At 41.6% G+C, this 60,948-nt stretch overlaps 1 protein-coding gene and 1 long non-coding RNA gene across 8 annotated transcripts in view; both read right to left on the bottom strand.

The window, feature by feature from the left end:
• Positions 1-16,876: 16,876 nt before the first annotated feature.
• Positions 16,877-31,130, bottom strand: LOC118939477. Its single transcript, XR_005036395.1, has 3 exons — positions 30,866-31,130; positions 18,043-18,179; positions 16,877-17,929 (listed from the first exon to the last, which is right to left on the bottom strand). It is a non-coding gene; the product is annotated as an uncharacterized LOC118939477 (long non-coding RNA).
• A 4,283-nt stretch (positions 31,131-35,413) lies between these two features.
• The window catches only part of LOC110492587 (GRIP1-associated protein 1), a 94,428-nt gene continuing 68,893 nt past the window's right edge, over positions 35,414-60,948 (bottom strand). For all 7 annotated transcript variants that reach the window (XM_036947598.1, XM_036947595.1, XM_036947599.1 and 4 more), the window contains 2 exons: positions 41,315-41,499; positions 35,414-37,597 (listed from right to left, as the gene is read on the bottom strand). In XM_036947598.1, the coding sequence (XP_036803493.1) occupies positions 37,520-37,597; positions 41,315-41,499 (263 nt within the window). In that variant the 3' untranslated portion in view covers positions 35,414-37,519. The remainder of the gene's footprint in view (positions 37,598-41,314; positions 41,500-60,948) is intronic.

The following is a 60,948-nucleotide window of genomic DNA, read 5'->3' as shown; positions in this document are numbered from 1 at the left end:
TCGTATTCATACTAACCTCTACATTACACTTCCTGGCCCGCTATCCAGGAAAGAAACCGTGCTGAAATATATGCAAACTTGCTTTTTGACCACGCACTTACATTTCCTTCACTTATTAATCATAGCATTTTCCCATGTTCATAAACATGTAGTACACTATGGTTTACTGTGAAATTTGTTTGGCATATGCCCTTTTTACGCCCGTCTCTATTTCATACTAGTTCAAATCACCCGGAAGACACAAGGACTAAAATTGAATTAGCCACCTATAATACTAAAACAATGACAGTATGTGTGATGCATGCAATAGAAAGTCAAGGTCTTTATATAACTCTGTTTCCCAGAACATGTTAGTCTGGTGAAATAGGGACCAAGTGTATATAATTTAAGATTCATGAATGAAATATGAGGAGCTCACATAGACTGGGTAGAATTCAGACACAAAGTTATGAGTTTAAAGCTATGAAATGGAAATGTGTCTGAAATTGCATTTGAAAGCACTCTCAAAATTCTGAGTGCCACCTCAAAAATCTGCTCATCCTCTGGGAGGACAGCCAGTGGAACAAAAACAAAATCACTATTCATAGCGACTGACAATTTTTTTTTTTTTTTTTTACCTCAGCACAGATCATGTTTATAGTGTACATACTGTGGATTCATGTACATTCTTCGCCTGTGATTTATGTTTTTCATCTACCCAGCCAACGCTGCTGTCCCATGTATAAAGAGACATTATAAACAAGGTGATTCGAGCCCTGAATGCTGATTGGCTGACAGCCGTGGTATATCAGAACGTATACCAGGGTATGACAAAACTTTTATTTTAAGTGTTCTAATTACGTTGGTAACCCGTTTAAAATAGCAATAAGGCTCCTCAGGGGTTTGTGGTATATGGCCAATATACCATGGCTAAGGGCTGTATCCAGGCACTACACGTTGCGTCGTACAAAAGAACAGCCCGTAGCCAGGCCAAGGATTGGGCGGCAGGTAGCCTAGTGGTCAAAGTGTTGGGCCAGTAACCGATCGGTTGCTAGATCGAATCCTTTAGCTGACAAGGTACAAATCTGTCGATCTGCCCCTGAACAAAGCAGTTAACTCACTGTTCCTAGGTTTTCATTGTAAATAAGAATTTGTTCTTAACTGATTTGCCTGGTGAAATAAAAATAACTAAAAATGACCACCGTGCCTTATTGCTTAATTCAACACTATCTATCCGCGAGTCTGGAAGAGAACCTATAGCCCTAGGCCATGCTGTTGGTTCATTGATTGTGCAGGGTGGCTCACAGTTAGCCTATAATTATAGTGCATTTGTATAGCCTAGTAACAAGGCATTTTTAAAATTTTCATAACTAATAGGCTGAGACATTACATTTAGCTACATAGAATATCTCACCACCGTGCGTTTCCATCTCCTCCTCTCTCTCCTTTATTCCTTTCTCGACAGCGTACACGGGCTGTCAACAGCTTAGTGAAATTCTGTATGTTTTGTTGCAAAAACATGTTACTATCAATGTTCCCAAACAGATTTTTACTTGGTTTCCTAAATTAAGCACTGGGTAGCTGCAGGAACAGGGTTGGAGAGCCCATGGCATACAGAGTTAGGGCAGAATCACCTGTCGCGCAGCGAGAGCATGCTCCTCAAACTGTCACACCCTGATTTGTTTCACCTGTCTTTGTGTTTGTCTCCACCCCCCTCCAGGTGTTGCCCATCTTCCCCATTATCCCAGTGTACTTATACCTGTGTTCTCTGTTTGTCTGTTGCCAGTTCGTTTTGTTTTGTCAAGCCTACCAGCGGTTTTCCCCTTACTCCTGTCTTTTCTCTAGTTCCTGTTTTCTAGTTTTCTTGGTTTTTACCATTCTGCGTGCCCTGACTCCGAGCCTGCCGTTCTGTACCTTTCTGACTCTGACCTCTGCCTGTCCTGTCATTTTCCTGCCCCCCTGTTTTTGTAATAAACCTTTGTTACTTCGAAACTGTCTGCATCTGGGTCTCCTCCTGAGTCGTGATACAAACAGTGGTTAACGCGAGAAGTGAAATAAGTGTTCTTGTATTTATTTCTCAGCTGCTCATATTAAGCACATGCTCCACTATAAAACCGAAGTAGCCTACCCGGCATCATTGCAAAACTGACCGTTGGGCCTCCATTCACTGACCGAGTGCATTCACTGACCCTGTTCCTGCCCATTGGATAATGGGCCATTCGAAAGCTAAACTAATTCTACATATTAGTAAAGACAAGATTAAATTGAGAATAATCTGATGGGTGTAAATATGATGATCACTTGATGAGGGAACAGCTGTGCAGCTTGAGGCAAGGAAAAGAGCTTAAACTTTTTTTGCGAATTTCTCAAATCATCAATAGCCTGTAGTCGCATTATGCAACCCATGTATGTTTTAATTTCTAAGACATTCTGAGGTTTGTATCAGTCACAAATAAAGTTGCCAAATAACTCTAAATCTAGCATATACAGTTGAAGTCGGAAGTTTACGTACACTTAGGTTGGAGTCATTAAAACTTGTTTTTCAACCACTCCACAAATTTCGTGTTAACAAACTAGTTTTGGCAAGTCGGTTAGGACATCAACTTTGTGCCTGACACAAGTCATTTTTCCAACAATTGTTTACAGACAGATTATTTCACCTATAATTCACTGTTTCACAATTCCAGTGGGTCAGAAGTTTACATACACTAAGTTGACTGTGCCTTTAAACAGCTTGGAAAATTCCAGAAAATTATGTCATCGCTAATTGACATCATTTGAGTCAATTGGAGGTGTACCTGTGGATGTATTTCAAGGCCTACCTTCAAACTCAGTGCCTCTTTGCTTGACATCATGGGGAAATCAAAAGAAATCAGCCAAGACCTCAGAAAACTTGAAAGGCCGCTCAGCAAGGAAGAAGACACTGCTCCAAAACCACCATAAAAAAAGCCAGACTACGGTTTGCAACTGCACATGGGTACAAAGATCATACTTTTTGGAGAAATGTCCTCTGGTCTGATGAAACAAAAATAGAACTGTTTGGCCATAATGACCATCGTTATGTTTGGAGGAAAAAGGGGGATGCTTGCAAGCCAAAGAACACGATCCCAACCTTGAAGCACGGGGGTGGCAGCATCATGTTGTGGGGGTCCTTTGCTGCAGGAGGACCCCAAGCATACTTCCAACGTAGTAGCAAAATGGCTTAAGGACAACAAAGTCAAGGTATTGGAGTGGCCATCACAAAGCCCTGACCTCAAACCTACAGAAAATGTGTGGGCAGAACTGAAAAAGTGTGTGCGAGCAAGGAGGCCTACAAACCTGACTCAGTTACACCAGCTCTGTCAGGAGGACTGGGCCAAAATTCACCCAACTTATTGTGGGAAGCTTGTGGAAGGCTACCCAAAATGTTTGACCCAAGTTAAACAATTTGAAGGCAATGCTACCAAATACTATTTGAGTGTATGAAAACGTCTGAGCCACTGGGAATGTGATGAAAGAAATAAAAGCTGAAATAAGTAATTCTCTCTACTATTATTCTGACATTTCACACTCTTAAAATAAAGTGGTGATCCTCAAATACCTAAGGCAGGGAATTTTTTGAAGGATTAAATGTCAGGAATTGTGAAAAACTGAGTTTAAATGTATTTGGCTAAGGTGTATGTTTTGAAGGTTTGAAGGTAGGCCTTGAAATACATCCGCAGGTACACCTCCAATTGACTAAGTGTATGTTAACTTCCGACTTCAACTGCATTGTTGGTGTTGGCATAGACTGAATTTGGATTAATTACTGATAGTGTTATTTATGTTGTTAACTAGATTAGTCCTGACATTTGTGATTGTTTTTCGTTTTTGATTATTTGTGCACTTGTCTGACATTTTTACCTCACTGTTAGGAGCTAGTAACACAAGCATTTCGCTGCACCTGCTATAAGATCTGCTAAATTGTGTATGCGACCAAACTTTGATTTGATTTATATTCTGTCTTCTGCAGCAGCACCATTTCACCAAATCAAGTTCTGGGTACATTATATGTAAATGTATTGCCGAATAAAGGTGATTCTGATACTGATTCTGATCATACCTTACAATACAGTAGCATACAATACAATAACACTATTTTAATTTTGCCACAGGATTGGTAGTTAGTATTGAATAAATGAGTAAAAGTACCACAGCGCTAAAGAAACCAGAGTAGATGGTGGTTTGATCATCAAGATAAGCTGGTAATACAGTGGCTTCTCCATTAAGCCTAATATCTCACTCTGATTGGACCAAATCAAATAAAAAGGAAGATAAACTAAACTGCCTCCGGAGAATAAAAGCATCGTAACCACTGTGTACAGTATTATGTGCTCCTTCCAAATGAAAAAAAGTATTTTAATGGAATACTGTAGTATTCTTTCATCACAAATGTTTTGTGTTTAGCCAAACTGGACAGAATCCTTCAATAATGTGTACCCAACAGGTGGCTGAATGCTGTGCTACAGCATAATTGATTTGATCTTTAAATAGTAAGCAGCTAATTACAGTTACAATTTAGGCCAGTTGCTCTGGCTGAGATACCCAATGGAAACTGAGGGTTTCTCAGAGAAATGGAGCTCTACATCAAAACTATTGCCTGGAAAAGGAGTCAGATTTCGATGGTATTGTACAGTTGGGACCTGTTTGAGTCCACATCTGCCATATCTGCATGTATGGTTTGTAGGGTGTACCCATACATTTAGTTACATGGACATTAATACAGAACATTATCCGACATTTTGGATATCCTTGGACATCTCAGGGAGACGGTTAGGATATCTTAATCATTACTCCTCTATGGCTTGCTCAAATAACTGTGGAAGCTCAGAGACATGACGTGAACGAAATGCAACACTGACAAACTGTGGGATATTCTTAGGAGAGGAGTATCCTTGCGGAGAGATGAGAGAGAGAGATTTTTTTGAGCATGTCTAATTCCTACCTCCCCAGAGAGGTTTTCCATCAGGAAGGTCACTGTCTCCATTAGTGGCAACATAACAGTCAGGAGGAACACTCACTCCTTACTGGACACTTTTATACACTCTGATATCGTCGCTACACACTCGCTCCTTAATAAAAATACTTTCTTAGTTCCAACTTCAAAACGGACACCTTTGCAAATCTAATTATCTTCGACGTCATTGTAGGGATTACTTTTCCCTCATTGACTAACTGACAGTCTGTCTCATACATGGCCTCATTGACTAACTGACTGTCTGTCTCATACATGGCCTCATTGACTAACTGACTAATGTCTCTCTCATGCATGGCCTCATTGACTAACTGACTGTCTGTCTCATACATGGCCTCATTGACTAACTGACTGTCTGTCTCATACATGGCCTCATTGACTAACTGACTAATGTCTCTCTCATACATGGCCTCATTGACTAACTGACTAATGTCTGTCTCATGCATGGCCTCATTGACTAACTGACTAATGTCTGTCTCATACATGGCCTCATTGACTAACTGACTAATGTCTCTCATACATGGCCTCATTGACTAACTGACTAATGTCTCTCATGCATGGCCTCATTGACTAACTGACTAATGTCTGTCTCATGCATGGCCTCATTGATAAACTGACTAATATCTCTCTCATGCATGGCCTCATTGACTAACTGTTTAGCGGTTAAGGGCATTAGGCCAGTAACTTAAAGGTTGCTGGTTTGAATCCCTAAACTGACTAGATGAAAAATCTGTCGATGTGCTCGAGATAGACACTCAACCCTAGTTGCTCTGTGAAAGACTAGCACTAAAATGTCAACGTTAGGATGGATGTCAGAGGTGGCGCAGTGTCATCTAACTAATGAATAATCCCCATGGTTGGCATGGTTAGACCCAGTCTTAGTGCTGTCCCTGGGCCAAAGTGTTCAGAGAGAGTCTAGATTATGAATTTGTGCACTGACAACGCTATGCTTTAGCCTACAGAACCTGTTAAAATCCAGGTAGTCAAATTTAAAAGAGGCCAAGAAAAAGAAATGAGTTCATTTTAAGGGCGGCATCTTCACCAGGTTGGGTCCCATACAGTTGTAGCAATGAGATACACAGTAGACTCAGTCTGTCATAATGACACAGTATGATACCAACATAGCTGCAGGGATAACTGGTGCTGATGGGGCAATGAAAGTCCCTCGTGTAGCTTAATGAACACTCTGCACTCGGAGGCCTTTAACTGAGTGTAGATTACTGTGTTGTGAATGATGGTCATCTCATAATAGTCAATGTGCTAAAGCTTCTACACAATGTCTCCCTTCCATGCCGACTTGACGTGACATTGTAATTATTTCCAGATGTTACCCGAGTGGGAAGGGTTTTTAAAATGTAAATGCCCAGTGTTTCACAGCAGATCTCTTTTATACGTGTACAAGTTGGTGTGCAGTGGGAGGACGTTGTGGCATAGTCACAATTCATGGAAACCGAATCATGAAATTGTGTGTGTGGCGTGTGTGTGGCATGAGTGCCCATTCTCCCACCATGTCCACTCTCCTTCTCTGAGGCCACACCCCTTCAATTGTCAGCACTTATTGTAGATAATGCTATTGATTGTCAAAACGAATTGTTCATTGTGATGGATATCCTTTTGTATGAGCATTAGTGCTTAAGATGATGTTGGAAAGGATCTTTGAAATGTTCTTATTTTATAACCATTATTTAACTAGGCAAGTCAGTTAAAAACAAATTCTTATTTACAATGACGGCCTACCCCGGCCAAACCCGTACGAAGCTGGGCCAATTCTGCGCCGTCTTGTGGGACTCCCAATCACGGCTGGATGTGATACAGACTGGAATCGAACCAGGAACTGTAGTGACACCCCTGCACTGAGATGCAGTGCCTTAGACCGCTGCGCCACTCGGGAGCTCAATGTTATTTATCAGAGGACCTCACAAAAGGCACATAGCAGCTGTACCCTCCTCCTGTCACAATAGGAACGTGTGGAGGGCTATGGAGATATCCATCCCTGCTAATGCAACATGGGAAACATGCAAAAACAAATGTATTAAAACTTAACATGCTCTTGAGAGATGTCCAAAAATGATTTCAATCTACCTATTAGAAATGACTGTCATTCAATGCATAGTGCCTTCAGAAAATATTCATACCCCTGGACTACCCCTAAATTCAACATCTACACACAATACCCCGTGATAACATGGTAAAAAAAAAAAAAAGAGATTTTTATTGAACATTTATTGACAATTAAATACAGAAGTATCTATTTTACATAGGAATTCACACCCCTGAGCCAACACTTCTTGTCACGATCGTCGTATGAGTGAGACCAAGGCGCAGCGTTGAAATGAACACCGAACAAACCAACAAAAATAACAACCCGAACCGTGAAGCTATACAATATAGTGCTGACAGGCACCAAATATAGTCAAGATCCCACAAACACCAAAGGGAAATGGCTACCTAAATATGATCCCCAATCAGAGACAACGATAAACAGCTGTCTCAGATTGGGAACCATATCAGGCCAACATAGAATTACAAAAACACCTAGACCTACTAAAACACTAGACAATACAAAAATCCTACACAATACAAAACTAGCTTACCCACCCTAGTCACACCCTGACCTAACCAAAATATAAAGAAAACAGAGATATCTCAGGTCAGGGCGTGACACTTCTGGGAGCACCTGTGGGCGCAATTACAGCTATGAGGCTTTCTGGGTACATTTCTGGTCACCTGAATGGTTTAATATTTGCATTATTCTTTAAAAAATTATTCAAGTTCTGTCAAGTTGGTTGTTGATCATCGCTAGACAGCTATTTTCAAATGTTGCCATAGATTTTCAAGTAGATTTAAGTCAAAACTGTAACTAGGCCACTCCGGTACATTCAATTTCTTCTTGGTAAGCAACTCCAGTGTAGATTTTTGTTTTAGGTTATTGTCCTGCTGAAAGGTGAATTCATCTCCCAGTGTCTGGTGGAAAGCAGACTGAACCAGGTTTTCCTCTAGGATTTTGCATGTGCTTAAGCTACATTATTTTTTTTATCCTGAAAAACTCCCCAGTCCATTACGATTACAAGTATACCCATAACACTACGCTTGAAAATATGGAGAGTGGTACACAGTAATGTGTTGTATTGGATTTGCCCCAAACATAACACTTTGTATTCAGGAGAAAGAGTTAATTACTTTGCCACATTTGTTTGCAATATTACTTTAGTGCCTTGTTGCAAACAGAATGCATGTTTTAGAATATGTTTTATCCTGTACAGTATTCCTTCTTTTTACTGTCAATTAGGTTAGCATTGTGGAGTAACTACAATATTGTTTATCAATTCCTCAGTTTTCTCCTATCACAGCCATTAAACTTTGTGACTGTTTTAATAAAGTCACTATTGGTTTCATGGTGAAATCCCTGAGTGGTTTCCTTCCTCTCTGGCAAATGAGTTAGACAGGACGCCTGTATCTTTGTAGTAACTGAGTATATTGATACACCATCCAAAGTGTAATTAATAACTTCACCATCCTCAAAGGGATATTCAATGTCTGCTTTTTTTTTATACCCATCTACCAATAGGTGCCCTTCTTTGCGAGACATTGAAAAACGTCCCGTCCATTGTGGTTGAATCTGTGTTTGAAATTCACTGCTCGACTGAGGGACCTTACAGATGATTGCATGTGAGGGATAAAGACACGGGGTAATAATTCTAAAAATCATGTTAAACACTATTATTGAACACAGAGTGAGTCCATGCAACTTATTAAGCAACCTGCCTGTTAAGCAAATGTTTACTCCTGAACTTATTTAGTCTTGCCATAACTAAGGGGTTGAATACTTATTGACTCAAGAGATTTTTGCTTTTCATTTTTGATTAACTTGTAAACATTTCTAAATACATAATTCCACTTTGAAATTATGGGGTATTGTGTGTACGCTAGTGACAACATAATCTATATTTAATCCATTTTAAATTCAGGCTGTAACACAACAATGTAAAAATAAAAAAAAGTCAAGGGGCGTGAATTCTTTCTGAAGACACTGTATGAGGCCTAAACTACAAATCAAACATCTCATAATGTAATTACTGGGAGCTCATATTAATATTACATATGATTTACTAGCCCTGCCACGGTGATGACTTGAGAAACAGATCATATTATCTGAATGATCAGCAGTAATCTTAAAAGACTGGTGTTTTTATAGTCAAACTGGTCTCATTGACCATACATATAACATAGTATATGAAAATCAGCGACACTGAAATTAGTATGATATGTTATGTTTGGTATGGTGAAATATATTTTCATCACAGACAACTTTAGCATTTTAGCTAATAATCAACTTTGCAACTACTTAGCATGTTAGCTAATCCTAACCTAACTCCTAACCCTAACCTTAAAGAGCCACTGAACACGCCGATTAGCATGTGTTTTTCTGTTGCTCAAAATAATTGTTTTGGAGGTGTGTTTCCTGACCAGTTTGGTTGTCCCTCATGAGACACTGTAGATGTGGAAGCCTATTTCACTTCCCCAAACCTACTTCCCCATAACTATTTTTTTTTAAAGTAAGAAATCTGTCATTAATTTTGCCGTTTTTGCAGAGGATGTTTAAGTTGCACAATTTTACATCTAACTAAAGGTGTTTGGTGCAGTATTTCTCAAGTTAAAAAAATGTGAGACGTGTTGTCTTATGCAAGGCAGGTATGTCTCGCTGTCTATGCTATCGGATAGAGAGCAATCAACGCAGCTGTTCATCTCAAGTCAGTGGGCAAATGTACATCGTCAAATCAAAACCCAACCTTCATTTACCCATTGTGACACACGGATGTTCCAAACTCTGTTTTAGATGAGACCAAAATGATCCTATTTACACTTTGTAGTCAAGTTTGACAATAGAATAACTGTTTCTGACTCATATCAATACCAAATAGGCCATATTCAAAGGGATTTGTTGCTTTTTAAAGGCAGTCGCTCTTTAACCCCTAGCCTAGATAACGTTAGCCACCTAGCTAACATTAGCATTAGCCACTAGCTAACGTTAGCATTAGCCACCTAGCTAGCATTAGCATTAGCCACTAGCTAACGTTAGCCACAACAAATTGGAATTTGTAACATATAAAACGTTAAGCAAATTTGGAACGTTGTAAGAATTGCAATTCGTAACATATCATACAAAATGGTTTATGGACATCCACAAATGAATACATACCATAAGAAACGTAACATAACTAATTGGAGTATCCCGGAATTTAATTTACTATGTTATGTCTAACCCCTAGTCCAGGTTGGGATAGTGCAGTGGGAAATGCCTGTAGAGCAACATCATTTTTTGACTACTTAACAAAAACATTTAAAGGATAGATGATTCTGTAAGTATTCATTTGCCATTCCATGTCATACATACTGTATTATTTTACCTTTATTTAACTAGGCTTGTCAGTTAAGAACAAATTCTTATTTACAATGACGGCCTACCAAAAGGCAAAAGGCCTCCTGCGGGGACGGGGGCTGGGATCAAAAATAAAAATAAATAAAAATGTAGGACAAAACACACATCACGACAAGAGAGACAACACAACACTACATAAAGAGAGACCTAAGACAACAACATAACATGGCAGCAACACATGACAACAACATGGTAGCAACACAACATGACAACAACATGGCAGCAGCACAACATGGTAGCAGCACAAAACAGGGTACAAACATTGTTGGGCACAGACAACAGCACAAAGGGCAAGAAGGTAGAGACAACAATACATCATGCAAAGCGGCCACAACTGTCAGTAAGTGTCCATGATTGAGTCTTTGAATGAAGTGATTCAGATAAAACTGTCCAGTTTGAGTGTTTGTTGCAGCTCGTTCCAGTCGCTAGCTGCAGCGAACTGAAAAGAGGAGCGACCCAGGTGCTTTGGGGACCTTTAACAGAATGTGACTGGCAGAATGGGTGTTGTATGTGGAGGATGAGGGCTGCAGTAGATATCGCAGATGGGGGGAGTGAGGCCTAAGAGGGTTTTTATAAATAAGCATCAACCAGTGGGTCTTTCGACGGGTATACAGAGATGACCAGCTTACAGAGGAGTATAGAGTGCAGTGTCCTATAAGGAGCATTGGTGGCAAATCTGATGGCCGAATGGTATAGAACATCTAGCCGCTCGAGAGCACCCTTACCTGCCGCCTCCGTAATCTAGCATGGGTAGGATGATCATCTGAATCATGGTAAGTTTGGCAGCTGAGGTGAAAGAGGAGCAATTACTTTAGCCTGCAGCTTTGATATTTGCTGAGAGAAGGACAGTGTACCATCTAGCCATACTCCCAAGTACTTGTATGAGTTGACTACCTCAATCTCTAAACCATCAGAGGAAGTAATCACACCTGTGGGGAGAGGGGAATTCTTCATACCAAACCACATGACCTTTGTTTTGGAAATGTGCAGAACAAGGTTAAGGGAAGAGAAAGCTTGTTGGACACTAAGAAAGCTTTGTTGTAGAGTGTTTAACACAAAATCCGGGGAGGGGCCAATTGAGTATAAGTATCATCTGCATATAAATGGATGAGAGAGCTTCCTACTGCCTGAGCTATGTTGTTGATGTATTATCCATCATCACTATTTTACTAGCATGACAGCAAATTGCATTCCTCTGCACTGAATATAAGCTTCTTAATGAAATGGGATGCAAAGAAACAAGGAAAGCAAAACCAATAAAGTAATGTGACAGAAGTGTGTGTTTGGATTTTAATGTGTCCTTCACACAGTTGTGGTGCTCTGAGTCAGTGTACATCCTCATTTACCCAGCCTCCTCTTTCTCTCGCCTCCACCCAGGATTACGTCTCCACTGCTTGTCTCAGTGACTCCATTACATTTCAATTATGTCTCCTTTTCCCCCCGTCCTGTAAATCCAAGGAAGCGTTAGAGTAAGGAGAGAAAAGATGCTGTGTGGGGCAGGAATAGAGCACGGGTGAGCGAGAGTGAGTACTGTAAAAAGATTGGTGGAGATCGAGGCAGAAATACATTATTAAAAGATTGGTGGAGATCGAGGCAGAAATACATTATTAAAAGATTGGTGGAGATCGAGGCAGAAATACATTATTAAAAGATTGGTGGAGATCGAGGCAGAAATACATTATTAAAAGATTGGTGGAGATCGAGGCATGAATACATTATTAAAAGATTGGTGGAGATCGAGGCAGAAATACATTATTAAAAGATTGGTGGAGATCGAGGCATGAATACATTATTAAAAGATTGGTGGAGATCGAGGCAGAAATACATTATTAAAAGATTGGTGGAGATCGAGGCAGAAATACATTATTAAAAGATTGGTGGAGATCGAGGCAGAAATACATTATTAAAAGATTGGTGGAGATAGAGGCAGAAATACATTATTAAAAGATTGGTGGAGAAATACATTATTAAAAGATTGGTGGAGATTGAGGCAGAAATACATTACTAAAAGATTGGTGGAGATAGAGGCAGAAACATCTTATTTATTCATAATGATGATTCTGTAATGATTTATAGATAGCACCCATTAACAGAAGGTAATCTCTTTTTATTTCTGTCTATTTCTTTGAAGTCAGTTTTATACTCCGGACTGGAACATCAATGCAGGGCAATGGGGGAGCCAAGGCTGTTTGTCCTCTGGAGTGGGATCAGTGTGAGAAAAAGGCTGAAGTGTGAGAGTTATCTGAAGCTGTTCTCTCCCTCACCTCCTGCTTCTAAAGCCAATCTCTTTGTCTCCTGGGTCACATTGTGCGTATTGATGATTAGTGTCCTCTCTTAACCTCTCTCTCTTGACAACAACAAAAAAGTTCTTTCCCATTCATTTTTAATGCTCAACGTTGGCAGATAATGTGTCCCAAAAGAGCTACATTCGGTTATGGATTATACATTTAAGACCATTTTGTGCTATTACTATAAAGAATAGATGTAGTTGAGAAAAACAACAAACGACCTTAAAGCTAGGATCCTATGCTGCTATATCCATTTTTTGACTTATAAGTAAATGATTATATATACACACACACACACACACACACACACACACACACACACACACACACACACACACACACACACGCACACACAGACAGTGTGACATAGTTAATGTTGTAAATTACTATTGTAGCTGGAAATATCTCCATAGGCGTACAGATGCCCATTATGAGCAACCATCACTCCTGTGTTCCAATGTGTTAGCTAATCCAAATGTATAATTTTAAAAGGCTAATTGATCATTTGAAAACCCTTTTGCAATGATGTTAGCACAGCTGAAAACTGTTGTTCTGATTAAAGAAGCAATAATACTGGCCTTCTTTAGACTAATTGAGTATCAGGAGCATCAGCATTTGTGGGTTCTTTCTTCTGAAACTCGTCAGTCTATTCTTGTTCTGAGAAATTAAGGCTATTCCATGCGAGAAATTGCCAAGAAACTGAAGATCTTGTACAGCGCTGTGTACTACTCCCTTCAAAGAACAGCGCAAACTGGCTCTAACCAGAATAGAAAGAGGAGTGGTAGGCCCCGGTGCACAACTGAGCAAAAGGACAAGTCCATTAGTGTCTAGTTTGAGAAACAGATGCCTCACAAGTTCTCAACTGGCAGCTTCATTAAATAGTACCCGCAAAGCACCAGTCTCAACGTCAACAGTGAAGAGGCGACTCTGGGATGCTGGCCTTCTAGGCAGTTGCAAAGAAAGCGCCATTTCTCAGAATGGCCAATAAAAATAAAAGATTTAGATGGGCAAAAGAACAAAGACACTGGACAGAGGAACTCTTTTCTTCAAAAAAATTTTTTTTCTCTAAGTGACCCCAAACCTTTGAACGGGGGTGTCTATACCTTAGAAATGCCTTGTGAGCTTAGTTCAACGGTCATATCCAATGAGAACCCAAAATAGGCTTGTTTTACTCCAATGTTTGTAAACAATGTAAATGTAAAAAAAAAAAACACTGTATAGCCTCAAAGCATGGTTAGAACTATCATTTTGACACCATATATCGTCAGTACTCGTATCCATAGCTCTGTCTATGAATTTGAATAGTTACATTTTCTCCATGCTCATCCCTCAGTTTTTTTTTTAACCAAAAATAAGAGGCAGGGGTGACTGCTTTGTTATTGTTTCAACTAAGGATTCTAGCTTACAATTTATTTCATTAAGACTCAATTCAGAGATCACAAATCAATTTGATCAATAAAGTACCATTAAATGTATTGAATGGGAATAGATTTTTCTTTCGGTTCTGTAATTCATTTGTCAATATAGATTCGTATGTGCATGAGAGTGAGTATACTATCCTACCTCTTTGAATGCAAGACAGATGAGGTGCATCACTGAGTAAGTTGAAAACCTATTTAGTTCATGAAACATCCGATTTGATCAGTGACGAATAGAAACCAGAACAATTGCCCTGCTCTAATTGGACCATACTGCAATGCATCATGCAGAAGAGACTTGTAGGGCCAATTACTTGATCGTTTGTGACAACTGTTTACAAAATGTTCTCTTTACATGTATAAATAGATTCACGTACGTTTCAAACAGGTCAGTAGTACACTTCAAGTCCCCCCAGTTACCATAGTTCCTTTCTGTGTATTTCTACAGTATTGTAGAGTAGGTAAGAACAAGGACTAGTCAGGACATTATTAGAAGGCAATATGATCATGTGCCATTCTGCTTCATTGAAATCAATGAGATCAAATTCCATCTATGCATCAATATCACAGCCATTCAGTGATGAAGGCTGTGCCCTGCCTTGCTGTGATATGTGTATCGGTTTCATACCCATGTCTGCCTGTGGCATGTCAACGTTTCTTAAGCATCAGGTAGCCCATGGATAATGGATTGAGCTGGGCACAACAACCTGGCTGGCACTGAAGCTATGGAACCTAATCTGCTAGAACCATGCTGCTGGCAGCGGCTGATACAGCAGACAGGTCTGGTGTTCATTCAGGCCAAATGGCCCTGTTGTATTGGCACAGAGGTGAACAGTCAGCCCAACCATTATCTCAACAAACAGTGGGTGATACTGGAGGCCCAAGCCCACAAAAACAGTCAGGTAGGAGTCAGGGTGTTAATGGAGGCCCAAGCCCACAAAGACAGACAGGTAGGAGTCAGGGTGTTAATGGAGGCCCAAGCCCACAAAGACAGCCAGGTAGGAGTCAGGGTGTTATAATGGAGGCCCAAGCCCACAAAGACAGCCAGGTAGGAGTCAGGGTGTTAATGGAGGCCCAAGCCCACAAAGACAGCCAGGTAGGAGTCAGGGTGTTAATGGAGGCCCAAGCCCACAAAGACAGCCAGGTAGGAGTCAGGGTGTTAATGGAGGCCCAAGCCCACAAAGACAGCCAGGTAGGAGTCAGGGTGTTAATGGAGGCCCAAGCCCACAAAGACAGACAGGTAGGAGTCAGGGTGTTAATGGAGGCCCAAGCCCACAAAGACAGCCATGGTGATACTCAGTGGTGTAAAGTACTTAAGTAAAAATACTTTAAAGTACTACTTAAGTCGGTTTTTGGGGTATCTGTACCTTACTATTTATATTTTTGCCAACTTTTACCTCACTACATTCCTAAAGAAAATATTGTACTTTTTACTCTATACATTTTCCCTGACACCCCAAAGTACTCATTACATTTTGACAGGAAAATGGTCCAATTCACACACAATGGTCCAATTCACACACATCCCTGGTCATTCCTACTGCCTCTGATCTGGAGCACTCACTAAAACACAAATGCTTAGTTTGAAAATTATGTTTGAGTATTGGAGTGTGCCCCTGGCTATCCGTCAAATGTATTTTTGTAGGTGCCGTCTGTTTTGCTTAATATAAGGAATTTGAAATGGTTTATACTTTTACTTTGAGTACATCTGAGCAATTCATTTACTTTTGATACTTAACTATATTTTAAACCAAATACTTTTAGACTTTTATTCAAGTAGTATTTTACTGGGTGACTTTCACTTTTACTTGAGTCATTTTCTATTAAGGTATCTTTACTTTTACTCAAATATGACAATTGAGTACTTTTCTACCACTGGTGATACTGGAGGCCCAAGTCCACAAAGACAGGCAGGCAGGAGTCAGGGTGATACTGGAGGGCCAAGTCCACAAAGACAGGCAGGCAGAAGTCAGGGTGATACTGGAGGGCCAAGTCCACAAAGACAGGCAGGCAGGAGTCAGGGTGATACTGGAGGGCCAAGTCCACAAAGACAGCCAGGCAGGAGTCAGGGTGATACTGGAGGGCCAAGTCCACAAAGACAGCCAGGCAGGAGTCAGGGTGATACTGGAGGGCCAAGTCCACAAAGACAGCCAGGCAGGAGTCAGGGTGATACTGGAGGGCCAAGTCCACAAAGACAGTCAGGGTGATTCTGGAGGCCCAAGACCACAAAGAGCCATGTAGGAGTCACATGTTATCATGATCTGTTGGTTTCAACGTAAAATATGTTTTATTTATCTAGGCAAGTCAGTTAAGAACAAATTCGTATTTACAATGATGTCCTACACAGGCCAAACTCGGACAACGCTGGGCCAATTGTGTTCTGTTCGACGTCCAAACGTCAGTCACTTGTACTGATCCAGGACAATGGATTAAAGTGAGCAAATTAAATTAATCTGCCTTTTTTGTTGAGTGCTCCAGCTCTTTTCTGCCTTGAATTAGTCTTTTTTGAGTAGTAGTATTTACTACAACTACTGGTGCTACTACTACCCCTGGTGCTACTACTTACTACTAGTACTACTCCTACTACTACCGCTGGTGCTACTACTACTACTAGTATTAGTGCTACTACTACCACTACTACTGGTGCTACTACTACTACTACTGGTGCTGCTACTACTACTACTACTACTACTACAGCTGGTGCTGGTGCTGGTGCTACTACAGCTACTACTACTGGTACTACTACTACTGGTGCTGCTACTACTACTACTACTACTACAGCTGGTGCTGGTGCTGGTGCTACTACAGCTACTACTACTGGTGCTACTACTACTACTACTACTACTACTACTACAGCTGGTGATGGTGCTACTACTACTGCATTATAGATAGACTCCTGATGGTAAATTGAATGGACTGTTCCTACCAATATAATCACATCTCTAGTGCATCATAAGGCCCAGTTTACAAGCATGGCAGAGTAATGAAGTGGACAGGTTGGAAAAGCCATCAGTGGACAGACAGACAGCGCACGTTGGCCCAGAGAAATGGACTATGCAGATTAATTAACTGTCCCGAGAGAACTATAAAGCAATGGTCATTACCAGTGGTTCCTGCAAAAACAGTTCATCTTTAAAATCCATAAAAATCCAACTTCTCATTTGACAATAAGGGCTATTTATTCCTAAGGGGGCAAGAACACATGGGGAAACATCTAAGCCAGCTAAAATAACATTTGATGTAAAAAAAATCATTGAGGTTAGTCTAGTATTTTTCTTGACCTTAGGCACAAATGAATCACATCAATTGTTGGGACAGACATGGGCTGTTCGGTCAGACAGTAGCTAAGCAAAATGTATGACAAATTCTTTACACTCATTCAAAAATATATAATTTGAGTTTGTACAACATGAATAAAGACATGTCCTACAGTATATAGTTATTAACCCTGAGCTTTAAGACAAGAGCTATTCTAAGACGTATTCCATGGGCTCAGATAGTAGGGGGGACATCTTTCTCATCTCTTTTGGGATGTGAAAAGGGGATTGAGTGTATAATAAAACTCCAGGGAGGCTGTTTTCATGATCTCCAGACAACTACTGGAATGGATCAAACAGCACAAAGAGAGATATATGGCAAACAATCATTTGACTCCTCTTTCCCCCTCCCCCCGATAAATGGTTTCTTCAAGAAAGACTGGATTTAAACCCTTCATTCTGAATTAGGAGATTCCCACACACACTCTCTGACAGCCTCCCACGCCGGATGGCCGTGTGCGTGCACTGCCGCAATGACACACTGCACACCCACTCTGGGGGCCAAAGAGAAAAGAAAAAACAAAGGCAGATTTCATTACACAGACACTTAGAAGGAGAATCAATACAGCCTTAGCAACATGTTACAGTGCTCTTCAAAACATCTCACATTGAAGGGCAGGAGATAGCAACGTCTGCTGGTAGTAAGAGGGCACTGACGTAGGAAATTGGTTGCATCACAGGTTTCCCCTCCCTGGCTGGTATTGAAGGAAGCTTGTGAGAGCTGGGATGATGCAGGGATGATGGCTGAGGAAAATGAAAGAAAATGAAAGAACTGAGACAGGAGCCCATTTAAGATGGTATAGAAGGGCCTACTGCAAATGTCATCATAGATTGCTAGTGATAGCCTATGTGGTCAAACAAAAAGCAAACAAAAAGTAGTGGATTATATGATGTAATATCTGATATCAAAGACAATAGTCCCCTCCTGTACTCCCAAGACTGAGTGGCCAAGCAAGACTCCAATACCATCATTAAGTTTGTTGACGACACAACAGTGGTAGGCCTGATCACCGACAACGACGAGACAGCCTATAGGGAGGTGGTCAGAGACTGGCAGTGTGGTGCCAGGACAACAACCTTTCCTTCAACGTGAGCAAGACAAAGGAGCTGATCATGGACTACAGGACAAGGAGGGCCAAACACGCCCCCTTTCACATCGATGGAGCTGTAGTGGAGCGGGTCGAGAATTTCAAGTTCCTTGGTGTCCACATCACCAACAAACTATCATGGTCCAAACACACCAAGACAGTCGTGAAGAGGGCACAACAATGCCTTTTTCCCCTCAGGAGACTGAACATACTTGGCATGGGTCCCCAGATCTTTAAAAAGTTCTACAGCTGCACCATCGAGTGTATCCTGACCGGTTACATCACCGCCTGGTATGCAAACTGCTTGGCATCCAACTAAGGCGCAACAGACGGTAGTGCGTACGGCCCAGTACATCACTGGGGCCAAGCTTCCTGTCATCCAGCGCCTCTATATCAGCCGGTGTCAGAAGAAGGCCCAAAAATTGGTCAAAGACTTCAGTCACCCAAGTCATAGACTGTTACCGCACAGCAAGCGGTAGCGGAGCGCCAAGTCTAGGTCCAAAAGGCTCCTTAACAGCTTCTACTCCCAAGCCATAAGACTGCTGAACAATTAATAAAATGGCCACCGGACTATTATATTGACCCCCCCTTTTGTTTTAACACCCCTGCTACTCTCTGTTTATTATCTATGGATAGTCACTTTACCCCTACCTACATGTACAATTTAACTTGACTAACCTGTACCCCCGCACATTGTCAGGACTGTCCTGTAAGGATTCAAATAAGTCAGATCAGCTTGCCAATAAATAACTTCAACCAGACCACCTCTCACCCTATAGAGGGGGGAGAAAGGAGCTGGTGGGGGGTTGACAGTTGTAAAACAAGGATTAGAACTTTCAGCTATCTCCCTCTCCAAATTCACACAGGAATGTGCCTTTGTTTCACAGACGTTTTCCCGGGAAATTCTAACACGTTCTAAAGTGAATACTGGAACAATAATTCTAACATAGAATGTGGGCCATCTAAAGAATAATAATGTAATTTTGCTTGTTTTTTTGTGATGTCATTAAAAATGTAAAAAGTCTCCATCCTCTACATTGAGTATGAAATATGAAAAATTATCAAAGTGTTTTTAAGAGAGGGATGTGATATTAGAAACTATAAGAGGAAATTGTTTCTATAACTTCGTACAAGTGAGTAGTCGCCGCCCCTTGAGTAAGGTCAGAGAGTGTGTCAGCCTCACGAACCACCCCTTTTGAATGAACTGTATAAAAGGATGGGTTAAGAATTAACATATCCGACCAGAGAGGCGTGTAGCTGCAGCTCACGTCCAAAGTGGTTCGAACTCTGAATATCAACATGAGGTAGAGGCGAGAAGCTCACCTCCTGGACAATCACTGGTACGGCTGATTAGCTGTCCTAAGTAAAGTATCTAGAAAAGCTCATTTAAGTGGGACCATCCACCACTTTTCAAACCATCATATTTTACTACTCTCATCACCCCAGTGAGAACCATCGATACGGCTGGCTAGCCTATCTTCAAATAATCATCTCCCAGAGCGAGTGGAAGCAGAGTCAGCTGAACTCTCTGCCATTGACAGTTTTTTCTATTGTCTCTTTTTGGTCCATTTAGATTGTTAATGTAGATTGTATACAAAACAAATCTTGTTGTAGGCTCCTAAGTGGACCATAAGATTAAAAACCAAACCAAATTAAGAAAATTAAACAAAAAAATAAAATAAAAAACGAAGTCACTCCACCAGAGTGTCTCTTTTGGGTCACTGTTGCCGGTCCCAAGCCCGGATAAAGGAGGAGGGTTGGAATTGTGACATTAAAAAAAAAACAAGAATCGACAGAAGAAAGTTAATTTGTAGTTCTAAACATATTTAGGGTGTTTTTTTACTCGCTTTGTGTCTCTCCCACGACGTTATTCCTCTCTTCAACAGCGTCCATCACAATTACATGCACATGATGCAAATTATGGAAATTAGGTGATGCCGTTATTTAGCGACTTTTAGGACAGCCAATAGCTACTTTCCTTACTGAGGAGTTGGCAACACTGGCAGAGACGAACTACAAGTTGAATTCAGTGAGATATACTCCTAAATTGACAGAGCAGTTTGTTTTAGCAATTTTACAGCTAGCTAGTTACTTCACATGCGGATATTGACTTTGGTATTATTGTGTGTAGCTACAGTTGAAGTCGGAAGTTTACATACACCTTGCCCACAAATCTTCTATAGGCTTGAGGTCAAGGCTTTGTGATGGCCACTAATACCTTGACTTTGTTGTCCTTAAGCCATTTTGCCACAACTTTGGAAGTATGCTTGGGGTCATTATCCATTTGCTGCCAAGCTTTAACTTCCTGACTGATGTCTTGAGATGTTGTTCAAATATATCCATATAATTTTCCTCCCTCATGAATGCATCTATTTTGTGAAGTGCACTAATCCCTCCTGCAGCAAAGCACCCCTACAACATAATGCTGCCACCCTTGTGCTTCACAGTTGGGATGGTGTTCTTTGGCTTGCAAGCCTCCCCCTTTTTCCTCCAAATATAACGATGGTCATTATGGCCAAACAGTTCTATTTTTGTTACATCAGACCAGAGGACATTTCTCCAAAAAGTCAGATCTTTGTCCCCATGTGAAGTTATAAACCATAGTCTGGCTTTTTTATGGCGGTTTTGGAGGAGTGGCTTCTTCCTTGCTGAGCAGCCTTTCAGGTTATGTTGATATAGAACTCGTTTTACTGTGGATATAGATACTTTTGTTCCGGTTTCCTCCAACATCTTCACAAGGTCCTTTGCTGTTGTTCTGGGATTGATTTGCACTTTTCAGACCAAAGTACGTTCATCTCTAAGAGACAGAACATGTCTCCTTCCTGAGTGGTATGACGGCTGTGTGGTCCCATGGTGTTTATACTTGCGTACTATTGTTTGTACAGGTGAACGTGGTACCTTCAGGGGTTTGGAAATTGCTCCCAAGGATGAACCAGACTTGTGGATGTCCACAAATTTTTCTGAGGTCTTGGCTGATTTATTTTGTTTTCCCATGATGTCAAGCAAAGAGGCACAAATACATCCACAGCTACACCTCCAATTGACTCAGATGATGTCAATTAGCCTATCAGAGGCTTCTAAAGACATAACGTCATTTTCTGGAATGGCACAGTCAACTTAGTGTATGTAAACTTCTGACCCACTGGAATTGTGATATAGTGAATTATAAGTGAAATAATCTGCCTATAAACAATAGTTGGAAAAATTACTTGCGTCATGCGCAAAGTAGATGTCCTAACAGACTTGAAAAAACTATAGTTTGTTAACAAGACATTTGTGGAATGGTTGAAAAACAAGTTTTCATGACTCCAACCTAAGTGTATGTAAAATTCAGACTTCAACTGTATAGACAGATACCTTGGACTAAATAAAGTAATGTTTACAGAGGGTATATACAGTATGAAAGTATAGCAATAAAAGGTATAAACTGTCATTAAGGCACATCACTGATACAACCTGCGTGACAAACCAACCTCCCAACAAGCTCAGGTTGTTGTGACCTGACCTGAATGACCCGATAGGAAAGAACTAAGAGACCTGATACTTCAGACACCTGGGACAGCAACTCTACATCAATCAAAAGCTGCTGGTAATGGAGAAGTGTGTGTGTGTGTAACTGGATAAGTATATTAGAGAGCAATGAGCTTCACAAAGAAAGCTGATTATGCGTCACTAAGGAGTAGGTAAGCTGTGCCTCCCAGTCTGCCAGGAGTGTCCCCTGGTTTGTTGGTTGGCATGCACCATTAAGGTTACATCTGTAAATTACGAGTCGTACGCACTGTGTGGAAACACTGGACATAATGCAATGGGACACATGAGAACATGGCAGTAATTTACTAGTGTGTTTTTGACCTCTAAAATAAACTCAATGGCCAGTTTATTAGGTACCCCATTCACAAAAATGGTTCGCGCCTACAGACAGTGAGTCACTTGGCTATATAAAGCAGGCAGACAGGCATCGAGGCAGTCAGTTACTGTTTGATTGAATGTTAGAATGGGCAAAACGAGTGATTTCCGGGCACACATTAGGTCTCTTGACACCAATTGAGCAACGTTGGAACACCATACCTTGTAGAATCCATGCCCCGAGAATTCAGGCTGTTCTGGGTGCAAAGGGGTGTCTGACCCGGTACTAAGTAAACTGGCCACTGGGTATGGGGGCTGACAGGGGCATACACAACAACACTGCTAAGGATGCTTAAATAGCCAAGTTTAGCCATTTGTTTGTAATGTGAGTAGCAAAGATCAGTTTCTCACAACACTGATACCAAGAGGATCCACCTGTCTGTACATAGCTAGCAAATCAGCCATGTAAGTGTAAGAGAGCCATGCTATCACATCTCTAGCCCCCTCCAAAGAGCGACCTGATGGACGACTATCTGAAGAGCATGCAGATGCATCTAGGGATCAAAGTGCTCCTGCTGCAGGACACCAACAGCCTGGAGGCTCAGCTCAGCACCCAGCAGACCAGGGTAAATAACTCCATGCTACGAGACGGTCAGATGACCTCCTGCTTCCTCAAGCACTGAGTGAACGGGGCCGCCTTCCACACCCAGATTCTAATTCACAAGGCTCGAATGGAGAAGGGTATAGGGGACAATTGCATTTTATCACCTCCACTGATCCTCAACACGGGGCCCCCACAAGGGTGCGTGCTCAGCACCCTCCTGTACGCACTGTTCACTGCGTGGCCATGCACGCCTCCAACTCAATCATCAAGTTTGCAGACAACAGTAGTAGGCCTGATTACCAACCATGACGAGACAGCCTACAGGGAGGAGGAGAGCGCCCTGGGAGAGTGGTGACAGGAAAATAACATCTCATTCAACGTCAACAAAATGAGCTGATCATGGACTTCAGGAAACAGCAGAGGGTGCACGCCCCTATCCACATCGACGGTACAGTAGTGGAGAATGTGGAAAGCTTCAAGTTCCTCTGCGTACACATCACTGACGATCTGAAATGGTCCACCCACACAGACAGTGTGGTGAAGAAGGTGTAACAGCGCATCTTCAACCTCAGGAGGGTGAAGAAATTTGACTTGGCTCCTAAAACCCTCACAAACTGGCTGTATCACAGCCTGGTACGGCAACTGCCCCACCTGCAACTGCAGGGCTCTCCAGAGGGTAGTGAGGTCTGCCAAACACATCACCCGGGGCAAACTACCTGCCCTCCAAGACACCTACAGCACCCGATGTCACAGGAAGGCCAAACAGATCATCAAGGACAACAACCGGCCATTGCCTGTTCACCCCGCTATAATCCAGAATGCGAGGTCAGTACAGGTGCATCAAAGATGGGACCAAGAGACTGAGAAACAGCTTCTATCTCAAGGCCATCAGACTAAAATAGCCATCACTAGCCGGCTTCCACACAGTTACGCAACCATGCACCTTAGAGGATGCTGCCCTATGTACATAGACTTGGAAACAATGGTCACTTTAATAATGTTTAAATAATGATTACATACTGCATTACTCATCTCATATGTATATACTGTATTCTTTTCACTGTATTTTAGTCAATGTCACTCCGAATTTTCTCAATCTAATACAGTGCCTTGCGAAAGTATTCGGCCCCCTTGAACTTTGCGACCTTTTGCCACATTTCAGGCTTCAAACATAAAGATATAAAACTGTATTTTTTTGTGAAGAATCAACAACAAGTGGGACACAATCATGAAGTGGAACGACATTTATTGGATATTTCAAACTTTTTTAACAAATCAAAAACTGAAAAATTGGGCGTGCAAAATTATTCAGCCCCTTTACTTTCAGTGCAGCAAACTCTCTCCAGAAGTTCAGTGAGGATCTCTGAATGATCCAATGTTGACCTAAATGACTAATGATGATAAATACAATCCACCTGTGTGTAATCAAGTCTCCGTATAAATGCACCTGCACTGTGATAGTCTCAGAGGTCCGTTAAAAGCGCAGAGAGCATCATGAAGAACAAGGAACACACCAGGCAGGTCCGAGATACTGTTGTGAAGACGTTTAAAGCCGGATTTGGATACAAAAAGATTTCCCAAGCTTTAAACATCCCAAGGAGCACTGTTCAAGCGATAATATTGAAATGGAAGGAGTATCAGACCACTGCAAATCTACCAAGACCTGGCCGTCCCTCTAAACTTTCAGCTCATACAAGGAGAAGACTGATCAGAGATGCAGCCAAGAGGCCCATGATCACTCTGGATGAACTGCAGAGATCTACAGCTGAGGTGGGAGACTGTCCATAGGACAACAATTGCACAAATCTGGCCTTTATGGAAGAGTGGCAAGAAGAAAGCAATTTCTTAAAGATATCCATAAAAAGTATTGTTTAAAGTTTGCCACAAAGTTTGCCACAAGCCACCTGGGAGACACACCAAACATGTGGAAGAAGGTGCTCTGGTCAGATGAAAGGGAAGGACAGGGAAGATGGTTAAAATTGATGGGAAGATGGATGGAGCCAAATACAGGACCATTCTGGAAGAAAACCTGATGGAGTCTGCAAAAGACCTGAGACTGGGACGGAGATTTGTCTTCCAACAAGACAATGATCCAAAACATAAAGCAAAATCTACAATGGAATGGTTCAAAAATAAACATATCCAGGTGTTAGAATGGCCAAGTCAAAGTCCAGACCTGAATCCAATCGAGAATCTGTGGAAAGAACTGAAAACTGTTGTTCACAAATGCTCTCCATCCAACCTCACTGAGCTCGAGCTGTTTTGCAAGGAGGAATGGGAAAAAATGTCAGTCTCTCGATGTGCAAAACTGATAGAGACATACCCCTAGCGACCCCAAGCGACTTACAGCTGTAATCGCAGCAAAAGGTGGCGCTACAAAGTATTAACTTAAGGGGGCTGAATAATTTTGCACGCCCAATTTTTCAGTTTTTGATTTGTTAAAAAAGTTTTAAATATCCAATAAATGTCGTTCCACTTCATGATTGTGTCCCACTTGTTGTTGATTCTTCACAAAAAAATACAGTTTTATATCTTTATGTTTGAAGCCTGAAATGTGGCAAAAGGTCGCAAAGTTCAAGGGGGCCGAATACTTTCGCAAGGCACTGTATATATATATTTCTTAATTCCATTCTTTTAGATGTGTGAATTGTTAGATACTAGCTCCAACAGTGCAGTAGTAACACAAGCATTTCACTACACCTGCAATAACATCTGCTAAATATGTGTATGTGACCAATACAATTTCATTTGATTTGAATGCACAAAAACAGGTGAGGAGATCCTGAGGCCTATCGTGTGGCCCATTTTTTTTTAAGGTATCTGTGACCAACACATGCATATCTGTATTCCCAGTCATGTGAAATCCATAGATTAGGGCCTAATGAATGTATTTCAATTGACTGATTATCATATGAACTGTAACTCATTAAAATCAATGAAATTGTTGCATTTATATTTTTGTTCAGTATATACACTACCAGTCAAACGTTTTAGAACACCTACTCATTCAAGTTTTTTTTTATTTTTACTATTATCTACATAATAGCGAAGACATCAACACAATGAAATAACACATATGGAATAATTTAGTAACCAAAAAAAGTGTTAAACAAATCAAAATATATTTTATTTTTGAGATTCTTCAAATAGCTACCATTTGCCTTGACGACAGCTTTGCACACTCTAGGCATTCTCTCAACCAGCTTCATGAGGAATGCTTTTCCAACAGCCTTGAAGGATTCCCCACATATGCTGAACAGTAACTGTTGTTGGCTGCTTTTCCTTCACTCTATGGTCCGACTCATCTCAAACCATCTCAATTTGGTTTAGGTTTGGGGATTGTGGAGGCCAGGTCATCTGATGCAGCACTCCATCCCTCTCCTTCTTGGTAAAATAGCCCTTACACAGCCTGGAGGTTGTCATGGAAAATGACATAGTAATCACGCAATCCCGTGTTTTACTGTTTAAAGAATTGTCTCTTGTTATATGCTAGTGTTTTTGCTAACCTGATACAAACTTGTGTTTGTGGGACTTAGCTGTATGATTAAGATTCTTATGACTAAGTTCCGCTTGGGTGCGACATCCCGTGGGTTTACTATCTACAGAAAGTCACATGTATGGAAACTTACAGAAAATAGCACATTATAGTGTTTTGCTGTTGTGAATGCAGTTAGACGGTTGAGCCCTCGGGTCATCAACCTTGTGCTACCTTAAGTCTGCACAGACAACTAATGACCTTTAACACACTATCTGCTGACTGCCACGTAAACAAAAAGGGGTTCTATTTCCTCTATAAAAGCAGAGACCCGGCTATGTTTGTTAAGCTTTCAACTCTGAACCATTCTTGGTGATGGTTGATTTGCTTCATTTGGGCAAATCTTATAATAAAAGTGTTGTTTGAAAGAATCTGCAGTCTCTCTTCCCTTTGATTAGATATTCCACAACAAGGTGTGTTGGGTCATTGTCCCACTAAGCCCAAACCAGATGGGATGGCGTATCGCTGCAGAATGCTGTGGTAGCCGTGCTGGTTAAGTGTAGCTTGAATTCTAAATAAATCACAGACAGTGTCACTAGCAAAGCACCCCCACACCATAACACCTCCTCTTCCATGCTTTACGGTGGGAAATACACATGTGGAGATCATCGTTTCAACCTACTCTGCATCTGACATAGACACGGTGGTTGGAACCAAAAATCTCCAATTTGGATCCAGACCAAATTTCCACCGGTCTGATGTCCATTGCTCATGTTCCTTGGCCCAAGCAATTCTCTTCTTATTATTGGTGTCCATTAGTAGTGCTTTTCTGGAGTCAATTCAACCAGGAAGGCCTGATTCACACAGTCTCCTCTGAACAGTTGATGTTGAGATTTGTCTGTTACTTGAACTCAGTGAAGCATTTATTTGGGCTGCAATTTCTGAGGCTGGTAACTCTAATGAACCTATCCTCTGCAGCAGAGGTAACTCTGGGTCTTCCTTTCCTGTGGCGGTCCTCATGAGAGACAGTTTCATCATAGCGCTTGATGGTTTTTGCGAATTTCAAAGTTCTTGATATTTTCTGTATTGACTGAACTTCATGTCTTAAAGTAATGATGGACTGTCTTTTCTCTTTGCTTATTTGAGCTGTTCTTGCCATAATATGGACTTGGAATTTTACCAAATAGGGCTGTCTTCTGTATACCACCCCTACCTTGGCTCAAACGCATAACATTTTTTACTTAAGGCACACATGTTAATTGAAATTAATTCGAGGTGACTACCTCATGAAGCTGGTTGAGAGAATGACATGAGTGTGCAAAGCTGTCATCAAGGCAAAGCGTGACTATTTGAAGAATCTCAAATATATTTTGATTTGTTTAACACTTTTTTGGTTACTACATGATTCCATGTGTTATTTCATAGTTTTGATGTCTTCACTATTATTCTACAATGTAGAAAATAGTACAAATAAAGAAAAACCCTTGAATGAGTAGGTGTTCTAAACATTGACTTGTTCTGTGTATATACAGTATACTGCATATATTTATTTAACAGTGGAAAGCTGCATTTTGTACCATGTACTGCATATGATGGTCAATCTTAACATCACAGAGATGATAGGTATTGATTTAGTTTAAGTATCAACATGTGTTGGGATATCAACATGTCTTACTCTATATTCCTTGTGGTTTCTCCCATCTTGTTGATAAGCTGCAATGTTCAGCTTTTATTTTGTATGGGTTGTGGGCTGGAGGGGAGGGTCAGCTGTTTGTGCTGGGAGGCTGTTCAAAACGTAATTGCTCATTTACAGTTGGCAACTACAGCCCTAACTGGCCCGATAAATGTGTTGCTGAGACGACAGAAGGACAGCTTTTTTGTGCAATGTTGTTTTGATGTTAAATCTCTTTTCAAAAGGGAGGCAGTGAGAATAGACGAGAAGCACAAAATACACTGTGACAAAACAGACTGTGTTGTCTGCATGGCACTACTTTATACATCCTATTCATAGATAGATTTAAAAAAGGTTTAAAAAAAAAGAAGAGGTATTGAATTCAAACACAGTAACACCAGTTGACACATTCATCTTGAAGTGGAAGCATAAAGCAGTTTCTCAAACTTTGTGCCAGGGACCGGCAAGGCATGGCCTTCTTCCGTGGGACCGCTTGGGTACAAAATTGACAATCGCTTTTTAAAATTCAAAATACACATTTTTCTATGCGTTTCTCTATGATATCTACTATCCTAACACAGAATTGCTTAAGATAGTAATAACATGGACCATCAAACAATTTGATTTTAGGATCACCTCGGGGTATCAGAAACAAATGTGTAAACCATTTTTGGGGATAAAACTAGAGTTTGGCCTCCCTGACATTATCTAAACAAATTCAAATAACATACAAAGATATGTCAAATCAGGTAGGCCAAATTTTAATTTGAAGGAATTATGGTTTGTAGTGATTGAAATGCATCAGAAAGTATTGGGAAATTCAGGAAAATTATCATCATGTAATTATTGTGTGTGTGTAGAAAATGCAATTTTCTAACAGTCCCTTCTAGCTTGTCCTGTGCGGCTTGTGAGCGTTAGCAGAGGGAAACAGAAGCCACACACGTGTTCATGGGAGTTATAGCTCTCAGGAATTGTTAATAGCCGACAGCTAAAGTTAGAGCGACATTCGTAGGATGAAAACAGACTCCGCTCTATCAACCGCTAAGCGGACATTGGAGATTACTAACGTAACTGTGGTTCTATGAACTAAACATTCAGTGGATTTAGACAAACCAGAGCAATCAGCAGGACTTTTACATGAGGGATATGCCGCAGACCAACAGGCATTCCTCCACAGACCAGCGCCGGTCCACAGACCTGGGATTGAGGCTGATTTCACGGAATTACTCACTATTGGGTGAACAGAGAACACAGGTTCAGAAGTAGCCCTGAGGTCAACATGAAGATATATTAAGCGAAAAATTCAACGCTCAGGAGGAACACTTCATTCTACTGTTCAACCACCACTGTATGCCCACGTCAGTCCAATTACAAGAGTCAAGAGCCAGACGCCTCAGTGAATTGCGTTTAATTAAAAACAGATTAGAAAGGTTGGTACCATGACACTACAATTAACCCCAACAACCAAATTGTGTCTATCTTTCCTAAATTAACTCAATAAAACTTGTCTTCACCTTTCGATACTCCATTTTCCAGGGGGACATAAATACAAGAAAAGCAATTAGTGTAACAAAACATATGCAATTTAGAGACTATGACATCAATAAAACAGTATATTACATATTCTAAAAAACATCTATACACTAATGGTGGCTACACAACACATCAACTTTACATTTATTTATTATCGGTCTCATATCCCATAACTTAAACTGTCACTCAATTTGTAATCCGAACAGTGATTGGCGACAAAGCTAGCTCGTCTGTTTGCAAGTCACCTCCGGGGAACCTTGCAAGGTGGGCAAAGCTTGGGTTGCTTCACAAGCCTCTCTGTCAATCATCACTAAATCCAGTGCACACACTTAACAAATCAGGCACACTGCTAACAATGTATTCCATCTCACAACGCTTATAGACATGTGTGCTACACATGTGTTCACAGGCCAGATGTCTACTTCAGCTTTAAGCAAATCTATGAATTATACGTGATTTCGAGATTTGTTTGGAGGTCAGTGAAAAACTCAAAATCGCTTGCACTTCCTGGTTCTATTTTGAAGTAGCGTATGTTTGGGTGCATCCCTCTTCCTATGCCAAACAGCTCTCTAACAAGTACAGCATCCATTATGTCACCTGGGTATGCAATGCCTCTCTATTTTTACGAGATTAGTACAACTACCCATTGTTTGTGTTTACATTTGTTTCTTTATGAATAATGTACTCGGTTCACCTCTATGTTAATCTTCAATGGCCTCGCAATACTTCAGTGCTGCTAACCTTTTTCTCGCTCTCTTCCTGCATCCAATGTGTATACCATAAGATTGGTCTCAACCTCAGACCCAGAGGAGTGAATTAAATTCCATGCACCTATGAGGGCACTTGCCAAAAGTGAGCCTCTGAAGGGTATAATTATCAGCGCTCAATAAATACACTGAACAAAAATATAAACGTAACAATTTCAAAGATTTTACTGAATTACAGTCAGGGGTGAAAGTAGATGTAATTTCTTACCGATACCGAGCACGCTTTTTTTTTTATACTACAAAAATGACAGGGTAGCCTACTCTGCTGACACTGACAAACAGATGAATAAAAACAATGTTGTCTGATCCATATAAATCAGCCTCAGAAAAAGGGAGACAAATACAACATGACATCCATCTTACCTGGAGGAGGAAATTATTGTTCAAAAGCAAACTAAAAAGTGGCACTGACCCAATGATTAAGACAGTGAATATGTAAACTCACCGGGGATATGGCACATGTTCTCGGCTGGTGCCAATAAGACAGGCTACTGTTCGCTTAATTAAGTTAAGAATAATGCTAACTAAAAGACAGATTGAAGTCTTTTCATTGTCTTCTCTTTACAGCAATAGCTATTTATTTTCCAAACAGTTTCTCCACGATTGTATTTTTAAATATTGCGATATGCCTAGCTGGGTCTCTCTGCTTTTCACTGACAGTCGCAATTTAACAATCATCTATTTGGTATTTGCAGCGCGCGCTGCTCAAATGACGACCCCTTCCGACTGTAGGCTATGAGATTTAAAACAATCCACAGGTTATTTATTTATTTATTAACTAATAATCCTCTGTGGCCAAATCATGCTTTCTGGTGTAGTAGCCTACTTTTTATGATTTGTATTCGTTTCTGTATGGACAGGAGTAAGCAAATTAGGCTATATAATTTTGGCAATTCAATTTATTTTACTTCAGGGAAAGCTTAGCTTCCCCTAGCCTTATAGACAGCCGCCTATGCTTTTTAATGTGGCATAAACAACCAGTCAAAATGTTTTCATCTGATTGTCAAACAATCACTTAACAAAGCACATTTGTTCACTCACAAAATTATTTCAGCATCCGAGCCCCAACAGTGCACTGTGCATCCGCAATTTGATGAATGGAAAGAAACATCGGTTAGAAAACACCTACATGTATTGTATTGACATTTTGCGATTGTCATTAGGCCTACACACACTGAATTGATGTTATCCAAGTGCACCTTGATCTCAGCCACTCATCTCCACCTTGACAAAATGTAAGTGTTCTCCATAAACCACAACGCAATTTGGAGTGTATACCACCCGCTTTATCTGTGAATTCGAAAAATGTTCATGCTGATTACATGCAATAATGTTAAATAATGGTGTAATCGGAAAGAGTTTTTGGGGCATGTTGTGTGATAGGCTCACGTTTTACCCATACGGCAGTACCTGACCATATCGCCTTACTTTCACCCCTGGCTACAGTTCATATAAGGAAAGCAGTCAATTGAAATAAATTCATTAGGCCCTAATCTATGGATTTCACATGACTGGGAGAAAAGGTAGGGCGTGGATCAGAAAACACATCTCCTTCACATACGGTTGATCAGGCTGTTGATTGTGGCCTCCTCTTCAATGGCTGTGCGGAGTTGCTGGATATTGGCGGGAACTGGAACACCCTGTCGTACACGTCGAACCAGAGCATCCCAAGCTTGCTGAATGGATGGCATGTCTTGTGAGTATGCAGGCCATAGAAGAACTGGGACATTTTCAGCTTACAGGAATTGTGTACAGATCCTTGTGACATGGGACTGTGCACTATCATGCTGATACATCAGGTGATGTCGGCGGATGAAAGGAACAACAACGGGCCACAGGATCTCGTCATGGTATCTCTGTGCATTCAAATTGCCACCGATAAAATGCAATTGTGTTCGTTGTCCATAGCTTATGCCTGCCCATACCATAACTCCACTATGGGACACTCTGTTCACAATGGATGACACCACACGATGCCATGCATGCTGTCTGCCATCTGCCCGGTACAGTTGTGAAGAGCACACTTCGCCATTTGCCCACTGAAGTTGGTTATGACACCGAAATGCAGTCAGGACCATGTCAGGACCATGGTTAGGATGACAAGCACGTAGATGAGCTTTCCCGAGATGGTTTCTGACTGTTTGTGCAGAAATTCTTTGATGTTGCAAACCCAGTTTCATCAGCTTTCCAGGTGGCTGGTCTCAGACGATCCCGCAGGTGAAGAAGCCGGATGTGGAGGTATGATAGAATTTAAAGTGCCTTAATTATAACAAAACAAATACAGAATCATAATGTGTAAGTAATATGCTGTTCAATTATCAATGTTGATTATACAATCTGTGTGCTCTATTGATGTCTGATCTGAATTGTATAGTTTATACCTAGGACTTCCTATAGGGGCACACAGGGCTTCCCAGCTCACTCCTTACAAGTGACTTGAAGCCAAATCTCTGTGTGATTTATTTATATATTTCCCCATTAGGTATGAATGTAATTTTGAATGTATTTGTTAATGTCAGAATGTTACAGGCGTTACTGTGTTATTTAGTCAGCGGCAAAGGTGTTTAAAACATTCAAATGTGTTATTTGTATGTCTAGACCACTTCGAACTTAGCCGTTTTGCTAGCTAGCTTGCTAGAAGGCTGCTCACTTGCATGAGGTGACTTCATGATCAGAGCCCGAGAGAGACCGCGCACAGCTCCTGTGTGTCTGGGTGAAAAAGAACAATGGAAAACTTTTGGCAAATGTGAACGTTGTTATCTAAAGCACTATTTTCTACCTAATGATTGATTTTACATGAAAAGACTCATTACAAGTGACTTGAAGCAGAAGCTACATCTGTGTGATTTATTTCTAGATTTCCCCCTTTAAGGGGTATAACAGAGGTCCTGGGCTGGTGTGGTTACACGTGGTCTATGAGGCCGGTTGGACATACTGCCAAATTCTCATGCCAATTGCATGCTCCCTCAACTTGAAACATCTGTGTTTTGTGACAAAACTGCACATTTTTAGAGTGGCCTTTTATTGTCCCCTGCACAAGGTGCACCTGTGTAATGATCATGTTGTTTAATCAGCTTATTGATATGCCACACCTGTCATGTGGATGGATTATCTTGGCAGGGATGTAAACACATTTGTACACAAAATTTGAGAGAAATAATATGTTTGTGCATATGGAACATTTCTGCGATCTTATTTCAAGTCATGAAACATGGGACCAACACTTTACATGTGGCGTTCATATTTTTATTCAGTATAGATGAATAATAGTAGTTTCTGTTTTCAGACTGAAAGGATGGGAGAGAAAATGAGATATGCAAAAACAAAACAAAACAATCAGCTAGCTTCAAGAAATAAGGGCTAGATTCAACTCTGAGCGCCGAAGATCCCCATTATAGACCGATTGAAAATAAAAGGGAATTTAGGATTGAGCCGTATGTAGTGTTTAGCGTGACTGCAGTCTCCACAAACGCGGGAACATTCCGTTTAAATATGAAATCTTCCGCGCTCCGGATTGAATCTAGGCCTTAGTCTCACGTGTCTGATTCAGCACGTTAGTCTGCAATATGAACACTGCAGGTGTTTGAACTGAGACGTTAAACTATACGGCAGGGAGACGTACTGTACCTCAGATAACTAGATTGTTTCAGGTCAACCTTGTGTTCTCTACAGGTATGAAAATAAATAGCTGTTTCGTTCTGAAATTACAAAAACACCCAAAGGGATGAAACATGGAATATATTTTAGACATTTTTATTGACAGTTGATTCATACAGTAATCTTAAAGAAAGGAATAGTCCACTGGGCAAAGCTGTTGAGTACTACTGTTATGTGTATTTTGAAACCCCTTGATGATTACATCTGTTATTATTTATGAGGACTTTGCTGCAGCCGAGTTTGGCAGTTCAAACACTTAAAGTAAATGTATAAGTGGACAAGACTAGTTAAATAAAGCACACAATCTTTAATCTACTGAAAAAGTGCAAAGTGTTACTCATCTGCTAAAATGTCTTTAATGGATGACTGGGCTTTTTAAAGAATGTTCCTGAACATGCCTATTGTAGGGGTATTTTACTGTAAACTTAATGATAGCATTACAAATAGATTACAGGTATAAATAAATGATCAGAATTTTAAAATGTTAAATATAAAAGTCTTAATAATGTTAAATGACAAATGAACTAATGACATACACTTACTGTATATCCTTCTTGATTCAAATACACATTTGAAAATACGTTTTTCTGCTAACTTTAGCATCCCGCAAACGTTTTGCAGAGCGACTTACTGTGGATACATTTGGCGCAGTGGTCTAAGGCACAGCATCTCAGTTGCCAACTGAGCAACTAGAGATCCTGGTTCGAGTCCAGGCGGAGAGACCTATGGTGCGGCGCACAATTGGCCCAGTGTAGTCCGGGTTAGGGGAGGGTTTGGCCGGCAGGGATGTCCTTGTCCCATCGCCCTCTAGTGACTCCTGTGGCAGACCGGGCGCATGCACGCTGACACGGTCACCAGGTGAACGGTGTTTCCTACGAGACATTGGTGTGGCTGGCTTCCGGGTTAAGCAGGTGTTGTGTCAAGAAGCAGTGTGGCTTGGTTGTGTTTCAGAGGACCATGACCTTTGCCTCTCCCGAGTCCGTACAGGAGTTGCAGCGATGAGACAAGACTGTAACTACCAATTGGATATCATAAAAGCATGGGCTTACCTTGGTCTCTCCTTACAAAATATCACTTTTTTTTACATGACAGCAGTTTGATGTGATGCAAATTGTTTGGGGAAAAATATGAATTGTATTTTATACCGTTATATTTAATGATATTCTGAGCCTATTCAAAAATACTGTATATGTGTTGACTGATTAGGGTAGCCTGGTAAGTGTGCCTTGTCTGTTTAAGGAACAAAATCACTATTGGTTTCATGTGCATGGCGCAGCCATTTAGAATATAGGCTGCACAGACCAGTAACAAAATTTCAACTCAAAATATGCCATTCTATTCTTCTTGAAAACACATTTTATTAGTCTTATGTTTCTTAGGACCTGCCAAAAACATATTTGTGATGGTGTATATTCAATGAATTTATTCAAATACACCTCCCACTCCTAATCTTGCCGGCATGTGCACGGGAGGTATGAGAGGCTTATCCCGACTCTAAAAAGCATTACCTTTTTTTTTTTAAACAAGCAAAGGCTGTCTGTAAAAGGTATGAGATGAAGAAGTCATCTTTCGTCTTTGTTGTGAGTGGAGGGGGAGGGGCTTGGTGTCTGTGGAGCGAGAAGAGACAAAAAAATACATCAAACGCTCATAAAAATGAACATCAAATAAAAACCTAGATTCTTGTGACATAGGCATTTGAAACATCACGCCAACAAATATATTTGAATATATCATATTAATTTGATATATCGCCCAGCCTTATTTGTACATAAGAGAAGACATTCTTGGGGGGGGGGGGGGCTTCCAATGACCAATCTGTTCATTCCTAAACAAGTGTTCACGGAGGCCTGAATGAAGTGCATACATTCTCAGATAAGGGAAACATGTCGCAAAGTATAAAAGGCTAACACAGGTAGGTATGCACGCCGTGTTAGACCACCCTGTGTTATACCATCCGATCTGCCCAGCTACTGCTGTTCAGTCATGTTGAGAAGTCATTTAAAATAAGACATTTGCCAAGTGAGTCAAAGACAGGTGAAATAGAAGGCACCGCTTCACATGATTCATGTTTCCCTCATCCTACAGGGCATGGGGCCAGTTCTTTTGACACGCAGTAATGGCCAGGTATTGACGGCAGATAATAAATATTGGTGATGAGTTTCCTGTCCATGTTGTACTCAGCGAGCACACTGATGAGTTTTGCCAGAGTGAAGGAAGAGTTGAACTCAAGACAACTGACACTGTTGTTAGACCTCAGCCAGGGGGGCAAATTCATCTGCTCATCACAGAGAATCCTCTGCTTCCTCTTATTTGGAATCTAATATTTTTAGAAAATATCAAAGTGGAGTTAAGCCGGAATTAAATGTCCAAATCTAACCACACCTGGAGTCTTAATTGGGGATAGAGAAAGCAGCCAAAGTGACATTTTGAAAGCGGGCCACAAAGCAGGCATCCAGCCAGTCTCTGTGGAGTTGGACATCATGTTCATGTTGACACCAGATGCTGAGCTGCCAAGGCCTCCTCCGTGCTTCTGCTGCAGTCACGGGACTGGTGCAGATGAAAAGGAAACGAGCACAGAGATCTAACCCAGTGAGTGGACACAGGGGTGGTGTGGTCCAGCGACCCAGAGATAGGAGTGGTTTTGTCCATTCCCCAAGAAGCAGTGGTGGTTTGGTCCAGTCCTCAACACTATGCATGTTATTGAGTTTTTGTAAATATATTTTTTTACTACTGGCTTTAGGATACTCACACTTTCCCCAGACAAACTCAAACTGGACATTTCAGCATCTAGAATGTATGACGGACATAAAACCTTTACAATCATTTTGGCTCATATACAATACTGTAACGACCCTGCTGTTTCATTACAATACGTATTACTCTGAGAACAGTTAAATTACTACAGTTGATTTTTCATATTCATATATACAGGATTTATACAAACAAAAACAAGAGTTGCAGAGTTGAAAGTATAAAGAAATGAATAAGAGTACAGGCAAAACACAACAGCTTAAGCCTCTGTATGAGTAGGCAGGATGTCTCTTGTTATTCGCAACATTAAATCATCTCTTGAAGTCGTGAACCAGTAAAGCACTGTGTTCTGGCATCCAGACATAGTTGCCTTCTGCCGTTCTTCAGATCAACACCAGAGTGGGGAGGCAGAGAGTGCAGACAGACAGAAGTCAGATCAACACCAGAGTGGGGAGGCAGAGAGTGCAGACAGACAGAAGTCAGATCACAATACCACAGTAAGATCCAAGACATGTTACAGTAAGTACATTCAGCAGTAAAGCAGTTTCAAGAGCAATAACCCCTTCCTACCCCCCTCCTTTCATCTGTGTTCCCAGACAGAGGTTCAGTCAGTCAGTTAGGTAATGTCCTCTTGTTGGCCACAGAAACAGGTGAAGAGAGAGGGCAGAGAGGAGGGACTTGTTCCAGTCTTTTAGTCCGTAGCTGAGCCAGCTCCAGGACTTGAGTCTTTACTTAAACGGACAATCTCCTGAGACAGAACTTCAAGGTCCTAAAAAAAGACAAACATAAATTGCTATTTTAATACCACAAAGCTGAGTAGCAAACCAAAACCTCTGTTCATTCCTGGCATTTTCATATCCAAAACTCTTTCATCCTCGCTCATTCTGAAGTACTGTAGCTAATGAAATACCAAACATCAGAGAGTTCATGCAAGGTGTTGGGAAACAACTGTAACATTGACAATTGTAGCATGGAGACTATATAATATCAACCAAATCAACATTTCCTTCAGCCAGGGTGCAGGGGAGCCATTTAGCAGACAGACTCAGGTTCAGCTGCAATCTCTTACCAGAAAAAGCCAATGTCCCTCCCTCTGTGTGCTCACTCTAAAGCAAGAGCCATCAAATATTAACAGGGCTGTTTGTTTCTGGGCTAGTGGCTCCAACAGGCACTGAATATTCATGACTCGCTGCTTGCCGCTGCCCACCAAATCCATAGAGAGGATGGGGGGTGAACCTGCCCACCTACAGGTTCACCAGTATCGAGCGCAATCATCACAGCACCCTTTGTCATTCTGCACTTTGTGGGCTGCGACACGGCTTCATCATGCTCCAGCACACGATTAGGAGCCCATGGCTGAAAGGCTACTTGGTAGCAGCGGTGAGGGAGGGACGGTGAGGGAGGGAGGGATGGGGAAGGAAGGAGGGACGGTGAGAGTGGGACGGGGGAAGGAGGGACGGTAAAAGTGGGACGGGGGAAGGAGGGACGGTGAGGGAGGGAGGGATGGGGAAGGAAGGAGGGACGGTGAGAGTGGGACGGGGGAAGGAGGGACGGTGAAAGTGGGACGGGGGAAGGAGGGACGGTGAGGGAGGGAGGGATGGGGAAGGAAGGAGGGACGGTGAGAGTGGGACGGGGGAAGGAGGGACGGTGAAAGTGGGACGGGGGAAGGAGGGACGGTGAGGGAGGGAGGGATGGGGAAGGAAGGAGGGACGGTGAGCGTGGGACGGGGGAAGGAGGGACGGTGAGAGTGGGACGGGGGAAGGAGGGACGGTGAGGGAGGGAGGGATGGGGAAGGAAGGAGGGACGGTGAGAGTGGGACGGGGGAAGGAGGGACGGTGAAAGTGGGACGGGGGAAGGAGGGACGGTGAGAGTGGGACGGGGGAAGGAGGGACGGGGGAAGGAGGGACGGGGGAAGGAGGGACGGTGAGAGTGGGACGGGGGAAGGAGGGACGGTGAGAGTGGGACGGGGGAAGGAGGGACGGGGGAAGGAGGGACGGTGAGAGTGGGACAGGGGAAGGAGGGACGGGGAGAGTGGGACGGGGGAAGGAGGGACGGGGAAAGGAGGGACGGGGAGAGTGGGACGGGGGAAGGAGGGACGGGGGAAGGAGGGACGGTGAGAGTGGGACGGGGGAAGGAGGGACGGGGGAAGGAGAAGTGGAAGAGGAGAGGAATGAGGGTGGCTCTACATGGTTGCTCTCCCCTACAGCTTTCTCTCATAAGTGCTTAATTAGATCAGGATTTTCTCATTTAATTTGGATAAAAGCAAACAGTTACATTGCTGTTAACAAGTCTGGCACAACTAGCCACCAGAGCAGGGCTGCTTATGTCAGAGCCTGCAGCCTCTTCTTCCACAACTAGCCACCAGAGCAGGGCTGCTTATGTCAGAGCCTGCAGCCTCTTCTTCCACAACTAGCCACCAGCGTAGGGCTGCTTATGTCAGAGCCTGCAGCCTCTTCTTCCACAACTAGCCACCAGAGTAGGGCTGCTTATGTCAGAGCCTGCAGCCCCTTCCACAACTAGCCACCAGCGTAGGGCTGCTTATGTCAGAGCCTGCAGCCTCTTCTTCCACAACTAGTCTAATTTTTTGGGAACTGTAATTGAGCTCCCCTCCCATCTGCATAAAACAAATGCGTGACGACGTTCCCAGAATATTTACCATGCTTAAATGATCATATTTACAATGGAGAACATCAAAGAGGATCATCGGCTGTCTGTAAATCAAAGATCCAGAGGAGGACGGCTGCAACCGAATATCAGACTTGATTTATTTTTATGGACACACTGACAGCTATTCTAAGTTATCTAGAAAATTAGCAGAGCCAGAGTGCCGGCAGGCCCTGTCCCAAATTTCTCAGGTGTCTTCCAAGCCAAGGTTAAAGCCGGTTGTTTGTGTAACCTACAACTCCCCGTGGGAGTTACAAACCACACAGCCAAGAACCTAGACTGTCTCCAAGACCTACTACAGCACTACATCCCTCAAAGTAGCTAACCAGCACACACACACACACACTATAAATATCAACAGAGAACTGTATCATTGATGCAACAATAAACAGGGTCAGTTACCACCCCCACCACCGATTAGTTCAGCACAGTTCCTCAAAAGGCCAGGAGAAATTTGATAGGTTCATGTTCTGAGGTAATAATCTGCATGATGATGGAAACACCACACTGTAATCCAATCAAACAAGAGACTGCACCACCATACTTTGCATGGAGGAGGTCCATTTCTATTCCTGCATATAAACCCATTTGAACATTAAGGCAGTGCGCCAACGCCTTGGCCTGTGATGAATAATAACCTCTATGGTGCGCTAGTCTCAGGGCTGGATGACAGCAGGCAGGCAGGCCACCTACACAGTCACACTGACTGACTATACACATCTCCCAAAGTCACACATATGGCCCTTGGTATGGATCCCCACACATCAACTCATCTGTAGTGCAGCCCCGCCTACCTTCCGCAGTGCAGCCCGCCTACCTTCCGCAGTGCAGCCCGCCTACCTTCCGCAGTGCAGCCCGCCTACCTTCCTCAGTGCAGCCCCGCCTACCTTCCGCAGTGCAGCCCCGCCTACCTTCCGCAGTGCAGCCCCGCCTACCTTCCGCAGTGCAGCCCCGCCTACCTTCCGCAGTGCAGCCCCGCCTACCTTCCGCAGTGCAGCCCGCCTACCTTCTACAGTGTAGCCCCGCTTACTTTCTGCAGTGTAGCCCCGCCTACCTTCTGCAGTGTAGCCCTGCCTACCTTCTGCAGTGTAGCATACAGTGCTGTGAAAAAGTATTTGTCCCCTTTTCTGATTTTCAAAATGTTTGCATATTTTTAATGCTGAATGTTTTTCAGGTCTTCTAATATTAGATAAAGGGAACCTCATTTTTACAAATAACAAAAAAAGTATACTTATTTTATTTATTTAATTAAAGTTATGTAACACTCAATTCCCCTGTGTGAAAAAGGAATTACCCCGTTACACTCAATAACTGGCTGTGCCACCTTCAGCTAATGCTTTTTGCAGTTGTTGATCAGTCTGTCACATCACTGTGGAAGAATTTTGGCCCACTCCTGCATGAAGACCTGCTTTAACTTAGTGACATTTGTGGGTTTTCAAGCATGAACTGCTTGTTTCAAGTGCTGCCACAACATCAACTGGGATTAGGTCTGGACTTTAACTAGGCTATTCCAAAACCTCAAATGTGTTAATATTCAACCATTTTCATGTGTTTGGAATATTGTATTCCTGTATTCAGTTTCAAAATGTTTTTATTTTTGTTGTTATTTGTAAACTCAGGTTCCCTTTATATAATATTAGGTTTTGGTTGAAGATCTGAAAACATTCAGTATTAAATTTTTTGCAAAAATCAGAAAGGAGGCAAATAGTTTTTCACCGCAGTGTACCTCCCGTAGTGTGGCCCACCTCCCGTAGTGTGGCCCACCTCCCGTAGTGTGGCCCACCTCCCGTAGTGTGGCCCACCTCCCGTAGTGTTTGCCTACCTTCTGTAAATGCATGTTCTTGGTCAGCTGTTCCTCCAGCATGTTCTGCAGCTTCTTGTTCATTTCCCGCATGTTCTCGTCCCCAGGCTTCACCAGGTCCCTGAGCACAGAGCCCAAGCCATGACCATGTCCCCCCACCTGGCCCACGTGATGGGCAACCGACGTTGCACCATGTGCACCATGTGCTGCAGGGGAGAGAAGGTACACGTTACTCAAAGGGACAATTCACAGCCATGCTTCATTGAACAAGAGCCAGCAGTTGTTCCTCGAGACCAACCCAGGAAATAACCAAGGGCCCTAGTTAAAACTGCCTTATAAATTATATCTAATGTACATTTAATTTGTCAGTGATGCATGCAATTCATTCAATGTGAATCAGTTGTAGTACATGTTGAGATCAATGTTCCAAATGCAGCAGTATCACCCATCCATTAGCCGACATCTAAATCCCTTGATAACTTTATGCAGCAGGCCCATTACCATATGGTCTGTGAGTTGATTCTAGTCAATCTATTCTGGGAGGAGTATGCCCTGCTGAAGATCCCTGGTTAGGTACTTTAAACCCCTCAACAGTATACGAAAGGGACTGAGCAGTTATCTGTCTGACTAATGAGATATTGTTCCTCGCGTCCGATACCATTTGAAAAGACAACACTAGAGATGCTCTACAAGGCAGATATAGATCTATTGCCAAACAATGACAGTTGAGAAAAAAAACTGTGAACCTCCTGTGTGATAATGTGTTTAGGTCGTCTAGCATACCCATGGTAGACTTAAAACACACACACACTATAAATACAAAAGTATGTGGACACCCTTTCAAAATGCTGGATCCGTCTATTTCAGCCACAGCCGTTGCTGTCGGGTGTATAAAATCAAGCACACAGCCATGCAATCTCCATAGACAAACATTGGCAGTAGAATGGCCTTACTGAAGAGCTCAGTGACTTTCAACGTGGCACTGTCATAACATGCCATCTTTCCAGTAAGTCAGTTGGTCAAATTTCTGCTTCGCTAGAGCTGCCCTGATCAACTGTAAGTGCTGTTCTTGTGAAGTGGAAATGTTTAGGAACAACAACGGCTCAGCCACAAAGTGGTAGACCACACAAGCTCACAGAACGGGAACAGCGAGTGCTGAAGCGCGTACCGCATAAAAATCATCTGTCCTCGGTTGCAACTACCAAGTTCCAAACTGCCTCTGGAAGTAACGTCGGCACAATAACTGTTAAACGAGAGCTTTATGAAATGGGTTTCGATGGCCTAACAGCCGCACACAAGCCTAAGATCACCAAGCGCAATGCAAAGCATCAGCTGGAGTGGTGTAAAGCTCGCCACCATTGTACTCTGAAGCAGTGGAAACACGTTATCTGGAGTGATGACACGCGTCAGGATCTTGCAGTTCGCTGGACGAATCTGGGTTTTGCGGATGCCAGGAGAACACTATCTCCATGAATGCATAGTGCCAAATGTAAAGATTGGTGGAGAAGGAATAATGGTCTGGGGTTGTTCTTCATGGTTCGGCTAGGCCCCTTACTTCCAGTGAAGGGAAATCTCAACTCTACAGGATACAATGACATTCTAGATAATAATGTAATTCCAACGTTGTGGCAACAGTTTGAGGAAGGCCCTTTCCTGTTTTAGCATGACAATGCCCCCGTGCACAAAAACAAGGTCGACGCAGAAATGCATTGTTGCGATTGGTATGGAAGAACTTGACTGGTCTGCACAAAGCACTGACCTCAACCCCATCGAACACCTTTGGGATGAATTGGAATGCTGACTGCGAGCCATGCCTACTTTTGGTCATGTAGAGTATGTATTTACGGTTCCTTTAAACTAGGACCTACAGTTGAAGTCGGACGTTTACATACACCTTAGCAAAATACATTTAAACTCCGTTTTTCACAATTCCTGATATTTAACCAGAGTAAAAAATTCCCTGTCCTAGGTCAGTTAGGATCACCACTTTATTTTAAGAACGTGAAATGTCAGAATAAATAGTAGAGTGATTTATTTCTGTTTTTATTTCTTTCATCACATTCCCCAGTGGCTCAAATTACATAGACTGATGTCTTGAGATGTTGCTTCAATATATCCACATAATTCCCCTCCCTTATGATGCCTTCTATTTTGTGAAGTGCACCAATCCCTCCTGTAGCAAAGCACCCCCACAACATGATGCTGCCACCCCCGTGCTTCATGGTTGGGATGGTGTTCTTTGGCTTGCAAGCCTCCCCCTTTTCCTTCAAACATAACGATGGTCATTACGGCCAAACAGTTCTGTTTTTGTTTTATCAGACCAGAGGACATTTCTCCAAAAAGTATGATCTTTGTCACCATGTGCAGTTGTAAACCGTAGTCTGGCTTCTTTATGGCGGTTTCGGAGCATTGGCTTCTTCCTTGCTGAGCGGCTTTTCAGGTTATGTCGATTTAGGACTCGTTTTACTGTGGATAAAGGTACTTTTGTACCGGTTAACTCCAGCATCTTCACAAGGTCCTTCCTGTTGTTCTGGGATTGATTTGCACTTTTCGCACCAAAGTACATTCATCTCTAAGAGACAGAAGATCTCCTTCCTGAGTGGTATGACGGCTGTGTGGTCCCATGGCGTTAATACATGCATACTATTGTTTGTACAGATGAACGTGGTACCTTCAGGCATTCGGAAATTGCTCCCAAGGATGAACTAGACTTGTGGAGGTTACAATTTTTTGATGAGGTCTTGGCTGATTTCTTTTGATTCTCCCATGATGTCAAGCAAAGATACACTGAGTTTGAAGGTAGGCCTTGAAGTGAAATAATCTGTCTAAACAATTGTTGGAAAAATGACTTGTGTTATGCACAAAGTAGATGTCCTAACCGACTTGCCAAAACTATAGTTTGTTAACAAAACATTTGTGGAGTGGTTGAAAAACAAGTTTTAATGACTACAACCTAAGTGTATATAAACTTCCGACTTCAACTGTACATATTTACAATGCATTACAAGGTCATCGAAAGTGTTTCTGGAAGTTTAAGTTGAATAAAGGAGTGAAATGTAGCTATTTAATGAAACATCAAAGTTGAGAAACTGTTCAAGGCCCAGGATGATACCAGAACCGCGATACTTTTTAGTACCGTGGCAAGGAAACAAAACACAAAGTGGAGTTAACTTCTTTAGGAAAACAGCCCTAGTACTGGAAACATGTCATCCAGTCACATTTATTCATTTCCAAGCTATAGCACACAATATTTTTTACATACATCAGGTTTTTAAAAGGACCAAAGAGGTCCCCTGTTTCGATTCAGGTGCATGATAGTGGTCAATTCTAAATCAAAACAAATGTCACATATATTATTTAGTATATGTAAAGAAGATTAAATCAAGAATAGTCTGATAGGTGACCATATCCCTTGTAATTGGCAACATTAATGGCTTTGTGATAAATAAGCCATCTGATTTGATGGAAGATGGCATTGAATGTCTTTATGTCATTGTGCTTGGCTTTTTGTTGAGTTTAGTCACATAATTTCTCAATTTGCAGTAAGTCAGCCAGTCAGATGTACAGCCAGACTTATTAGCCACTGCTTTTTCCCCATTTCTTTCAACCATACAGTTGTTCAATTCCTCATCAATCCATGGAGCCTTAACAGTTCTAACAGTCAGTTTCTTAACAGGTTCATGTTTATCAATAATTGGAAGAAGCAATTTCATAAATTCAATCAAGTGCAGTGTCTGGATGCTCCTTATTAATCATATCAGACCAACAAATATTTTTAACATCATCCACATAGGAGTCACAGCTAAATATTTTGTATGATCTATTATACACTATTTTAGGCCCAACATTTTGAAATGTGGCTTTCCTGGATATTGCTACTATATTGTGATCACTGCATCCAACGGGTACGGACACAGATTTAGAACAACGTTCTACAGTATTAATAAAAACATGATCGATACATGTGATGATCTTGTTCCTGTAGTGTTTGTAAACACCCTGGTAGGTTGATTAATAACCTGAACCAGATTTACAGGCACTGGAAACAGTGAGAAGCTTCCTGTTGAGCAGACAGTTTGATGAAAACCAGTCAATGTTCAGGTCCCCAAGAAAGTAGATCTCTCTGTTAACATCACATACACTATCAAGCATTTCACATATCTTATTTAGATACTGACTGTTAGCACTTGATGGCCTATAGCAACACCCCAAAAGAAGGCTTGCAACCACAACACTGCAACACTTGACATAAGCTCTTCTCTAAGCATTAGCTATCAAAGATAAGACACAATACTGAAAAGAGCAAACAAAGCAAGAGAGAAAAAAAATAGACATTCAGCAGTTCATTAATCAATTGGTGTGCGTGCTGTGGGGTTGAAGCTACGAACCCATAGGCTTGGCTCTCTCAATAAGGTTTGTATCACAACTAAAGTGGCCAAATAACATCTTAAAATGAAGCACATTAATCCGCTTTACAAGGGGTGTAGAGCCTAACTGGCATTTTTAAGCAGCGTGCGAGTTTCAAGTTTGGGGAAGATAATTTAACATTATATAACTTTATAATAAAAGCATTACATGCATAATTGCATTTGCTGTCAATTTTGATAATGGTGTTTTCTGCTAATGGAACAGTCACGCTTATAGCCTACTACCATGTGTGCATTGCTGCGCTTATAATGTGAAGAAATAGCCTAATAGTTTAACCTAAACGTTCTGATCTGTTGTGTCAGCCACATTGCATGAAAAAGGTTTTATTGATGCTAGTGGTTGTATTAATTTGGGATCTATAGCATCCCACAGCTGTCCCAGACTATGTATGGAGTATTTATTTCTCGCAGAGAATAGGTTGACTGACTTTTGTACTATAGGGGCTAGTGCTTTTGCTGTTGGTTAGACCTACTCATCTTGTTGGCTGACGAAAAGTAAATGTGGACAGTTCTTCCAATATCTTCAATATGCACCTCTGAATTGGATAAGGGCGTGCACAGTTGCCACAGCCCTCGTCAAAGCAGCTGTAACCCTAAACGCAGTAGGCTTTACTTAAAGATCATGACAGCCGTCATTGACGTGATATTGTAACTGGACAAGCTAATGGCATGATTAATTGAGGACATGTTTTCTATTGGGGGAGTTGATGGCATTGTCAGCTCCTTGTAGACACAAGGTCCCCTACTTGAAGGGTGCACAGTGCTCCGCTGGCCATGAAGTCAGCTCCCTGCTGAACTGCCACACTGTTAAGCTGGGTTCAACACGGGTCAAGAGCAGAGATCGTCTGAACAGCGTCGGTTGCCAGCGTTGTAAAGGGTACTCTTTGTCAGCCTAATGCTGAGACACGTCTCTCAGTTGAGACGGGCACATCCAATCAAGATCGCCTTTCACAATCTGACACTTAAAACATCAAGCCCACTGAGGAGATGCTAGGGTAACTTTCTCTAGATTAAATGTGTGTGTGTGTGTGTGTGTGTGTGTGTGTGTGTGTACAGGGGTGCATGCAAGTCATGTGTGACACTTTGGAAATGTGTATTTAATATTTTAGAAAATGTTCATTTTAGTTCACCGTGTTTCCCGTGACAAATCAACATTGTGTTTCAGTACTGTGGCTGATAAAGGAAGAGCTGTCTCAACAAGAAAAAGCTGCTCAGCAGAGTAAGTGACAACACATTGATAATGGAGACATTAGTTCCAACAGTTAAAGGGATACTTTGGGATTTTGGCAATGAAGCCCTTCATCTGACTCAGGGGAAGTAGATAAAGCCCTTTATCTACTGACCCAGAGTCAGATGAACTCATGGATAACATTTTTATGTCTCTGCATCCAGTAGGAAGGAAGTTAAGAGGTAGTTTTGCCAGCCGATGCTCAGCACAACGACTAGAAGTCTATGGTATCTACTAGCATCCTAGCAGTTTTATATACTTCCAGTCATTGAGCTAATGCTTTAGGGCGGCAGGTAGCCTAGTGGTTAGAGTGTTGGGCCAGTAACCGAAAAGGTGCTAGATTGAATCCTCGAGCTGACATGGTATAAATATGTCGTTCTGCCCCTGAACAAGGCAGTTAACCCACTGTTCCTAGGCCGTCATTGTAAATAAGAATTTGTTCTAACTGACTTGCCTGGTTAAATAAAGTTTAAATAAAAAAAAATTAAAAAATGCTAGTTAGCAACATCCTTCAAACTGCACGCAGAGATATAGAAATGGTATCCATGATCCATCTACTGAGGAAGTAGGAAAAGGGCTTCATTGCCAAAATCCTGAAGTACCCCTTTAAAAAACTTCTTAGGGCTGAGATCCTGTTAACGGAATCGATATGACAACAGCCAGTGAAAGTGCAGGGCGCCAAATTCAAACAGTAATCTCACAATAAAAAAAATACAAGTATCTTATACCATTTCAAAGGTAATCTTGTTGTTAATCCCACCACAGTGTCCGATTTCAAATAGGCTTTACAGCGAAAGCACCACAAACGATTATGTTAGGTCAGAGCCAAGTCACAGAAAAACACAGCCATTTTTCCAGCCAAAGAGTGGGGTCACAAAAATCAGAAAGAGATAGAATTAATCACTAACCTTTGATGATCTTCATCAGATGACACTCATAGGACTTCATGTTAAACAATACATGTACGTTTTGTTCGATAAAGTTCATATTTATATAAAATAAATCTCAGTACACATTGGCGCGTTATGTTCACTAGTTCCAAAAACATCCGGTGATTTTGCAGAGAGCCACATTATTTTACAGAAATACTCATTATAAATGTTGATGAAAATACAAGTGTTATCCATGGAACTTTAGATAAACTTCTCCTTAATGCAACCGCTGTGTCAGAAAAAGCAAACCATGCAATAATCTGAGTACGGCGCTCCTGAGACCCAAGAAGCCAAAAATATATCCTCCATTTTGTGCAGTCAACAGAAGTCAGAAACAACATTATAAATATTCACTTACCTTTGATGATCTTCATCAGAATGCACTCCCAGGAATCCCAGTTCCACAATAAATGTTTGTTTTGTTCGATAATGTCCATCATTTATGTCCAAATAGCTACTTTTGTTAGCGCATTTTGTAAACAAATCCAACCTCGCGAAGCGTGGTCACTAGGAGCAGACAAAATGTCAAAAAGTTCCGTTACAGTTCGTAGAACTAGATGTAGATGTATAGAAACAATCTTTAGGATGTTTTTAACATAAATCTTCAATAATGTTCCAACCGGAGAATTCATTTGTCTGTAGAAAAGCAATGGAATGTGAGCTCCCTCTCACGTGAACGAGCCTCACGAGCCTGTGGCACTCTGCCAGACCACTGGCTCAAAGAGCCCTTATGAGCCCCTCCTTTCCAGTAGAAGCCTCAAACAACTTTCTAAAGACGGTTGACATCTAGTGGAAGCCTTAGGAAGTGTAACATGACCAATATCCCACTGTATCTTCAATAGGGAATGAGTTGAAAAACGACCAATCTCAGATTTTCCACTTCCTGGTTGGATTTTCATCTCGGGTTTTTGCCTGCCATATGAGTTCTGTTATACTCACAGACATCATTCAAATGGTTTTAGAAACTTCAGAGTGTTTTCTATCCAAATATACTAATATGCATATATTAGCAACTGGGACTGAGAAGCAGGTCGTTTTCTCTGGACACCTTATTCATCCAAGCTACTCAATACTGCCCCCAGCCATAAGAAGTTAAAGATTAGCCAACCTTTGGTGGGATTGCCTTGCTTTTATTGTTCCAGGCTGTTTGACATTTTTGTCACCCGTGAAGACTGACAGTAAACACCACAAGTAGACTACCTTTCATTGCTATAATACAGTACAAAAATGTCACCCTCATCTTCATGTGATTCTAGTAAGAAATGTTCTTAATAGGAAAATAAATACAATAGAAATACAAATCAAAAAGCTATACTTGAATATAACCTAGATGTACTTTATCTCCAATCCCATCTTTCCTTCTAGTACTAGTGCAGGGATACTCGTTAAATAAAATAAATAAATCAAATCTGAGTCAAACTAGGCAAGTCAGTTTTAAGAACAAATTCTTATTTACAATGATGGCCTACCCCAGCCAAACCCTAACCCGGACGAAGCTGGGCCAATTGTGCGCCGCCCTATGGGACTCCCAATCACGGACGGTTGTGATGTAGTGACGCCTCTAGCACTGAGATGCAGTGCCTTAGCCTGCTGCGCCACTCGGGAGCCAAATGCAGAGCAGACTGCCATAACACAAAGTGACACATCATCTGCAACACCGACTCACTGATGCTGTAAGCCCAGCTTGAACCAGAGATGGAAGATAGACATTCTCACCTTCCTTTAACTAATGATACCTCCTGTTCAGAATCAAACACTGTTATTCTACTTTGCTCTGGTAAGGTTAGAATTCTACATAACATTGATAAAACCTCAAAGATCTCTCTAATAGGTAAGAATGGCTCTTTTCTTGAATCATGGAAACCTTCCAGCTCTTTTCCTCCCATAAGAGAGGTTTGCTGCAGAAGTGCACTGAGATGCCAACATGGCCGAACATGGCCATGCTACTAGTCTCAGTGGTCCTGGTGCTACTGAACTGCTGAAGCAACACAGTGAGCCATGGCTGCCAGCCACCTCAGAGGCACTACAACTAACTGCAGCCCAGCCTGCTCTCAACTCCCACAGGATGAGAGTGGGCTAAGTGGAAACACTACCAGGAGGTATACAGGCTAGATCTACAGAAACAATGATGCCCTGCCTGTTGAAAGTGTACAGTGTCTTCAGAAAGTATCCACACCACTTGAATGTTTCCTAAATGTGTTGTGTTAAAGCCTGAATTAAACATTTTGTCACTGGCCTTCACACAATACCCCATGATGTCAAAAGGGAATTATGCTTTTCAAAATTATACAAATTAATTAAAAATTAAATGCTGAACTGTCTTCAGTCAATAAATATTCAACCCATTTGTTATGGCAAACCAAAATAAGTTCAGGAGGACAATTTAACAAGTCACAGACTCACTCTGTGTCCAATAGTTTTTAACAGGATTTTTGAACGACTACCTCATCGCTCTACCCCACACATACAATTATCTGTAAGGTCCCTCAGGCTAGCAGTGAATTTAAAACACAGATTCAACCAAAACCACAATGGATTTCCAATGCCTGGCAAAGAAGGGCACCTATTGGTAGATGGGTAAAACCGAGGATGGATCAACAACATTGTAGTTACTCCACAATACTAACCTAGTGAAAAGAAGGAAGACTACAGAACAAAAATTATTCCAAAACATGCATCCTGTTTGCAACAAGGCACAAAAAAAAAATCGGTCTCCTTTCCATCAGACTTTGGGAAATGTATAAACCTTTCAGCAGGACAATAACCTAAAACCCAAGGCCAAATCTACACTGGAGTTAATTACCAAGAAGTCAGTGAATATTCCTGAGTGGCCGAGTTACAGTGTTGACCTAAATCTACTTGAAAATAGTTGGCAAGACCTGAAAATGGTTGTCTAGCTATGATTAACCAATTTGACAGTGATTGAAGAATTAAACAAATAATAATGAGCAAATGTTGCACAATCCAGGTGTGAAAAGCTCTTAGAGGCTTACACAGAAAGACTAATCTGTAATCGCTGCCAAAAGGTGCTTCTAACATGTACTGACTCAGGGGTGTGAAAACTTAAGTAAATTAGATACTTCTTCTGTAATACATTTACAAACATTTCTTATTACATGTTTTCACTTTGTCATTATGGGGTATAGTGTGTAGATAGGTGAAGAAAACAACAATTTAATACATTTTGAAATCAGTCTGTAACACTGCAAAATGTGGAATATGTCAAGGGGTATGAATACTTTCTGAAGGCGCCGTACGTGTCGTTTCGTGTTATGGACGCACTACATTACACATGTCGTTTCGTGTTATGGACGCACTACATTACACATGTAATTTCGTATTATGGACGCACTACATTACACATGTCGTTTCGTGTTATGGACGCACTACATTACACATGTCGTTTCGTGTTATGGACGCACTACATTACACATGTAATTTCGTGTTATGGACGCACTACATTACACATGTCGTTTCGTGTTATGGACGCACTACATTACACGTCGTTTCGTGTTATGGACGCACTACATTACACATGTCGTTTCGTGTTATGGACGCACTACATTACACATGTCGTTTCGTGTTATGGACGCACTACATTACACGTCGTTTCGTGTTATGGACGCACTACATTACACATGTCGTTTCGTGTATTGGACGCACTACATTACACATGTCGTTTCGTGTTATGGACGCACTATATTACACATGTCGTTTCGTGTTATGGACGCACTATATTACACATGTCGTTTCGTGTTATGGACGCACTACATTACACATGTCGTTTCGTGTTATGGACGCACTACATTACACAAGTCGTTTCGTGTTATGGACGCACTACATTACACATGTCGTTTCGTGTTATGGACACACTACATTACACATGTCGTTTCGTGTTATGGACACACTACATTACACATGTCGTTTCGTGTTATGGACACACTACATTACACATGTCGTTTCGTGTTATGGACGCACTACATTACACGTCGTTTCGTGTTATGGACACACTACATTACACATGTCGTTTCGTGTTATGGACACACTACATTACACATGTCGTTTCGTGTTATGGACACACTACATTACACATGTCGTTTCGTGTTATGGACACACTACATTACACATGTCGTTTCGTGTTATGGACGCACTACATTACACGTCGTTTCGTGTTATGGACGCACTACATTACACGTCGTTTCGTGTTATGGACGCACTACATTGCACATGTCATTTCCAGTGATAAATCATTCCTCTACAAGAGAGCAGATCTATACAATGTTCACTTGTAACAACTTCATTATTAAAAATGACTTTCTGTGTGGAGCAATCCCATGACGTTGTTTCCATTAACAGGTTCAGAGAAAATAAATGAGGCTTTGTGAAAAAGAAAGGATGCAATGATCAACACGCTTCCCAAATTGATAAAGCACCTACTGTGATTTATCACATCCAATAAAACATCGACCTGTAGGCTGCTTCATTCTAGAAGTTGGGCGTTTCTGGAGTTGTCCAAGCAGAACAAACAGTGTTGGATGAAAAGGTTAGACAGTGGCCTACGTCACGCAGCTGCAGCAGTGGTGTACAAGACAAGGGGGTTACAGACTGCAGCAGTATAAAACCTCTCTACCAGGGAAGAGCACTTAACCAGGAGAGGAATCTAGTCTACGAATAAACTCCCTGTCCACATGACTGCAGCGCAGACCTGACTGACTGCCCCATTAACCAACTCCCATAATCCCTAGTACACTCCATCTCCCTCTCGCTCCATCTCTCTCTCGCTCCATCTCTCTCAATTCAATTCAAAGGGCATTATTGGCATGGGAAACATGTCTACATTGCCAAAGCAAGTGGAATAGATAAAAACAAAAGTGAAATAAACAATCAGAAATTAACAGTAAACATTACACTCACAGAAGTTTCAAAAGAATAGAGACATTTCAAATGTTATATTATGGCTATTTGTAATCTTAGTGCAAAGGGAAAATAAATATACCGATAAATATAGGTTGTATTTACAATGGTGTTTGTTCTCCACTGGTTGCCCTTTTCTTGTGGCAACAGGTCACACATCTTGCTGCTGTGAAGCCACACTGTGGTATTTCAACTAATAGATATGCAAGTTTATCAAAATTGGAATGGTTTAAAGAAATAGTGTGTCTAATCTGAGGGTGTAACTCTCTCTCTCTCTATTCATCGCACAAATTATGATTTGATACAGTGTTGCACTTCACTAGCAAAAAGCTCAAGTCAAGACAGATGGAGATGGAAGCAGACAGGGGGAGTAGATACAGTGCCTTGCGAAAGTATTCGGCCCCCTTGAACTTTGCGACCTTTTGCCACATTTCAGGCTTCAAACAAAGATATAAAACTGTATTTTTTTGTGAAGAAGCAACAACAAGTGGGACACAATCATGAAGTGGAACAACATTTATTAGATATTTCAAACTTTTTTAACAAATCAAAAACTGAAAAATTGGGCGTGCAAAATTATTCAGCCCCTTAAGTTAATACTTTGTAGCGCCAGCTTTTGCTGCGATTACAGCTGTAAGTCGCTTGGGGTATGTCTCTATCAATTTTCCACATCGAGAGACTGAAATTTTTTCCCATTCCTCCTTGCAAAACAGCTCGAGCTCAGTGAGGTTGGATGGAGAGCGTTTGTGAACAGCAGTTTTCAGTTCTTTCCACAGATTCTCGATTGGATTCAGGTCTGGACTTTGACTTGGCCATTCTAACACCTGGATATGTTTATTTTTGAACCATTCCATTGTAGATTTTGCTTTATGTTTTGGATCATTGTCTTGTTGGAAGACAAATCTCCGTCCCAGTCTCAGGTCTTTTGCAGACTCCATCAGGTTCTCTTCCAGAATGGTCCTGTATTTGGCTCCATCCATCTTCCCATCAATTTTAACCATCTTCCCTGTCCCTGCTGAAGAAAAGCAGTCCCAAACCATGATGCTGCCACCACCATGTTTGACAGTGGGGATGGTGTGTTCAGGGTGATGAGCTGTGTTGCTTTTACGCCAAACATAACGTTTTGCATTGTTGCCAAAAAGTTCAATTTTGGTTTCATCTGACCAGAGCACCTTCTTCCACATGTTTGGTGTGTCTCCCAGGTGGCTTGTGGCAAACTGTGGCACACTTTTTATGGATATCTTTAAGAAATGGCTTTCTTCTTGCCACTCTTCCATAAAGGCCAGATTTGTGCAATATAGGACTGATTGTTGTCCTATGGACAGAGTCTCCCACCTCAGCTGTAGATCTCTGCAGTTCATCCAGAGTGACCATGGGCCTCTTGGCTGCATCTCTGATCAGTCTTCTCCTTGTATGAGCTGAAAGTTTAGAGGGACGGCCAGGTCTTGGTAGATTTGCAGTGGTCTGATACTCCTTCCATTTCAATATTATCGCTTGCACAGTGCTCCTTGGGATGTTTAAAGCTTGGGAAATATTTTTTGTATCCAAATCCGGCTTTAAACTTCTTCACAACAGTATCTCGGACCTGCCTGGTGTGTTCCTTGTTCTTCATGATGCTCTCTGCGCTTTTAACGGACCTCTGAGACTATCACAGTGCAGGTGCATTTATACGGAGACTTGATTACACACAGGTGGATTGTATTTATCATCATTAGTCATTTAGGTCAACATTTGATAATTCAGAGATCCTCACTGAACTTTTGGAGAGAGTTTGCTGCACTGAAAGTAAAGGGGCTGAATAATTTTGCACGCCCAATTTTTCAGTTTTTGATTTGTTAAAAAAGTTTGAAATATCCAATAAATGTCGTTCCACTTCATGATTGTGTCCCACTTGTTGTTGATTCTTCACAAAAAAATACAGTTTTATATCTTTATGTTTGAAGCCTGAAATGTGGCAAAAGGTCGCAAAGTTCAAGGGGGCCGAATACTTTCGCAAGGCACTGTAGATGAATGTGATTGAAAGAAGCTACATTTTCATCAGGATATTTTCTACTGTTTTTATTTGTTGGCTTAAGGCCTATGTATTTGACTTAGTTGACGATGGAAGTCCTAGGCCTACAGCTGCATCTCTACGCTGAGGTTTCTTTGGCATCCAGTAGATCACAGTGTATCAATGTGTCCCTATGGCAGAGGCTAGTGCTCTCGGCATAGTTGAATTTAAACTTCTAGATTATTTATCATATTACTTTGGATTTGTTTTGATGAACCATGTGACAATGACTTTGAAAAACGATATTATTGAAATTAAACTGTCCAATATAAACATATTGGACAGTTTGGAAATGTCCAATATAAACAACTGGCACACAGATCGGTAGAAATATTAGGTCAGTGGAAATATTAGGATAAATTGTAAGCTTGCACAAACTTAAAACTCACAAGCTGCCTGTGGTCTTTACTAATAAAACCATTAAAACTAATGTGAAGGCACAAGCACTGCAGTCATAGGAGGTCCGTGAAAAAACGTGCCCCCCTATGATAACCAAAGGCCCGTCGAACTGATTCATTCTGTCGCAGGGTATTTACGGTTGTTACAGTGGAGCGGGGCACACTTTGCTAGATGATGCGCTTTGCGCCCGCCCAGCGCAACCTGCGATTACCGTGAATCTGATCGGTCAAGACACAGAACAGAATGCACAGAACCTGAAGCACTCCAATATAAAAGGACAGATAGGCTTACATAGTGTGCAAGATGACAAACAAATCTTGAGTCACGTGACTCAAGTCCGCATCTCTGATTAGCTGAATAGGGCCATAAGCAAACAAGAAAATGCTTAACAAGAAGCAGCACTCCTAGTGGCCAGTGATTTTAATGCTGGAAATCTGAAATCAGTCTTACCTAATTTCTACCAGCATGTCACCTGTGCAAATAGAGGCGAAAAAACCCCTCTAGATCACCTTTACGCCACACACGGAGACGCGTACAAAGCTCTCCCTCACACAAATCTGACCTTAACTCTATCCTTCTGATTCCAGCTTACAAGCAATTATTCATCTGATGGCACTGAGGAGTTTACCACATCAGTCACTGGCTTCATTAATAAGTGCATCGACAACGTCATCCCCACAGTGACCGTTCCTACATATCCCAACCAGAAGCCATAGATTAAAGGCTAGAGCTACCGCTTTCAAGTAGCGGGACACTAATCAAGACGTTTATAAGAAATCAGCGTCAATACAGGACCAAGATTGAATCCTACTCTTTTGGCTCTGATGCTCGTCGGCTGTGGCAGGGCTTGCAAACTATCACGAAAAAAAAAGGGAAACCCAGCCGCAACCTTTCCAGTGACGAGAACCTACCAGACAAGCTAAATGCCTTCTATGCTTGCAGTGCGGCAAGTAACACTGAACCATGCATGAGAGCACCAGCTGTTCCGGATGACTGAACACACTCTTCATAGACGATGTAAGACCTTTAAACAGGTCAACATTCAAAAGGCTGCGGTGCCAGACAGATTACCAGGACGTGTACTCCGAGCATGCGCTGACCCGCTGGCCAGTGAAGTGTCTTCACTGATATTTTCAAACTCTCCCTGATATAGTCTGTAATACCTATATATTTCAAGCAGACCACCATAGTCCCTGTGTCAAGAACACCAAGTTAAATTACTATTACCTCGTAGCACTCACATCTATAGCCATGAAGTGCTTTGAAAGGTTGGTCATGGCTCAAATCAACACAATCATCCCAGACCCATTTCAATTTGCACACTGCCACAACAGATCTACAGATGAGGCATTATCTATTGCACTCCACACAGACCTTTCCCACTTGGTCAAAAGGAACACCAATGTGAGAATGCTGTTCATTGACTACAGCTCAGAGTTCAACACCATAGTGCCCTCCAAGCTCATCGCTTAGCTAAGGACCATGGGATTAAACAACACCTTCTGCAACTGGATCCTGGACTTCCTGACGGGCCGCCCCCAGGTGGTGAGGGTAGGCAACAACACAGGCTTACCCTGTTTTGTGGTGTTTGAGCACCTGGAGGACCTCCTCTGCCACTTTCACATCATCATCAGACAAGGTGATGATGACTTTTTTTCAGGGTCTTGTCTGTCAGTGCAGACAATACAGCTGCCTGCTGCTCAAGATGGCGCTCCAACATGTCATAAGCGGAGTTCCATGTTGTTGTGACATGGTGTATGAGCTTGTGGGTCGGTAACTGTAACATTTCTTACTTGGTCTTAAGCACATGAGTGGCTGTTGGGCTTCGGTGGAAAAAGGAAACCACTTCCCTGATCCTCCCAAGGAGGCGGTCCATCTGGTTCACTGAGAGTTGGCTCCGGTCCCTGACACACCAGGGTGATGATGCTTTAAATGTGTGGCCATGCTCGATGTATTTCCAACTGCTTTAAAAAAATAATCAAATCAACCTTCAGGCTTCAGAGTAAAACACAGCACACATATGTCTTTATCTTTTCACTGCAACTCTGCATCGAGATTTAGAGAATTATTACTTTAAAAAGTAACCCCGGCAGTAAAACTGTATTACACACTATGATGGTTAAACTTTGCAATTGATCCACATTCGGGCCGAACCGTGGGGGGTGATCCGTACGGATCACGGATCAACTACGGTCCGTTAAACCACTAGTCAAGAGCCACAAGTTCCTCAGTGTCCACATCACTGAGGAACTATCATGGTCCAAGCATACCAGAAGGCACAACAATTACTTTTCCCCATCAGGAAGCTGAAAAGATTTGGCATGGGCCCTCAGATCCTTAAGAAGTTCTACAGCTTCACCATTGAGAGCATCTTGACTTGCTTTAACACCGGTTGATATGGAAACTGCTTGGAAATCCGTCCACAATGCGCTAGAGGGTAGTGAGAACGGTACAGTACATCACTGGGGCCGAACTTCCAGCCATCCAGGATGTGTCAGAGGAAGGCTTTAAAAATTGTCAAAGACTCCAGCCACCCCCAAGTCATAGACTGTTCTCTGTAGTACCGCACAGCAAGCGGTATCGGAGCGCCAAGTCTGGGACCAAAAGGCTCCTGAAAAGCTTCTAACCCCAAGCCACAAGACTGCTGAACAGTTAATCAAATGGCCACCAGGACTATTTGCATTGACACCCGTTTTTTTGCACTGACTCTCTTGCACTGGCTCTATGAACACTCACCGGACTCTACCCAAAATCTCACACATACTCCACTGACACTCCAACACACACACACACTCTGTCTATCCTGATTGCCTAGTCACTTTTACCCCTACCTACATGTACATATTACCTACATTTCTCCAACTGCCTTGTACCCCTGCACATTGACTCGGTACCGGTACTCCTTGTAAATAGCCTGGTTGGGAGAGTAAGCATTTCACATTGAAGTCTACACCCGTTGTATTCTACGCATGTGACAAATATGACTCTTCATCGCTCTCTAACAATCACAATTCAATTTATTGTCATGGGAAACATATGCCAAAGCAAGTGAAATATACAAAAAAACTAAATGGAAATGAGTAGAAATTAACAGTAAACATTGAAAAGTAAAAATAATAATAATAATAATAATAATAATAATAATAATAGGCATTTCAAATGTCATATTATTGATGATCTCTATTTGTCTCTCGCCCTCTGCCTCCATCGCTAGACCGCTGTCTAACACATCAAGACATCTCTATTACACCAACTGATCACTCCTCAAAACTCTATTAAATACAATGCCTTCAGAAAGTATTCATACCACTTCACTTATTCCACATTTTGATGTTACAGCATGAATTCAAAATGTATTAAATAGTTTTTTTCTCACGCATCTACACACAATACCCCATAATAAACATGCCATTAGAAATGTTTGCAAATGTATTAACTTCTTATGGCTGCAGGGGCAGTATTGAGTAGCTTGGATAAAAGGAGCCCAGAGGTGCCCAGAGTAAACTGCCTGCTCCTCAGTCCCAGATGCTAATATATTATTATTAGTATTGGATAGAAAACACTCGAAAGTTTCTAAAACTGTTTGAATGATGTCTGTGAGTATAACAGAACTCATATGGCAGGCAAAAACCTGAGAAGAAATCCTAACAGGAAGTGGGAAATGTGAGGTTGGTCGATTTTCAACCCAGCCCCTATTGAATACACAGTGGGATATTGGTTATGTTGCACTTCCTAAGGCTTCCACTATATGTCAACCGTCTTTAGAAACTTGTTTGAGGATTCTACTGTGAAGTGGGACCGAATGAGAGAGGAATGAGTCAGAGGTCTGCCAGCAGTCATGCACTGGTCACGTGCATTTCACATGAGGTAGCTGCGTTCCTTTGCTTTTCTGAAGTTTTATGTTAAAAACATCCTAAAGATTGATTCCATACATCGTTTGACATGTTTCTACGGACAGTAACGGAACTTTTTGACATTTTGTCTGCAACTAGGGAACGCGCTTCATGACTTTGGATTTGTTTACCAAACGTGCTAACAAAAGTAGCTCTTTGGACAAAAATGATGGACATTATTGAACAAAACAAACATTTAATGTGGAACTAGGATTCCTGGGAGTGCATTCTGATGAAGATCATCAACGGTAAGTGAATATTTATAATGCTATTTATTACTAATGTTGACTGCACAATATGGCAGATATCTTTTTGGCTGCCTTGTCTGTCTGAAAGCTGTAATCAGATTATTGCATGGTTTGCTTTTTCCGTAAAGCTTTTTTTAAATCTGACACAGCGGTTGCATTAAGGAGAAGTGCATCTATATTTCCATGTCTAATAATTGTATTTTCATCGACATTTATAATGAGTATTTCTGTAAAATGATGTGGCTCTCTGCAATATCACCGTTTTTGGAACTAGTGAACATAACGCGCCAATGTATACTGAGATTTTTTATATAAATATTAACTTTATCGAACAAAACGTACATGTATTGTGTAACATGAAGTCCTATGAGTGTCATCTGATGAAGATCATCAAAGGTTAGTGATTAATTCTATCTCTTTCGGATTTTTGTGACTCCTCTCTTTGGCTGGAAAAATGGCTGTGTTTTTCTGTGGCTTGGCTCTGACCTAACAATTGTTTGTGGTGCTGTCGCTGTAAAGCCTATTTGAAATCGGACACCTTGGTGGGATTAACAATAAAATACATGTATGTTTGAGGAATTTTTATTATGAGATTTCTGTTGTTTGAATTTGGCGCTCTGCACTTTCACTGGTTGTTGTCATATCAATCCCGCAGCCCTAAGAAGTCAATAATCAAATACAGAAGTCTTCACACCCCTGAGTATATACTTTGTAGAATTACAGCTGTGAGTCTTTCTGGGTAAGTCCCTAAGAGCTTTCCACACCTGGATTGTGCAACATTTGCCCATTATTCTGTTCAAAATACTCAAATTGATTGTTGATCATTGCTAGACAACCATTTGCAGGTCTTGCCATAGATTTCCAAGTAGATTTAAGTCAAAACTAGCTCGGCCACTCAGTAACATTCAGTCTTCTTTGGTCTTGTGTTTTAGGTTATTGTCCTGTTGAAAGATGAACTCATCTCCCAGTGTCTGATGGAAAGCAGACTGAACCAGGTTCTCCCATAGCTCCAATCAGTCTCCTTTTTATCCTGAAAAACTCCCTAGTCCTTAACGATTACCAGCATACCCATAACATGATGCAGTCACCACTACACTTGAAAATATGGAGAGTGGTACTCAGTAATGTGTTGTATTGAATTTGCCCCAAACACAATGCTTTGTATTCAGGACAAAAAGTGAATTGCTTTGCCTAATTTCTTGCAGTATTACTTTAGTGCCTTGTCGCAAACAGGATGTACAGGCTTCTTTCTTTTCACTCTGTCAATTAGGTTAGTATTGAGGAGTAACTACAATGTTGTTGATCCATCCTCAGTTTTCTTCCATCACAGTCATTAAACTCTGTTTAAAAGTCCCCGTTGGACTCATGGTGAATTCCCTGAGCGCTTTCATTCCTCTCCGGCAACTGAGTTAGGAAGGACGCCTGTATCTTTGTAGTGACTGAGTATATTGATTCACCATCCAAAGTGTAATTAATAACTTCACCATGCTCAAAGGGATATTCAATGTCTGTTGTTTTTTTACCCAACTATCAACAGATGTCTGTTGTTTTTTTACCCATCTAT

Source organism: Oncorhynchus mykiss, chromosome 16 (assembly GCF_013265735.2).
Source record: "Oncorhynchus mykiss isolate Arlee chromosome 16, USDA_OmykA_1.1, whole genome shotgun sequence".
NCBI classification, from domain to species: Eukaryota; Metazoa; Chordata; class Actinopteri; order Salmoniformes; family Salmonidae; genus Oncorhynchus; species Oncorhynchus mykiss.
Note: the sequence above shows the minus strand (reverse complement) of the source record. Positions and strands in the feature narration are given on the sequence as shown.